General features: G+C 59.1%; 4 protein-coding genes across 7 annotated transcripts; 2 read left to right on the forward strand and 2 right to left on the reverse strand.

Annotated features, from left to right (window-relative positions):
* The first annotated feature begins 1,903 nt into the window (after positions 1-1,903).
* NFKBIE (NFKB inhibitor epsilon) lies at positions 1,904-15,110 on the forward strand. Its single transcript, XM_075708054.1, has 6 exons — positions 1,904-2,253; positions 12,856-12,958; positions 13,507-13,738; positions 13,910-13,998; positions 14,279-14,527; positions 14,931-15,110. The coding sequence occupies exons 1-6, from the start codon at positions 1,904-1,906 to the stop codon at positions 14,994-14,996; spliced, it is 1,089 nt and encodes a 362-aa protein (XP_075564169.1). The 3' UTR covers positions 14,997-15,110.
* A 5,139-nt stretch (positions 15,111-20,249) lies between these two features.
* Positions 20,250-24,177, forward strand: SLC35B2 (solute carrier family 35 member B2). The gene is made up of 3 exons (XM_009492124.2): positions 20,250-20,437; positions 20,729-20,889; positions 22,179-24,177. The coding sequence occupies exons 1-3, from the start codon at positions 20,281-20,283 to the stop codon at positions 23,115-23,117; spliced, it is 1,257 nt and encodes a 418-aa protein (XP_009490399.2). The 5' UTR covers positions 20,250-20,280; the 3' UTR covers positions 23,118-24,177.
* Positions 24,178-26,840: 2,663 nt separating this feature from the next.
* On the reverse strand, positions 26,841-32,370 carry HSP90AB1 (heat shock protein 90 alpha family class B member 1). 3 transcript variants are annotated; one of them, XM_075708590.1, is made up of 11 exons: positions 32,224-32,370; positions 31,959-32,033; positions 31,386-31,533; positions 31,048-31,181; positions 30,221-30,535; positions 29,629-29,794; positions 29,244-29,434; positions 28,817-28,964; positions 28,310-28,578; positions 27,526-27,859; positions 26,841-26,978 (listed from the first exon to the last, which is right to left on the reverse strand). In XM_075708590.1, exons 1-11 carry the CDS (start codon positions 32,368-32,370, stop codon positions 26,869-26,871), a joined length of 2,037 nt encoding a protein of 678 aa, XP_075564705.1. In that variant the 3' UTR covers positions 26,841-26,868. The 3 variants fall into 3 exon arrangements, with proteins under 3 accessions (XP_075564705.1, XP_075564704.1, XP_075564703.1); XM_075708589.1 differs by having other exon boundaries at positions 31,386-31,515; positions 31,827-32,033; XM_075708588.1 differs by having other exon boundaries at positions 31,386-31,545; positions 31,827-32,033.
* A 3,062-nt stretch (positions 32,371-35,432) lies between these two features.
* SLC29A1 (solute carrier family 29 member 1 (Augustine blood group)) lies at positions 35,433-41,444 on the reverse strand. Of its 2 annotated transcripts, none has more exons than XM_009478570.2 (12): positions 41,416-41,444; positions 40,842-40,923; positions 40,408-40,574; positions 40,041-40,180; positions 39,711-39,845; positions 39,440-39,537; positions 38,976-39,066; positions 38,769-38,860; positions 38,516-38,624; positions 38,164-38,249; positions 36,213-36,412; positions 35,433-35,564 (listed from the first exon to the last, which is right to left on the reverse strand). In XM_009478570.2, the coding sequence occupies exons 1-12, from the start codon at positions 41,442-41,444 to the stop codon at positions 35,453-35,455; spliced, it is 1,341 nt and encodes a 446-aa protein (XP_009476845.1). In that variant the 3' UTR covers positions 35,433-35,452. The 2 variants fall into 2 exon arrangements, with proteins under 2 accessions (XP_009476845.1, XP_075563916.1); XM_075707801.1 differs by having other exon boundaries at positions 38,769-38,825; positions 38,947-39,066.
* Positions 41,445-66,659: the final 25,215 nt, after the last annotated feature.

Consider the following 66,659-nt stretch of genomic DNA (forward strand, 5'->3'; position numbering starts at 1 on the left):
ACTGATTTCACCAACATGGAATTCTCCCAATACCTGATTTCATCCTCGCAAATGTCTATAAGAAATCATTCCATGATGGAGGTGCACCTCTAGCAACATCTGGTATGTTACTAGAGAAAATGGCAAAGGCATTTTGGAAGGTATTTGATGGGTAACCTAGTAGCGGTTGGGTACAGAAAGCTGAAAGCGTAGAAATTCTGGGTGGGTGGTCAGGAACGTCAGCCACAGATGCACATGGAGCTGGGATGCAGCCACCACCAAGGTGTCAGAGGGAGTGACGTAGATATATGGCCCAGATCCCTGCCTTGCATTGGACAGAGCTGGTAAGACACGGGAGAAGCTCCTTTCCCTTAGCAATTGTAGTCTCGCAGCCAGGCAGTGCCAGGAATGCAACTGGAGATGCTGAAACAGATCCTGAGCGTGGGAGAAAAACATATGACTGGAAGTTATTGATGCCAACAGAGTCTTTCCCGGCCTGCCTTCTGCTGCCCTGACACCCCAAAACCTTTCTTCCTGCCCGGTCGGAGGCACTTTTCGTGGGTAGCTCACCTGCAGCAAGGCTGTGGTTAAAGGCCTGGTGGCCAGTGCTGGGGGAGTGACGCAAACCCGAAGCGGCAGCTGCAGCGCGGGAGGGGGAAGTCATTGGCGCTTTGCATGTGGTTTGTGTGAACTCGGTCCCGTACCCACCACCAAGCTCTTCCCAGGTGAGCTCCCTTGCAGGTGTGTGGCACAAAGAGATCCTTCCCCTCCTGCTGGGCTGAACTAGAAAGATGGGCACCCTGCGGATGTGGAGAGGCACGTCAAGCAATAAAAGCAACAAGTGAAACTGATTTTAAAGCGTCACCTGCGTTCAAAGCTAAGCTCCTGGTTATCTTCTGAGGAAAGCCCAGGACACTGGAAAGCCCAGGACACTGGAAAGCTCAGGACACTGGAGAGTAACTAGGTGAAGCCTACGCAGATCCACGAGGAACACGACTGGATGGTTTTGATGTTGGAAGGAGAGCACTGAAAAGCAGCCTGGTCAATCATTCACAGGCAGAGAGCTGGGCCTTCGTCTGAGCTTGTATTTTCAGCTTTGATCTCTGTGTCCTGGCTGCTCTTGTGTGAGCCCCGGCAGCCACTCTGGCCTTTGGGCTTTGTATTTGCAACGCAGAAAGGTGGTGGGAAGTGGCTGGAGTGAGTGACTTGTACAGCCAACTGTAGCCACCGCCTGGCCTTTCCCTTTGCCTGTACAGGCAGGACAGACAAGAAGGTTTCTCAGTGGGTGAAACAGGTTAAACCGCGCACACGGGAAAAGCAAATGTCTCGTTCGCACATATCTCTGCTACCAGTAAGCGACATCCACCGCATCGTTTCCCACAGGGCCTGCGGCTTCAGCGAGCACCTGTGCGCGCAACAGCATCCTTGCCCACGCACCACCCGGTCTGACAAGGTCCCTCTCCCACCCAGGGCAAACCTGCCTGCTATTTAAAGAACCCAAACAAACAGGGCAAGGGAGGAGGCAGGTCCAGGACACACCGGCACAGGGGAAGCACAGCGTGGCCACCTCCCCTGGCGCACCCCAGGCTGCCGGCCCTCGCCCACGCGTGCCGTGCCCACGGGTGGGTTTTCTCCCTCCTAGCGCTCCTGCGCCGGCCCCGCACAAAGCGGGCGAGAGGCAGCCCGCCTTTGGGGGGTGCAGGGGCAGCGCGGCGGGGGGAATCCCGGGCAGGCGGGGCCGGCCGCGGCTGAGTCAGTGCGGGCAGGGGCAGGAGGAGGAGGAGGAGGAGGAGGAGGAGCCGGGGCGCCTTAGCCTGCGCGCCGGCCGCCGCTCCTTGGCTTTCCGGCCATGAGCCCCCCGGCGCCGGGGCCGGGGTCGGGGTCGGGGCCGGGGCCGGGGCGGGCGGGCGGCGGGCGCTGAGCGATGTCCCGGGCGGCGGGCGGCGAGTGCCGGGAGGAGGGGGCGGGCTGGGAGGGCGAGGACGGGCAGTGCGACTCGGGCATCGAGTCGCTGCGATCGCTGTCGGGCGGGAGGGAGATCCCCCCGGCCGCCGCCGCCCCCGCCGCCGAGGTCCCCCCCGCCGCCGAGACCCTCGCCGAGACCCTCGCCGAGGAGCGGCTCGACTCCAGCTACGGCTCCGGCGCCCTCCCCGAGGCTCTGCCCGGGCTGCCGGCCGCCTGCCGCGCCGAGGAGCCGCCGCCGCCGCCGCCGCCCCAGGGGCTGAGCCGGCAGCAGCTGGAGGCGCTCACCTACGTTTCGGAGGACGGGGACACGTGAGTGACCGCGGCCCCTGCGCTCCCACCTTCCCCGGGGGCGGCTTGCGAGGGCCGGACCCTTCCCCGCCACTCCACACCCCCCACCCCACCCCCCCCCCAAGCCCCCGGCTTGGCCCCTCGCAGCCTGCTGGTGGCCAGAGGCGAGCCGGGCTTTACCTGCAGTGGTCCCCAGCCCTCTCCCGAGGAGCACCCGTTCAGCCGGGCTGCGCAGGACTCCCCGAGCCCCTGTTCCGAGAGCCTCCCGCCTTTTGCGCTGCACACGGATGCTTGGCACCCTGGCTTGGGTTTGGGTGGGTGGCCGGTGGGGCATCCGAGCCAGGTCCGGCAGAGTGAGCCGGGAGAGGCAGCCCCGGGCAACGTGGCACAGGACGGACCCGCTGTGGGAAGCCAACTTCCACTTGCTATGGGGCTGCCAGCAACTAGAAGGTGGCGTGGGAGCAAATCAAGCCCCCCTGCTGTCTCTTCTCCAGAGAATGCAACATTTCCTCCCCAAAGGGGAAGGCTTGGCTGCGTGAGGTAGCACGTAAGCAAGACCCAAAACGAGATTGGCTGTGCAGGGCAAGACCTCGAGATGGCTGTGTTAGGGCCACAGATGCTGCTCAACCGAGCAACCCAAGAACTGTTTGTTCTCAGGTGGAAATCGCCTCGCTTTGCCAACCCGCCTGCACAACCACAGCTTTCAGCACAGTTGTGACGCACGCCCCGCTACAGGGCTGCCCTCCTGCGCCTCTGTGATGGAGACGAGCATTTGTCTTAATGAGGGGGGGCTTCCCACATCCGTAATGCCCTCTCAAGGCCAGAGGCATCATGCTGGAGGTATTTGGTTTGGCTTCTGGTAACTGCCTTCAGCTAATCGCAGCTCTTTCCTGTCGTACATTCCCTCAACGGAAGGTTTTCATCATGAGTGCACATGCAGAGCATGATCGAAGCGTGCTCGCAGCTGAGAAGGGCAAAGCTTTGCCCCAAACCCAGGCTGGAGTTTAATACTGAGTAATGGTGCAAGAGGAAGAGAAACTAAGAGGCACTGACATGAGCCAGTAAATGTCTTCAGTAGCAAGGAGCAGCGAGGAGGCTCTGTCCTTGCCTGGCAGAACACATCTGGTTCTGAGGCTGAAGATGAGCTGGGAGCCAGCCCGAGTGTTTACTTCCCGGTTAGAAAGGAGCCTGTGCCTCTGCTAATTAGTTCATTAATGCTCGCTGTGGGACCTGCTCCGAGGATTGGCTGGAAGTCTAGCGGCAAGCAAGGTTAGACCAAACCCAGCCTCCCACGCTCCCCAGCCGCGCGCCTGGATAGTGCTTTCTAGTCCCGTCCAATCTCCAGGCTGGCTCTGGGGCACCTCGGCATGGAGGAGCTTCGCCACCTTTCCCAGCTGTAACGCTAGAGCCAAAGTGCCCACGGAGAGAGCCGGGGGTCTTTTAAGCAGAGCTGTGGAAGTAACGCCTCAGAAAAGCCCCCTGGGCTAGTCTGCCGCAGTGTGGCCAGGGCTCCCCACTTGCTTTTCTTTAGTGAGTCTGGTAGATAGTAGCTGTTTGGAGATGCTTTTGCTGCTTGGGCTGTCTTGTAAGGCGGCTGAGCCCTTTGCTTGTTGGACTTGCTTGGCCAGAGCCTAACGCAAGCATCTCATTAACTAGGGAAACATTAATCGGTGGTGCCTTGGTTACTGTAGGCAGGAAAGCGCTCCAAACGCTTGCAGTTGCTCTTCTGTTTTCTCTCACTCACAGTGCAGTTCAGAACAGGAAATCTGTAGAGAGCGAGGGAGGGAGCAAAAAGTCTGCCAGTGCTGCAGCTCGTACAGCTCCGGGCAGGCCGTGTCCGCGCAGGAGCCGGCTTTCCTGGGATCCGCTCCCAGCACTGGGGAAAAAAAACTATTCTTGTGGTTAGAGCAGCAAGGCTGTGGATTGCTGCCTCTGCTATTCCTGTCTCTCCTCCTGACCTTGAGGGAGAGGTAGGCGGCACTTGTATTTAGAAATGCTGAACATCCACCACTCGGTCGATGCAAATGGGGGCTGCGGTGCCCAGCGACTCATTGAACTGCCACCAGTTTTGTATGCAAAACCAAGTCTGATAGTAATGCTAAAGTCTATGGAGCAATTGCTCATCCGGGGACAGAAGGTCCCCAGAGAAAAGGGATCAGATGGCCACAGGCTGCATCCCTTTCTTCCAGCCAGACAAACCCATCCACTTCTTTTCATCTCTGTCAGCGGCACATTTCCTTGTGTGCCTTGCTTGAATGTCTGCCACAAAACAGCTCCAGGCCAAGAATTAAAATCATACTACCATTATATTTCAGAAGACTTGGGCAACGACACTTTCCTGTAATTGTAATTCTGAAAATACAAAAAGTTCAGGGGTTTTGGCCCAGTAGTTCCTGTTTCCTTGGATGCCCCGGCTGGTACCAAGCGGAGAGGAGCACTGGGCTCACAGAAGGGCCGCTGGCAAAGCCTTGGCTGTCCATCTGGCAGAAGACTTGGCTGTCCATAGCTCCCCTGGGCTCACCCACCCGTGCCACCGCAAGGTGTGCAAGGGGGCTGTGTTTGCCAGCCTGCCGCTTGCGGGGGAAGCGTACGAGGTGGAGGCAGAGGCGAGGAGCATATGCTTGGGTGGTTGGAGCGTCAGCAGGATGTTCCTTGGATACCTTCCTGCCTGCCTCCATGGGAGAGGAGTGTTAACCCAGGCAGGGTGAAGCAATGGGGCTAAAATTGGCTCTTCCCGCGTTCAGAATTAGAAGGGGTCCCGCTTCTAGAGGAAGGAAGTTGGCCAACAGGGGAGGGGTGGGTGCCGTCTTCCAGGAATCATTTGCCCAAGCGTCAGCCCCCACCACGGCTCCCCAGTGCCACTGGCAGTCCCTTTGCCTCGGGGAAGTCAGCTGCAGTAGTCGGGCACCGGCACATCAGTCACCGAGAGCGTGGCCGAGCTGGCATGGCAGGAGAGGTCAAGGATGAGGAGCAGGGTGACAGGCAGAAGATGGTGGGTGCACTTAGGGCAGTGATACGCATCCCGCTTATTCTGTGGCTGGGTAGAGAACAAGCCCTGTGCGCTCAAACTGAAGTAGTCTCCTCCAAGTATCCATCTTTTCCTTGTGAACAAAGCGGTCTCCAAGCATCCGTCTCTTCCATGTAAACCAGCTCCTTTTCTGCTGAACTGAGTCCCAATGGGACTGCTGTGCGTGGAAGTGAAAAGAGGGGCTTTCCAGCTGCAGGCACGGCTAGCTCTGAACAGCTTTATCGCTGTGGCCCAGCCTCTGGACAAGATCAGCCTTTGTTAGGATTCACCAAGGAAACCCCCCTCCTTCCCAGCCTTGCCAGGCAGAAGCGGGAGTCCAGTGTCCTGGGAAAGGGGTGGGTGTGGGACCAGCTCCTTCGAGGTGGGATGGAGTGTGATGGGATCGCCTGTTGCGTCAGCACAAGCAAAAACCTCCCCATTTGCTTGGGCTTATGGCAGCCTCTGCCAGCTCTGGAGAGGCAGAGTTGATTCATTAGTGCTGGAAATTAGGCTGAGCTTCCTTTCTCTAGGACTATATATTCTATCTGAAACTTAAAACCATGTTTCCCTTTCTGCCTGTGCTGGTCCTTGGGCCACACACCAGTTTACGCTGTCGGTACCTGATGCCACGGTGATGGGCTCCTTGGGCAGCTGGCTAGAGCACACGCAGCCTTGCTCTGGGCGCTCCGGCCCTGCCGTGGCTGCGAAAGGCCAGGGGCTGCGCCTCTGCAGGAGGGTGGCTGTCTTCTGCACAGGGCTCCGCATGCAAAGCAGCGTGGCTCCTCTGCGGGGGTGAAGGTCGGGGGTCCCCAGCTCAATCACGGGAGAGAGATCTCAGCCTCCTTCAGATGGAAAATGGGACCGAGCGGTCTTGGTTGGGTGCGTGTTTCGGGGAGGGAGGGGAGCGGAGGAAGCCTGACTTCCTCCTTCCACCAGAGACAAGTGCTGCCCCTGTCTGCTGATAAGAAATCACGTGCCAGTGACTTGTGGGCTGAGACGCCTTAACAAGGGCTTGGGGACAGTTAATCGAGTAAAATTGGGGCCCCATGGGAGCTGGTGTTCTGAGCTCTCCTTCGTGTGATGGTAGCGAAGGGGCCTTCCCTGCTGAGCCCTTGCCCGCGTGGGTAGGCACTGAGCGTGCAGGCTCATCTAGCGGGGCCAAGAGCCACTTCTAACCGTTCACCAGCGTGTGCCAGTCGTAACCCTCCCATCTTGTGTCACCCTCTGCTAGAGGTCTTCCCTGTGCCAGGGAATAGAGGCCGTCCCCATTCAGGCTGCCTGCTCTGGTGTGGCTGCTTGCTCGGCGCTCGCCCTGCTGAGCAGGGGTGTTGCTGAACCCCCGTACCCCTGCATCCCAGCACGTGTGCCTGGGGGAACGCTTGGCATGCGACAGCAAAGGGAGACCACTGTGAAAGAAGAAAAAAGAAGCAGAGGACTGGAGAGACACGGTTTTAGGAGAAGGATTAAAGAAGTCCGATGCAGAGAGCACACCCAGTTGCTGGTCGGGCTGGGAGTCCCCCTGCTCGGCTGGGCTGTTGCTGGCTGCCCAGCAGCGGGATGGCCATAGTTAGTGGGAAGCAGGGATGCTCTTGTTTTTTCCATAGGGGCTTTGGAAAGCTCCTTGCCCGATTGCCAGGGGAGTTCCAGTCCATCCCAAGTTGCTCCCTAGCACACTGCTGTTGTGGAGCAGAGAATATGAGTCCTAACATGGGGCTGGCTGGGGGGAGAAGGGAACCTGCTATGTCCAGCTCCCCGTGCCTGGACTCTCAGCTCTTCCTCTGTGTGTGCTCAGGAGTTTGGTGAGCAGGGGAGGGCTTGGTGCCCCTCCAGGCGAGGGCAGGCAGCTCTGTACAGGCTGCTTTAGGATGCCCCAGAAGTTGCTGGCTGCCACAGAGGTCACACATGTACAGCCTTGGCGTAAGGTGGGTAAGTCCTGGCAGCCCTCTGAGATCGTGCAGGCAAGAGATTTTTTTTCCCTGGTTTGGATGACTTCAGCCTGGCCAGGAGGAAGTTTCTTCAGACTTTCCGCCAGCATAGCTGGGGAGAGGCACAGGGAACTTCAGCACAGAGGAAGGGAAAGAATGGCTGGAAATTTCCATGTCCTGGGATGCAGAAGCCTGATGCCTGGCTGTAACAGATCAGTCGAGGTGGGGCGGGCTTCAGGTCCTTGCACTCTGCAGGCAGGCTTGGCCGCTGCTGGGAAAGGGTGAGCTCAGCTAAATTAACAAAGTAAGTTTTGATTTTTGTCGGTTTGGGTTTTTTTTAATACGATGTGGATAAAAGAGGAGTCAGACATGACTGTGTAGGAAGAGAGGCCGTGGGGTCTGAGCTGTGAGAGTGGTTACAGGGCACCTCTCAGTGAGCTGCGTGGGATGCTCTCTGCGTCCCAGAGATGGGAAGCCCCTCTGACTGGGGCGGGTGCAAGGCTGAAGGGGGGGCCCTGAGACATCCTAGACCCACAGCTGGTACCTCATTAAAAGAAAATCCTGAAGCAGCAAGGATATGTGTGCGGGGCTGTAAATAATTGTTAGGGTGTGTTGGTTGTACTGTCTCTGGCAAAGTCCAGGCACTGTCCTCTTGCAAGAGGCTGTTCTGACCTAAAGATATCTCTGTGCGTACGGAAACTGTAGAACATATTTTCTTCCTGATGAGCAAGAATGGGAATTTGCTCCATTTGAAATGGAGTTGCCGCAGCCAATGGACCTTTCGGGTTGTTTGCTGCTTTTATTGCAATCATTCATCTCGCTTCTCAGCCCATGTCTGTGAAACCAGCTCCATCCGCCTGGGACGGGCTGACCTGCTTCTCTGGCTTGGCTCATCCCTGCAGTGATGGTAGTGCGGGACAGACCCCTCGTTTTGCAGGGGGCAGTCCACGTGCATCTGATGTTTAGTGCTTTTGCAATCCAGGACCCACCACCTGCTCAGAAATGGAACAAAATGCTCCAACATGTGGGTGCAGAGTCTAGAGGATATAAGGCCACGGGTGCAGTACGTGGGTGAATGGGGGCACCTTTATCTCCCCAACTCCTTCTCCTCCTCCCCCACCTCACTGAAAAATGAGGCACCCACAGCCCTCTTGTGATGCCTCCCCTGCCAGTCAGCCTCCAGCACCCCTCATCCACCAGCACCTGGACCAGACCCTCTGCAGAGCACCACATGAAAGGTGGAGGCTGTCTCCCCTGCTCGCCCATCGCTTCCCACCGCCCTTTGGCCCCAGGAGCAGCAGGCTGGGAAGCAGCTGCTGCTCAGGCTGGAGATCGGGGGCGGGGCTGAACCCAATGGCTGAAGGAGCTTTGCCCAGAGAAGGGGAGAAGAAACCTGTAGAACAGGAGACCCAGGGCAGGAGCAGAGGACAGGGGGGTGAGCCTACAGCTGGCTGGGATCTGTTGCTCCCCTGGAGCTGCCAGAGGGCAGCTAGCACGGTTTTATGGAGCCAGGCAGCATCACATTGGTATGCAGGGAAGAAGGGAGCCGGGCTGGGCTGGCGGAAGGCTGCTCAGCTGTGCTTGCTGAGCCTGCTGGCAGAGGTTCATGCTGATGGCTGAGGAAGTGGTTAGCAGCGCAGGTTACGGGGCTGGAACAGGAGAGCAGGGTAAGCATGGAATTCCCCTGCTGTTTTCCTCCTCCCTCGCTCTCCTCTCTGTTGCTGCTGGGGCCATTTCCTCCCCTGAACAAGTTTCTCTTGTGTGAATTGTTTTCATGATTTCCTACTGCTCTGCTCAGCCAAAATAAGGAGCCAGGATCAAACTGTTCCTGCCACAGACAGGGACCTTATCTAGAGAGGGAGAAAAATTTGTCAAAGCAAATTCTACTGAATGCTGGATCCCTTGTCCTCCTAGGTGCTTCTGGGGTGAGATGGTGAAGGGAGAGGCTGCTTTGAGGACAAAGTGTCTTGCTCCACAGATGGGGGGACCTGCATGGTCAGCCCCTTTTCTAGAGGGAGGGAAGAGGAGAGCTGGAGAACTGGTGGGACTTCATCAGTTCTGCTTGTGTGTCAGAGCTGGGTGTCACCCTTACCTTTACTCCTTGCCTCTAGTTGCAGGCATCCTCAGACACGGACACTTTTCCTGCCAGGCGTTTGAGGTCACTCAGAAGCCTGGGAGATGGAAAGCACTGTGGAAATGGGTGTTCTTCTGTGCCTAAACTAGGATCACCTTGGGCCTGGCAGTGCTGTGTGTTCAGACCCCGGGGATACCCCCAGGGATAGCCCTGACCTCTCTGCTCCGGGATTGTTATCTCTGGTGATAGGTAAATCACCTTGTGCCAGGGATGCCCTGTGCCCATGTGGCCTTTGTGACTCAGAGCGCTAACGAGTCCCCTTGTGCCAGGATGGAGCTGGTGAGCAAGTGGAGAAGCTGAGAATGAGCCCAGCAGTCCGTCCTAGTAGGTTGGCCACGTTTCCCCTGCCCGCAGCTCCTCCAACCCCTGCTCTTTCCAAAACTCGCTGTTGCCCTTTCCAAAAGTCCCTGCTGAGCACCCACCCCCGTGGCTGTGGGCAGGAGTGTTGCAGGCAGAAGCATGGGGAGGGAGGGAGCAGGGAAGAGGCGTGCGGGCAGCTGAGGGAAGAGCAAGGGTCCGAGTGTGGCAGGGTGGAGGGCTTGTTCTGGCAAAGGCACGGGGCCGTGGCTGGGTGAGGAGGGGTGTCTGGCAGCGAGCGGGTTTCTCTCCGTTGCTGCGCCCTGGCTCCGGGGCTCAGCTGTGAGCACTGCATGCCAGCATGCAGCAGCCCGTCAGCAGCTGGACCACGCAGCTGCCATGGCAGAGAGAGAGGTGTGCTTGTAGCCTGGGCCGGAAGAAAGCGGAGATTGGCACTATGCCTGCGCCTGATGTTTCCTGGGCGTAGGAGGTTTCCCGGGTTAGCAGGAGATGATCCCGATTCCCGGTTGGCATCACTGCCCGTGGCACAGAGTGCCTCGGTGCCCACGCGCTCTTGGTGGGCTCATCCCAGCCCGGTGGTCTCGTCGCGATTCCCCCGAGTAGCTCACGGCTCTTGCAGCTGTTTCAGGAAGTAGAGGGCTGGCAATGAGGAAAGGGGGGAACAAATGCAGAAATGAAAGCGCAGGAGGACGCTGTGCCCCGGTGGAGAAGGAAGAGGGAGGGGCGGAAAGCAATCCTTCCAAGCAGGCATGTCCCAGCTTCAAGGTGAAAACCTGAGCTCTGGCTGGGTGGGGATGGTCAACCCCCATCACCTCCACGGCATAGATGCCCAAACTTGCTTGGCATCAGCTGAACCCCAAGTGGCTCCACCGCCTCGTTGAGCTGCAAAGCCACCCAAGTCAGGAAGAGTGAGGTGGCGGCGGAGGGCTGCCCGGGGTTTCCACCTCCCCTGGATGACTGCCCCACTTGTCCCCGTGTGACAGCGCGGCATGGCGTGGGTCGTGGCAGAGGGGCCGGGGGGATTCCTGGGGGCGCGGGGGCAGGCTGCGGCGGGGGGTACGACCCCGGGTGCTGCGCTCTCCCCCGGGAGCTCAGCGTGGCTCTGGAAAGTGAAAGCAGCAGAGGTTTAAAGTTCAAGCCGAATTGCCTTGGAAAGTCCCCTGTCTGAGCAGTCTTATCTCTGCCATACCTGAAAAAGTCAGATCCCGCGGCCTCCTTCTGCACGTGGCACCTGGGAGCGGGTTTGGAGAAACAGGGACTGTCCCTGCAAGCAGGCAAAGGACACCTCGGCGCAGGTGCCGCCGCAGGGACTGGGGATCTGATGCAAAACCCAGCAGGGAATCTCCCTGCCCAGATCATACCCGGGCTGGGGCCGGTGAGAGGCCGCTGAGGGGAGGGTCATTCTTGCAGCTGGTCCCCCAGCTCTGCCCCTCGCTCCTGCCCGAGCTAGCCTGGTCCGGGCCCCTTGGCTGTGCCCCTGCCCCATGGTCCGCGGAGGGCAGCCGGGCCCTGCCCATGGGGCCGCTCGGCCCTGGCTCACAGCCCCCTCCCCTGCCCCGGGGAGTGCCCGCGGCGAGGGGGCACCCCATGACGGTGTGGAGGCAAATGTGGGTCGCCTCCCCTTCCAGCGGGGAATTCCCTGCCCCGTCGTGACCCGGGGCTTCCCCGAGGATGCAGCCTCTCCTGTCAGCCTCTCCCCTGGCAGCAGGGTGAAGAAGAACCAGCCTTCTTTTGCCGCCAAAAATGGGGCTCAGCTGAGGGTGCCCGGGGTCCCAGGTGCTGGCTCGGCCGTCGGGCAGGGCTTGGCAGGAGGTGGATAAAGGACATTTTGGGGACTGGCCTCTGGGCTCCTCAGCGCACCCACGTCCCCCCTGCGGGTGCCGAGAAGTCAGCCCCGGCCCCGCTTCTTTGCTGCAGTGCTTTAGGGCCCGGTCTTGCCTTCCTGCCTGCCGGGGGATACCGTCCATCCCCCATATTGCAGGTGCCATCCCGAAGCTGGGCTGTCCGGCGAGCAGGTTGTCTTTCTGGGACTGGCACAGCTCTTGCCCTCCATCCCTCGTCCCTGCCCACCTCCGCCAAGCAGCGTGGGTGGCAGGAGCCCTCTTAGAGCCCGGCTTTTGGTTCAGAGCTGATTCCTGCCAGAGATAAGTGTCACCCAGGGGCCCCAGTGCGGGTGGCGAGGAGGTAGCAGGAGGCTCAGCTCATGCCTGCCCTGCTCTGCAGAGCAGGAGCTGCTGCCTGCTCCTCGCTGCTGCCCGCCAGGGCCGGGGCTGGCCTGGGGGGCTGCCCTGCAGCGGGGGGCTGGTCCCTTTGCACGGGACGGGCCAGGAGTGCAGCAGGTCGGCGGAGGGGACTGGAAATTCCCTCTCGGCTCTGCCTCCATCGCACTCTCACTTCTGTTCTGACTGCGCCAGGGGCCGGCATCAGACCCATCTGGAAATAAAACCTCTCCTTGGGCTGGAGGACTCCGGGATGCCCGGCCACCCCCATGGCCCTGGGGGCCACGGTCCTTAGGATGCGGGCTCCCTGCGGGCCACCGAGCACCGACGGCCGCACCTCCGGTGTCCCTCGGCAGCAGCGGGCTGTGCGCCAGCCCTGCCGCGGCAATGCCGAAAGGGAAGGATGTGGGGGAGAGAAGAGGAAATTGGTGTGGGCCGGCAGATCGGCTGGCACGGGGACTGTGCCACGCAGGTGATCTTGGACTGGTGCCGGGCTCCTGCCGGGCTTTGGCTGCCTGCCTTCGCAGAGGGGAAAGCAGAAGTGCGGTGCGCAGCCGGCAGCGTGGAACTGGAATTCCCCAGGCAGCTGCCAGAGCCCAGACCTCCCTCCACAGCCGCCAAACCCAGCCCTTGGACTCGGCAAAATGCATCCCAGGCTCTTTGGACCTGCCCCAGTTGGAGGCCTGGCTTTGGGCAGTGCCGGATCCAAGCCCCACGTATGCTGTGAGGTCTGAGGGAGGACCCTGCGGTGCTTTTTGGGGACAGGAGGGTCTGTTCCCTGTTCCCTGTGTGGACTGCCCTGGGGAGCCTCAGGCCATGTTCCTGCCTTGCCCTGCTGCTGAGTTTCTCCAGGGAGAGGACAGGATGGAGGAGCTCTGAGCTGGTGGGAAGGGAAGAGGACTGGGGGAGGTGGGGAGGTTATTTCTCCATGCAGCAGTGGAGGATCTCTGCTCCTGAGCATGGCACTCAGGATCTTTTTTTTTTTTTTTTTTCCCCCGATTCCCTTTATCCCCTCTGTAGGTTGGTTCACTTGGCCATTATCCACTGTGTCCCAGCTGTGGCACTCTGCTGCATCGCTCAGCTGCCCAGGGAGGTGCTGGAGATCCAAAATGATCTTTTCCAGGTATGCGGATGTGATAGGCAGAAGATGGGAGGAAGGCAGGTGCCGCAGGCTGCTCCCTGGATAGATGCCCAATCCATCTGGCCTTTCCCCAGGACCCCCCACTCACTTCCTCCAGAGCATGTGAAGGTCCCATGTGAGCAGCCCCTTATCAGGGAGGGGAAGAAGGGTGTGGGAGATACCCTGAGAGGGAGGTGTGACAGCTGTTGTCAGGGAAGGGTGAAGAGGTCCTTTATGAGGCCCCAGGACTTCACGGACAGCCCCGGAGGGTGGAGCAGGCACAGCTTGAATGTGGCAGGGTAGATAACCTGGGAGAGTGAGATCTGCCCCCACGGGTGATCCCTGAGCTGAGGCGGGGGTGGGGGGGAAGCAGCAAGCCATTTGCACCCGCCCGCGTCAGCCACACTTAACCCCAGGACAGGGACGGGCTCCTGCGTGGCAGCCTGCCCGTGCCACCGGGCTGGCTCCTGTAGGCTGGCGTGGCTCATCACGCTTGGTGTCCTGTGGGGCATTCTCCCTTTTCCTAATTTCTGTCCCCACCTCCTCTCTAGACCCCGCTCCACCTCGCCGTGTACCTGGAGCAGCCCAGCGTGATCCAGGCGCTGATCCACAAGGGAGTCAACCCCGGGCTGCAGGACCGCAATGGGAACACCCCGCTGCACCTGGCCTGCGAGCAGCAGCACCTGCAGTGCGCCCAGCAGCTGCTGCAGGGCACAGCCCCGACGGAGGGCACGGCCCAGCCCCACGGGCACCACCAGGACCTGCAGCTCCAGAACTGGCAAGGTGAGACCTGAGGGCAGCCCGGTGCGGAGCAGGTGGCCGGTTTGGGGCAGAGACCGTGCGTTGTGTATGCAGGGATCCAGGAGCGCAGCAGAGCGTGCGCGGGGCCAGGGTTGGCGTGCCTCGGGGTGGTCCGGGCTGACTGTGGCTCTCTCTCCTGCCTCCCCATCCCAGGCTTGGCCTGTCTGCACATCAGCACCTTGAAGGGGAACATCCCAATGATGTCTCTGCTGCTGGAGAGCGGCGCCAACATCGATGTTCGGGTAAGGCTGGGCACGGTGTGATGTTTGGGTGAGGCTGGGCACAGTGCATGGCTCCCTTGGCCACTCCCTCCAGCCTTGGGGCAGGCACTGCTGTGGGACTTGAAGGCACTGAATTTTGAGGGAGCAGAGAGAAAAGGTCCTTGAGGGGCCGTTGGGTGCTGTGACAGCAGTCAGGGTGGGGACTGCCCCCTCTGCAGCCTGTCAGGGTGGCGCGGGTGGGTGCTGCAGGGCCCATCTGAGGGGACGCCGCACCCACGCCCTGGTGGTCTGCGGGTTGCAGGAGGGCACGAGCGGGAAGACCCCATTGCACCTGGCCGTGGAGTGCCACAACCGCAGGGCTGTCCAGTTCCTGCTGCGCAACGGGGCCTATGTGGACGCCCAGATGTACAACGGGTGCACCCCGCTCCACCTGGCCGTGGGCCGCAAGGATGCTGCCATCGCCGCCATCCTCTCGCACTCTGGGGCTGACACCCTGCTGAGGAACATGGAGAATGAGACAGCCCAGGACCTGGCTGATGGCAACGACGATGTGAGTCTGTGTGGGGGGGAGGCCTGTGGCTCTCCAAGCCTGTCGGGGGGTGCAGGAGTCGGACCATTTAGGGGGGAGCTCCTAGGAAGAGTTTCTAGCCGTGCCCCTCGTCCCCTACAGGGTGCAGGCGTTGGCTTTGGGGGTGCGTGGGGCGACTGCCTGTTGCCTTGAGCCCTAGGGAAAGCCCAGCCAGGGTTTCTTGGCACTTACCCGGAGAGGTGGGAGGCTGCAGGGCTGGAGGCACAGTTAGAATCATAGAATCATTTAGGTTGGAAAAGACCTTTAAGATCATCCAGTCCAACCATTAACCTAACATTACCAAGTCCAGTTCTGGGCCCCTACCCCAGCCCTGGTGGAGACAGAACCCTGGATCCTTACACCTCTGCACCCTTGGCCTTTGCAGCTCTTCGCCTTGGTGCCCTTTGATGACCTGAAGATCTCGGGGAAGCCTGTTGTGTGCTCTGAATGAGTGGCTGGACTCCTCTGGCCTATCGGGCTGCCTCATCGTTCTCCGCTCTTGCCCTGCTGCCCACTGGGACCTTGCCTGCCTGCAGTTCAGTGGGAGCAGAGCCACTTTGGGAGATGTTATCCCCACCCCCTTCACCCATTGGAAAAGTTTTGTTGGCCTCAGGCTGCCTTCTCAAGAGGGAAGAAGATGGCACTATGAACACTACGCATGAGAGGCTTTTCTTTCAGTGTTTGTGCCCTGCAGCAGGATGGAATTTCCCCTCCCTGCCATGGGTCTGACTTGGGGGGTTCTCCAGCTTCTCTAGGGAAGGAGCAGGGCAGGACTCCTTTTCACATTGTACGGTGGGTGGAGCATCCTCTGGCACCCCCAAATGCCATCAAAAATAAGTGTGGGGTGAGGAGAGTTAACACACACTCCAATAAACATTTGTTCTTGTCGCGGGTGCCTGAGGTCTCATGTGATCTAACCCACCCCGCTCCCCCGCAGCAGTGGGAGGCTGAGCATTACCATGGGTGCCCAGGCACGTGAGGGCTGCAGGGGCTTCCCCAGCCCGCCCGCTCCCTCAGGGCCTGCTCCCTCCATTGCGCAGCAGGCGGCCAGCAGGAGCACGGGGAGTTCCCCGCTTGCAGATCCTTTCCAGTGCTCAAGGCCAAGGCTGGGGGATCCCAGCCTGGCGCCCCATTCCCGTGCAGTCCTGCTGAGTGTCTGGCATCAGGGCTGAGGAGAGAGCATAGGAGGTGCCGGAAGACCAGGTCGTGGATCCCTGCTTCTGCTATGGTGCCTGACATCTCGCTGACTTACTGTGTCACGGGTTCCTCTTCTGCAAAGAGGATAGAAAGATCCTGCCCCATCTCCTGGCTTGGGAGGCTGTTAAAAAACTTAGGGCATGGGTCTTCCCTGGGTTTTAGATTCCCTGAGGCTGAAAGCGGAGCAGACGGCAGGGTTATCTCCACATCCCTTCTGTTGTTCAGCTCACCACCCTTCCCTGTCCCCTCTCCAAGCCAGAGGAGCATGTGTGACGCATTAGGGAACGAGCCGGCGGTGGAAGGTGCTGTGGGACCAGAGACACCAAGCACGCCTGACCCCACCTCAGCCAGGGAAATTCCCCACTTGCTGCATGGGAGCAGCTGCTTTGTTTGGGGCAAATCCCCAGTGGCGCAATCGCCTGAGATGCTCTGGAGTGAGCCGTTGTCTTCCTCCTCCCTTCTTGGAAAGACAGATAGCAAGGGAATGCTGCCAGGAAAGCAGCACGGGCTCCCCCCAGGCCTCTCTGGAGCTTCTGCTCTGGTCGCTTCAGCAGCTGTGGGCTGGATTGCTGTTTTTCTTTCGAATCTTTGCCTCTCACCTTCCGGCAGGGCCTCAACCCTGCTGCAAACAAGTCCTATTCTGCTCATGGGCCTCAGCCAGCACCGGCCAGGAGCAGGTGCGGCCTGTGACTGCTCCGGTGCCACCTTCACGGGGGACGCGTGGCACTCCCGGCTGGGCCAGAGCGGGAACGACGGGCGCTGCAAGGCCGAGCGGCGCGGTGGGGCCAGGGCTGCAGCTGGGTGGGCTAGGGGAGGAAAAAGGCAGAAGCAATTGATCTGCACTATTTTTTTAATTATTTTTAAATAAATTTTTTTTTTTTTTTAAATGAGTACGTTGTAAAATATTGCTGGGTGGCCACCTGGTGTCTGCAGCAGGCCCTGCAGCCTTGCCGGGGCCGGGCTGGGGTGCGGGGCTGCCGGGCCGGGGGAGCCCGGGGCGGCGGGTGAAGGCCTCGTCCTGCCCCGCAGCCCCCGGGCAGAGGCCGCCGCCTGCGCCCGGCGGAGGGCTGGGAGCTCGGCGGCGGCCCTGGGCCCCGGGGCAGGGGCGGGGGAGGCCGGGGACGAGGTTCGAGGGCTTCTGCAGCGCAAGCGGGTTTTTTGCCCCGCGTCAGGCTCGGCTGGAGCTGAGCGGCAATGGCGGGTGCAGCGTGTGCGGGGCCGCGGCGGCGGGGCGGCGAGGGCCGGCCTGGCTCTCAGGCCCGGGCCTGGAAACCTCCTCTGGTGCTCGGTGTGGGACCGGCACCTCCTCGGCCCGGTGACCTTCCCCCCCGGGCGACGCGACGCTGGCCCCTTCCCGGGGCAGGGGGCGGCGGTTGGGCCTCCCACCCCGGCGGCGGGGCCCGACACCCCGGGCCCGCTCCCCGCCGCCAGCCGCCGGGCCCGGCCTGGGCCCGCGGGGCCTCACCGCGGCCGCCCCTCCGGAGCGGCAGGGGGCGCTGTGGGGAGCTGTGGGGCGCCGCCGCGCTGCCGCCGGGCGGGGGTTCCGCCGCCGCCGCCGGGAGCGGAGCCGAGGGGAGCCGGCCGGGGCCGGGGCCGGGCCGCAGGTGGGTATGGCGGGGCCGGGTCGGGCCGCGGGCGGCAGCCGGCCCGCTCGGCAGGGGTGGGCGAGGGCCGTGCGCCGCGCTGCCGGCCCGGGCTCTGCGGACGTGGCCGGCGGGCGGGGGGGCGTCCCCGGGGCCCCGCTCGCCCCGCAGCCGGCCGGGCGCTGCCTCTCCCCGCCCCGCGGGGCCGGTCCCCGGGCAGAGGCCGCCGGCGCCCGGAGCATCGGGGCAGAAAAGCCCCTCGAGCGGGCAGCGGGCTCCCCGCACGCCTCTCCCCGCCCGGGAACCCCCGGGGCCCGCCAGGCCCGGCCGCGGCGGGGGGTGCCCTGCGGCCGCGGGGATCCGGCAGCGCGGCTGCCCCTGCCAGCAGCCCCGGGGCAGGGGCGGCGGTCGGCCCGGGGGACAGGCGGGGCAATGGCGATGGCGATGGCAATGGCAGGCTGTGCCTGCGACCCGGCTTTGCGCCGGCTGCGGGGCAGGGAGGAGGCGGGGGGTCCCGAGCCGGTAGCGGGGGGCCATGGACTGCGGAGCTCCAGGCTTGCGCTTGGCCTCAGCCCTTCAGCGCCAGAGATGCGCCCGAGAGTAGCAGGGCTGCAGGCAGGAATTTTTTTTTTTTTTCCAGACCTCTGGCCCGGGACCCAATTTTTGCATCAGAGGCAAAGGGCTGTGGCCCGGCGTGGCTCTGGAGCGGTGCATTTGAGAGCTGCCCCTCCTGTGCCAAGGGGAACAGTAGCCGAGTCTGTCGTCTCGGCTCCCTGGCTGTTCTGCCGGCCCCAGACTAAGGGTCCTTTCACGCTCCGGCATGCCACCTGCTTGCCCTGCGTGGCCCCCCCCTTTCTACCTGTAACACTGGCGTCCCTGTTCCCTCCGAGCCTCGGCGGGGAGGGCAGGGCCTGCTGCACTGAGTCAGCTCTCGGGGCCTGGGAATTGCTAGCGCAGGCATAGAGAGAGCCATTGTCCCTCCATAGCCTCCTCTTCACGGTCGCTGTGGGAGAGCAGAGCTGGTTCTCCTCCCGTGGCAGCGCTGAGGGGGCCAGTGGGGGTAACAGCGAGCGCAGTCAGGCTGAACGGAGCCGGCTGGCTTTTGGTCTCTGTCAAAGTTGAAGGGGGACGTGGCCCGTGAGCACAGCAACCGGCCCTGCCGTTTATATCTGACTTCTGCAAAAGTGAACGGCATTTCTACACCCTCTCCCTGGCAAGAGAGCTGCTGCGATCAACCAGGGTTGCTTAAGACGAGCTGCATGTGGGCAGCTTCAGCCCCAGGTGCCTGCACCGAGCCCTGTTCTTGCATCCTGCAGCACCCCTATAGCCTGCGATGATGCTCTTGCAGCAGGAGGGAGGACAGGGGTGGAGGTGTCAAATGGCCTTTTCTATGGGGGGAGAGCAGGGGGAAATAGGAAGCAGGCACAGAAACACACCCCCAGCTGTTTGCACTTCTCCCTGGGCTGGGAATTTCTGGCTCCTTTAAGTCACAGAAGGGAGATTTCAGGGTGAAACACAGCCTCGGCTTAGGTCAGGTTGCTGGACTCCGGGGTCCTGAGGATAAGAAAAGCCCCTGAGGCCTTTCCCAAGGGGACAAGAGGTTGGTGGGGAGGGCTGCTTTTTCATGAAATGGTAAGGGACTTTCTTGCCTTTAAAGCTCCGAGTTTGTAGGTCTCCGAGTTTCATGTGAGGGCTACTAGAGGTCATAGCTATATGATGTTGGGGCCAGGTACACCTCACAGGGCCTAAATTCCTACGACTCGGTTGTTTTTTGGGTGGGGGAGGATTAACATCTCTGCCCTTTCCATCACAGGAGCCCAGGAGCTTCTTCTGGTGCATGTTTATGTAGCCAGCCCCGCAGCACCCTCACCTGGCTCCCAAGGCAATTGGGAGGCTTTTTCTACCAGAGAGACTGAGGCAGGGCTGGAGCATGGACCAAGGAAACCGCCTACCCTGATGCAGGAATCCACAGCTTGCTGTGCGAGGGGAGGATCCAGGTGGTCTTGGGTGTAGGAAGTCCTTGCCAGCTTGCTCATTCTGTTGTGTACCTGCTGCTCTTGTTCTTGCACGGCCCCTGAATATCACAGGTTTGCTTCTGTGAGGCAGGGGACAGCAGAGGGAAGAACTCCTTCAGGGAATATTAAAGCTGTTTTAAAGCTGGCTAGGTCACCACCTTAGGGCTTATAGCTGAAGAATATCAGCTATACCTTATCGGATAGTCCTGGTAAAATCCCAACCAGGCAGCTGGTAGGAAAGTTCCTTCCGAGCCTTGCTCTCTGGCTGTGTCTTGCCAAGCGGGTGAGCCCTGGTAATTTCCTCCGAGCTGCGGGGAATGCCTTGGCACGCTCCCTTCCAGGGCTGCGTGGGGAGGTGGGGGAGGCTGGCAGCCTCAGCCCTCCCCGGCTCTCCTCCACTCAGCTGGGGCAGCCGGAGGGGGAAGCTCTGAACCGTTTGCTCTCAGAGGCAGGCCGCTTTGGCCGCAGGCTTGAAACATGAGCTGCTAGGTAGGAGTCGCTTTTTCCATTCAATGACCTTTTCTTTTTCCACCCAGGAGCTGCACTAAAGTTTAACGTAAAAAGGTGAGTCTCAAGGTGCTCCTTGCATTTGGAGTAAGGGCGTTGTCAAAATCAGATGGTTACAACAGCGTTCAAACATCCTCTCCAATCGTGGAAATCCACGTTTCTAAGTCCACGTGTTCCTAAGCCAGAGCAAACACCCTTAACAGAAGCAAACATAGATGTATGGCATGTGCTCTTGAACTCCAGAGGGCTTTTTCTATACTTCACATGCTGCCATCATCGCTGTCGTGGGATCTGGGTGCTGCCTGCTGGTGGGGAGCAGGCCGGGTGGTGTGGTCGTGCGGAGCGAAGCTGGCCATGTGCCGGTTGCCCACCGTCTGCTTCTTCGTCTCTCCACAGATTTCGCCTTCCCCTCGTGCTGGCTTCCCTCCCTACCATGGCTACTGCTGAAGAGATCTCCCCCGCCCTGCAGGATTCCTGGGGGGAATTCTGGCTCTTCCGTTTCTTTGTTAATGCTGCTGGCTACGCGAGTATTGTGGTGCCGGGATTCCTCCTCATCCAGTACTTCAAGAGAAGGAATTACCTGGAGACAGGTAAGGGCAGGAGCTTGCCTTCCACATCCTGCCTCCCCATGAGCTCTCCGTGCCCCATCCAGCACCGACAGGTCGTTTGCCTGACCTGCTTTGTCAGGCCAGGAGTGAGCTGCTCGCAGAGCTGCATCCCAGAGCTGTCTAGGTGCTACCCTGAAACAAATTTCTCCTGAGGCCCCTGCGCCAGCAGATGCAGAGGCTAGTAAGGAGGGAGGCTTCAGTTCTCAAGCTGGTGTGACTTGTGGTGCCCAGGCTGTGGTCAGTTCTGTCTCTGTGTTCTCTTACCCTCTTCAGGCCGAGGCATTTGCTTCCCTGTCATCAAATCGTGCGTGTTCGGCTCTGAAGTGAAGTCTGTGCACCAGGAGGATGGCTCCCTGCCACCCCGAGCGGAGCCCACAGAGTCCTCTACAGCCCGACAGGTCTTCAAGCTGCTCTTCTGCACTGCTGGTCTACAGGTGGGGGCCCTGCGCACGTGTGTGTGGCCATCCCACTCTGGGAGCAGGAGGTGGGCAGCGAGTTTGTGGCCGTCGGTTCCTTGAAGACCAAGGATGCAGTGCTGTCGTTGATTGGGGCAGGGTTGGAGGCTGGGACACAGCCTCTCCACCAGGATACTCCACCAGGGCTGCTGTGTCACTTCTAAGGGCTGTGGAGGTCCATTTAGCTGGTGTCATCCAAGTTGGGACCTCTTGTCTGTCCTCTGCAGCCATGGATAGGGAAAATTCTGTGATTCAGCAGACTGTTAGGCCTGCTCTTGTTCTGGCCTTCATGTCAGAGCAGCAGATAGTTTGAGCCTTCTTATCTCCCAGGCTCTCCTCTGGGTCACCTTCTGGGGTTGATGCATCCTGCCTTGATGGATTGGAATCGAATACTGGAGAGAAATACTGAATTCAGCTACAGATAAAGAGGATTTTTTAATCTTAGCTTCCCAAATCTTAGCTACAGCCTGAGCATCATTAGGAAGGGCAGCTTTTTGGGTCTATGAGGATTAAAAATAGAAATGTGGGCATTATGATAGAAAAACCCACGCATCTCACAGCCAGCAGAAGAAACCCACTCTGGCATATTATCCCGGCCCATTCAGATTTGCTGCGGATCCCCAACAAGTCCTTCCGTCTCTCTGTGCCTCAGTTTCTTGGGAGGGGATGTGTGGTGAGAGGAAGTCTGTTGCTTGTGTGAGGGGCTTAGTACTGTGGCACCAGGGCTGCAGAAGTAGTGGAGGCGACAGTCAGAACAGTGATCATCCCTGGGGGACAATTTCATCTGCTGGGTTAGAAACTAGAATTGATTTGGATGGAAGAAGCGGGCCTAGGGAGTTGGAAGTGAAAACCAATGCAGAGGCCACTGGGAGAACTGCCAGGACCTGCCGCAGGGAGCTGGCGCCAAAACTGCAGCTGTGCATCAGTAACGTTCCCTGATCCTGTCCGTCTGGTTCAGCAGGCAGCTTAAAACATAACCGCTTGCTGGATGCCAGGATGTTTACTTTGCAGGCTTCTCTCCCCTCAAAGAGGCTGTAAATTGAGCAGGTTTTGTTTGGGACAGGATGTTCCTGGTTGTAACCCATGGGACACTGGGTTCCCTCAGACGGGTGGAGTGGGAGGTGATCCCATCTCCCAGTGTCTCAGGGAAGCACTGTCGTGCAGAGGATGAGGCAACAGTGGGGCAAGCAAGCATCTCCTGGGGTCTGTGCTTTCCGTGGTTGCTTGCAGCTGCCATTGCAGTTCCTGACTCTCCCTGTACTTCACAGGTCTCCTACCTCACGTGGGGCGTCCTCCAGGAGCGTGTGATGACAAGAACATACGGTGCCACCGAAACGGACCCTGGTGAGAAGTTCAAGGACTCCCAGTTCCTAGTGTTCATGAACCGCATCCTGGCCTTCACGGTGGCTGGTCTGTACTGCGCCCTGACCAAGCAGCCACGCCACGGGGCTCCTATGTACAAATACTCCTTTGCCTCCCTCTCCAACATCCTCAGCAGCTGGTGCCAGTATGAGGCACTCAAATACATCAGCTTCCCCACCCAAGTGCTGGCCAAGGCCTCCAAAGTGATCCCAGTGATGATGATGGGCAAACTGGTATCACGCAAGAGTTACGAGTACTGGGAGTACCTGACTGCTGCCCTCATCTCCGTGGGGGTCAGCATGTTCCTGCTCTCCAGTGCTCCCAACAGGCACGTGTCCACTGTCACCACCTTCTCAGGCATAGTCCTCCTGGCCGGCTACATAATCTTCGACAGCTTCACCTCCAACTGGCAGGACGCCCTCTTCACCTACAAGATGTCACCTGTGCAGATGATGTTTGGCGTCAACGTCTTCTCCTGCCTTTTCACGGTGGGCTCGCTCTTGGAGCAGGGTGCCTTGCTGGAGTCGTTACACTTCATGGCCCGCCACTCGGAGTTCATGGCCCACGCCGTGCTGCTCTCGGTGTGCTCCGCCTGTGGCCAGCTCTTCATCTTCTACACCATCAACCAGTTCGGGGCAGCTGTCTTCACCATCATCATGACACTCCGCCAGGCCTTTGCCATCCTCCTCTCCTGCCTCATCTACGGGCACACTGTCACTGTCGTGGGCGGGCTGGGTGTAGCCGTTGTTTTCATAGCCCTCTTCCTCCGCGTCTATGCCCGCAGCCGCATGAAGAAGCGCAGTAAGAAGCTCCCACCAGGCGAGACCCCGGTACAAAAGGTCTAAGGAGCTGGGGCCATGGCATTTAAGCCATGCCTGCTGTCCTGCCTCTGCTCGGGGGCACTTGCTTGATTTCTCAGAACCCGCTGAGGAGTGGGGTGGGTTATGGATAGGCTGGACCAGTGACTTGCTTTTCCACCTGCTTTTCCTGGGGAAGGGGCTGGAACAAGCCCAGGGAATGCTCCGGGCTGCCACAGCTCCAAACCGTTCCATTTGCCTTAATGGATCAAAAGACTTCCAGCCAAGGCACGAGCCTGGGTGCTCCCATCCTGGGGGGAAACCAGCATGGGACTGCTGGTACTCCTGCCCCACCTCTGTCTTGTGGCTTCTCTCCAAAGTCACTGATGAACAAGGGCGCTCTTTTCCCTGGCGCCATCTTGCCTCTGGCTAATGCTCCTCCATTTCTGTCACTACTACAGAGCTCAGCAGGAGGAAACGGCAAGCAAAACACTAGCTTTCTTTTTTGAAACACCTCATGTGAGGGAAGTCCCAAGCTGAGCCTGTCCCAAAGCAGGGGGAGCACTCAGCCCCCCCTCCCAGGAGGTGCTCCAGGTAGGACAGGCACAGCTAAGGGAAGGGCTCCCAACCTGTCCTACCCCATGCCTGGGATCTGCTCTGGGAGGGTGCTCCGCAATGAAAGCCAGTACCTCCCAGTTTGGTTTTATTGATTCCTTGCCCCTGCTCCGAGACACTTTTCTTTGCTCCCCTCAGCCCAGGCTGATTTTTATGCAGAGACTGAGGCTGGCCGGTACGGTTCCCAAGGCTTGCCGAGTTGTTCTAGGTTGCTTTTTTGGTTACATCTGCTGCTGTTATAGGCCAAAGGCTGTGCTGCCCAGAAGCTCCAACATTGCCTCGGGGTGTCTCAGTGCCACTGTTCCTGGGCTTTGTAGTTGCCATTCAGAGAAGCACAAATAGCCCCTCTTCTGCCAACTGGAGGCATCAGCCCCAGCTTTCCTGAGGCCTGGCCAGAGACCCACTATGCCTGGAGGGCTGAGAGATGGGGCAGAGCCCACCTGCAGTGCCTTGTTCCTGCTCCACAGGCAGCAGGGGATGGAGCAAGTGGGCACCTGCTCCCCAGGCAGCAGGGGATGGAGCAGTGGAAGCTGCTCTTCCCCAGAACTGGTTAACCCTTTTCTCTTCAACACAACCTGACTGTCAAGCCAGCAGGTTTTGGTACTTTTGAAAGGCAATTTTTTTTCTCATTTTATTAAATTAAAAATATGCTGCATATAGCACTCTGGGGGTAAATGTTCATTTTTAGTGTTTGGGGGATTTCCCCCCCCACACACACCCCCCGTACCTGGAAGGAGGGAAGAAAGTTCCCAACCCTTCTGTGTCCTTAGTTCCTCTGGAACAGCAAAGATGTCTGTCTGTCCTTTCCAAACACCAGTGCCTCTGCCTTCACCCAGGCAGGTATCAGCCAGGGTTGGACCCTGACAGCAGCTGAGAACAAAATCCTTGCACCCACAACTGGGGAAGCATAGCCAGGTTTGGACCTCTGCTTACGCTGGTGGGCAGGGGGAGGAGCTGTTAGCCTGATTCTGGTTTGGCTCCTGGGTTCCCTGCATGGTGCAGCGTGGGCAGCCCCAGTGGGTGTAGCTGCAGGCTGCATAGCCAGATAGAGATGGTGCAGAGACCTGCTCAGCACATGCCAGCCAGGGCTACCAGTGCCATAGCGAGGCCCTGGAGGAGCCCATCCTTTATGGGGTGCATCTGCACCAACACTGGCTCCACACCAGAGCCAGGGGAGGCTTGGGATGTGGACAGTACACCCCACTAGTATATATGGGAGGCCTGCTGAAAAATCTTGCCTAGGTGATCTGGTCATGGCGAGGTCTGGAGTCCTGACCTTGGACTAACAGAGCTAGAGAAAGGGGAGACTCAGAGACTAGCGACAGGAGCTGAGTCTGCAGGGATAACAGAGCTGGTGCTGAGCACAGCCCAGGCTTCAGAGTACTTGACTCTCCAGCAGAGTTTTACCTGTGCTGCTTTCCTAGCTCTGAGCTCTTGAAAGCGCCTGTGCAGCCTCACAGCCCTTCATCCTTCCCCTGTGAATTTCCCTAAATGTCTGCCCCCACCATCTGCTGACAGACTGAAAATGGATTTTTTTTTTTCCCTCTGTGGTCAAAAAAAAATTGGTTATCTGCCAGGTTGAGAATGGGATCCCTTTTCTAATTTAAATGTAGATTTAAAGAAAAAATCAGTGGAAAAAAGAAAAAACCCAAAAACTTTCTGAGTTAAAGAACTGACTTTACTGATTCGTTATTTGGCAAAACCTTCCTATCCAGAGATAAGTCTTACTTTTAAACAACTCCCCTGTCTCAGGGAAAGAAAACCACCCTGAAGGCATTTGCTAGTTCAGCTCTAGCACTGCCCTAGCAGCCTGCACCCAAACAGCTGCCACACTTGCAGTGCAGTGCCTTGGTGTGCAAGGAGGGACTCCAGCAGGCCCTGCCCTCCTCCCTCCCTGTTGGAGATGGATGCTGGCTGAAGCCCACTCCATTTTGTGCCTGTGGTTGCTGGCAAGTAGCCAGCAAGAGAACTTGATGTCCATGTCACTTTCCCCTGCCAAACCCCGGGGGCCATTGTGGCTGAGGGTGACAAACCCCACTCATGGCATGTGGAGCTCAGTGCAAGGGGCAGATGAATCGGAGGCGATGCCCCAGCCTTCTCTGTTATCCGGGACACAGGCAAAAAGCCAGGGGATGGCCAGACACTGCCAAACTCCCCAGGGCTGCAGAAGCCCAGGAAGGACAGGCTGGAGATGGGAGGAAAGGTGGAGCCCAGAGCACAGAGCAAGAGCAGTTTGGCCTAAGAGCTGAAGAGAGGCAGCTCGAGTACAGTCCCGAGCTGTCACTCCACATCCCCCCCCGCTCGGCACTGCAAGGGAACAGGCAGATGGCTCCTGCCACAGCTCCCACCCCCAGGGACGTGCAGATCAGACCAGCCAGCAGCAGCGCAGGCTCGGGTCCTGGCTCAGCTGACGCGTGCAGATTGGAAAGGTTTGTTCTCGGGCTGCGGGGCACGCAGAGCTCTGGGTGGACAACTGCTACCCGGCTGGAGATGACCCCACCTGCACAGCAGGTCGTGTGTTTCTCCAACCCAATTCATGGTGCCTGGGCAGGGAAGGGAAGGGGTAGAGATCAGTTAAAGCAGGGCTCTGAAAACTAGTCAGGGCAGGGGAGAGACCAGCAGCCCGATACCCTCAGGCACAGGATGAGACCCTTTCCTCTGTATGGTAGGCATGAAGCACAAGGGACCCCACCGTGTAAACCACATTCTTTGATACTTTTAATTCCAGAAAATGACAGAAAAATAATCAAACAAAAAAATAACCAAGCCAACTGAAATACAGTATCCTACACCCTGGGGGTTCAGGGAGGCAGCAGCTCAGAGGAAGGGCTCTCCCGCCCCGATGGAACAAGGGCCATGTTTGATGCCTACTGGGAACATGGGAGACCCCATGGTGGGGCGAGAGGGGAAGCCTGATGCCTCCTCACCTCCACTCCCCATTAGCTGTTCCTACACAAGCAGAAAGACACAGAACAGACAGGCCTTGGGCTGCCCAAATCACTCACTACTGACAAACAGGGAATCATGCCTTCCTGCCCCCACCAAAAAAACCCACCCCAACCAATCAAATCCAAAAGAGACACCACCAAGGACTCAGTAGCAGCTGGTGGGAGCAGACCCCCCCCCAAGCAGACATGAGGTGGGGCAGAGGCCTGCCAGGTGAGGGAAGAGGCTTCCTCCTACTTTAGTCTACCTCTTCCATGCGGGATGCATCTTCATCTCCCTCCAGAGGGGGGATTTCATCAGGGACAGCTGCACTGGGCTCCTCTGCAGTCACCTCATCTTCATCAATGCCTGGGAAAGGGGAGGAGAGGAAGAGGTGAGGCCTCCAAGTGACACTAAGTGATCCCAGAGGAACAGCCTCTCCCAGAGCAAAGGGTGACTCCTGCCCACAGCCTGAGGGACAGGGCTATTAGTATCCAGTAGTTATGCCAAGCCACAGCACCTCTTCATTGACATTTTTGCCTAAAAAATCTGGTTTGGAGAAATAAGTTGGACACAAGCACAAGCTGTTTCACCAGATTGGTCACATTTCCCATGCAGATTTTTAACATTCACTGTGAAAAACTGAAAATCCTCAGTTTGTCATCTGAGCAGCCTGGTGGTGGCTCCTGGTCTCGTGGAGGACAGGACAGTCCCCTCAGAGCCCTGAGCCTTCCCAAAGTAGCTTGTTCCATGTTTCCACTTGTCCCTAGCTACCTTACACAATCAGTTCTGCGTATCACACCAGCACGGCTCCCTTACTGGCCTCCCCCCTGCCCCAAGACAGTTACATGCTAGCCTGCCCAGCTAACCTGCTTCAGGACCTGCTCCAGGCCCAAGAAGCTGCATGGGCACCTACCAAGCCCCAGTTTGATCATCCTGTAGATGCGGTTGGAGTGGGTCTGAGGATCTTCCAGGGAGAAACCAGAGGACAGCAGAGCAGTTTCGAAGAGTAGCACCACCAGGTCTTTAACAGCTTTGTCATTCTTGTCAGCATCAGCCTTCTGGCGGAGGGTTTCCACAATTGCATGGTCAGGGTTGATCTCCAGGTGCTTCTTGGCCATCATATAGCCCATAGTAGAGTTGTCCCGCAGTGCCTGAGCCTTCATGATGCGCTCCATGTTGGCCGTCCAACCGTAGGTGCTGGTGACGATGCAGCAAGGAGATGAGACCAACCGGTTTGAGATAGTTACCTGCCAATGTAGCCAAGGGTTAGCTGAGCAAGGTCCCCATATGCCCTGGATAGGGTCCAGCCACAGCACACGTGATACCCCAGGTCTTTGCCCCGGGTTCACCTAGGGACAACCCAACGCAAGCAAAGATCCTCCAAGCAGCTCCAGGACTGCTGAATAGACCAGTTTGGACAGCTCAGCCGGCACCTTCAGCACCCACTGCATGTTTCCCCACACTTACCCTCTCCCATCAATGCACATATTTGGGTCAGTGCCCCTCACCTGCAGCCTGGCTGCTTAGAGCAAGATGGTGCAGTGCATGCTGGGACCTCCAGTCTCCTTTAGCGGCTCCTCTGCAGGAGATGAGAGGCATGCATTGAGCTGGGGCCCTTGCCTGCCGTCACAGAGGGCCCAGCCCTCCTCCCTCCAGCCCAGGACACAGTCCCAGGCTGAGGTCCCTGCCCATCTCACCTTCTCCACCTTCTTGTCCAGGACCTCCTTCATGAGTTTGCAGAGGGTCTCGAATTTGGCCTTGCTCTCCTCCATCTTCTTTTTCTCCTCCTCATCCTCAGGCAGCTCCAGCCCCTCCTTGGTGACTGATATCAGGGTCTTGCCATCAAACTCCTTGAGCTGCTGCACGCAGTACTCATCAATGGGCTCTGTCATGTACACCACCTCAAAGCCACGCTTCCGCACACGCTCCACAAAGGCTGAGTTGGCAACCTGCTCCTTACTCTCCCCTGGGTGTAGAAATGAGGTGTCACCGAGATGTAAGAGCTGGTTACAACAGGACAAACAGCACCAGTCACTCAGAGCCCCTAGCATAAAACTGGCTGCAGCCAGGGCTCTAGGCCTGGTGATCTTTCCCCAGCCCCCAGGGATGGGCTGTGATTCAGCAAGGAATTTGATTTAAGTTAAGGCTGGTAAGGCAGGTAGCCTGCCTCCACTTCCCTAGGGCACGGAGGAGCTCTGGCTAACCTGTGATGTAGTAGATACTCTTCTGGGTCTCCTTCATACGGGACACGTACTCTGAAAGTGAAGTCACCTCGTCACCTGACTGGGACGTGTGGTAACGCAGCAGCTCCGAAAGGCGCTTTCGGTTGGTCGAGTCCTCGTGGATGCCCAGCTGGGGGCAGAAGAGATGCGCTGATGTCTCCAGGATGGGACTTGCATGCACTCGGCCACCCGAGGCACAGACATCTCTGCCCACCTCCTAACCATTCAAGCCCTGGGCCTAGGGCAACCAGAGGGGCCAGCTGCCCACAAAGGCTCTCTGGGGCACTTGAGAGGCCCCCTCTACCCTAACACCCACACAGAGAAGACACAGCACAGGGACAAGCCTGCTCCTCAGGCATACAGGTCAGGGCCCCCCCTCCCTCCTCCAGGTGCAGGGTACCCAGCTCACCTTCAGATTCTTGGAAAATGCCTCATAAAATTTCTTGTAGTTCTCTTTGTCCTCTGCCAGTTCAGAGAATAGCTCCAAGCATTTCTTCACGATGTTTTTGCGGATCACCTTGAGGATCTTGCTCTGCTGGAGCATCTCACGAGAGATGTTCAGAGGCAGGTCCTCCGAGTCCACAACGCCCCGGATAAAGTCTGAATAGGGGAAAGGAAAACAAGAGTCAGGTTAGGAGCTCTGAGCTTCATCACAGGAAGAGAAGTGCTAAGACACTGACTGCTGGGGGCCCACACCAGCTAGTGCCTCAGCCAGCCGCTTTGTAGTGGGAGCAGCACCACAGGGTGTGGGGGTCCCAGCTCCGCACTGCGAGGCTGAGGCAAGGGGCTCTTACTTAGGTATTCAGGGATGAGCTCGTCACAGCTGTCCATGATGAAGACACGCCTCACATACAGCTTAATGTTATTCTTCTTCTTCTTGTTCTCAAAGAGGTCAAAAGGGGCACGGCGTGGGATAAAGAGCAGGGCCCTGAACTCCAGCTGCCCTTCCACGGAAAAGTGCTGTGGAGCCAGGAAGAAAAAAAAAGAGCTGCCACAGTGCTACCCCTTCCCCCAAGGCCCACTGCGGGCAGGCCGAACTGCCGTTCCTCAGCACTGGGGCTGGCAGGGCGACACAGCAGGGCCTCTAGCATCCAAGCAGCCTGCATTTCCCCCTCCTCAGCCTCACTGCCCGCTATGTGCCAGGGCTCTCTGGCATCCAGCAGGCCTGGACGGAGGAGTCATGCTTCTGAGGCCCAACACCCTCCTGTCCTGCTTCTAGGCTGCCACTACCAAGCCCACCACCTGCATGGGAGTCGCAGCGCAGGCTGAGGCACCACCGAGTGGCCTGGGAACTCTTAGTCCTGTGCTGAGGCACAACCGTGCGGTGGCTCTGGGTACGGGCTGGAAAGGGGCCCTCTGTCTCTGCCAGGGTGGCTCAGCACCCACCTTGACAGCCAGGTGGTCCTCCCAGTCATTGGTGAGGCTTTTGTAGAACTCGCCATACTCCTCCTGAGTGATGTCATCAGGGTTGCGAGTCCAAATAGGTTTGGTCTTGTTCAGCTCCTCCTGGTCAATATACTTCTCCTTTATTTTCTTGGTCTTTTTCTTTTTGCTTTTATCTCCCTCCTCATCATCATCAGAACCCACATCCTCGATCTTGGGTTTCTCCTCATCTTTGGAGGCTGGCTCTTCCTCTTCCTTCTCATCCTTCTCCTCCTCTGCCTCATCATCACTGATCTCTTTTTCACGTTCCTTCTCCATCTACAGAGAAAGGAACAAGGAAGAGTCAGGGCCACAAGCTCAGGTTTAGCCCTAAGCAACCATTACCAGGAATCCTTTTGCTCCACATGAGAAAAATAGGTGTCCTCCTGATATAACACAAGGCTCAACAAAGGCAACACCTGGAACTAGGGCTTCTCCTGAAACTAGCCCTCAGTCCCTCCACAGCTCATGCCACCAAAAGCTGTGTCTGAGATGATGAGACAAGGGGCAGGAAACCCTCCTCCCTCCACAGCTGCTTTAGTTGACCTCCAGCTGCACAGATCAAAGGCCAAAAGCATGACTAGATACCCTCCACCTCCAATAAGCCCCCGGCCTCAAATCATCTGTGGCCACAGAAGCCGGGAGCACCACTGCTCAACACCCAGCAGCCAGGAGCTATGGAAGGAAACAAAAGAGACCGTACTCTGCTCTTTTCCAGGATCCTGCTCCCAACACCACCCACCCCTGCCTCCAGCTTTCCAGTGGATCCCCCCAGTCCTTCACTTACGTACATAGAGCATGATGGGGTAGCCAATGAACTGGGAGTGCTTCTTCACCACCTCTTTGACACGCCGTTCTTCCAAGTACTCTGTCTGGTCCTCCTTCAAGTACAGGATCACTTTGGTGCCCCGTCCAATGGGCTCACCTACGGTGCGGGGAGAGACACGTTAGCGTTTCAAGGCACAGTGCTAAAGGGCAGAGACCAAGCAGGACCAGCTCCTCGAGCCTAACTGTTAACATGACGCCTCACATTAACAAACATGACTGACAATGTAGCCCAGCTCTAGGGAGCACCAGGAGAAGGGGTGCTTCTAGCACATAAATATACTTGGTTTTGTGCAACACGTACCATGGTCAGTCCGGACAGTGAAGGAGCCCCCAGCTGATGACTCCCAAGCATACTGCTCATCATCATTGTGCTTGGTAATGACAACCACCTTCTCGGCCACTAGATAGGCAGAATAGAAACCCACGCCAAACTGCCCGATCATAGAGATGTCTGCACCAGCCTGGGAAAGCAGAGAAAGCCTAATGGACCAGTGAGGAGAGATGTCTGCAACTGGTTCACAGCAGCAAAGAACTGCATCAGCACACAGAGAAAAAGGGGCAAGTATGAACAGGCAGCCAGCCCTATACCCTCAGCTCCTCCCTGCTGCTGGAGAGGTGAGGAAGCACACTCGGGTAGGCCAACAGCTCCCATAGCAAAAAAAGGCAGCAAGGCTGGGGTTACACCCCAGTGAAAGCCCGTGGCCCAGGCCCAAGGGAACCCATGCAGCCAAAGGCAACCCACCTGCAGGGCTTCCATGAACGCTTTGGTACCAGATTTGGCAATAGTGCCCAGGTTGTTGATGAGGTCCGCTTTTGTCATCCCAATACCAGTGTCCACCAGCGTGAGCGTGCGGTCCCGGGGGTTGGGGACTATGTCGATCTTGAGGTCCTTACCGCTGTCTAGCTTGGAGGGATCTGTCAGGCTCTCATAACGGATCTTGTCCAAAGCCTAGGGGAGAGGGTGATGCTCGCCACAGCCTCCCTACTCGACAGCCGCCTCCCTCCCCCAGCAAAAGCTTCGCGGGCCGCCCAGGCACCGGCCTCTCCCCGGGCACCCCCGGAGGCAGCTCAGCCTCCCCCGAGCCCCCCGGCAGAGGAAGGAGGCCGCCCCCGCAGGGGCGAGCAGGGCCCGGGCTCACGTCGGAGGCGTTGGAGATGAGCTCCCGCAGGAAGATCTCCTTGTTGGAGTAGAAGGTGTTGATGATGAGCGACATGAGCTGAGCGATCTCCGCCTGGAAGGCGAAGGTCTCCGCATCCTCCTCCCCGTGCTGCACTTCCTCAGGCATCTGCAAAGCAACCACAAGCCGATAGCACCGAGAGGGGGACGGCGGGGGCACCAGGCCCGGCCCAGCCCGGCGCAGGTTCCTTACCGCGCCGGTGGTGAGGGAACCGGCAAAAAAGCCACCAGCCGCCCGCCGCCGCCTTTTATAGGCACGGGGAGGTCGCACCGCCCGCCGTCTCCTTCCGCCTTAAAACGGCCCTGGATGTTGCCGCAGCCTTGCGGCCCCCACCACCCTCACGAACACACCTCCCCGCCGGCCATGCCTATCTCACCCGTCTCTGGCTAACCTCGCTGGACACGGTGCGGGCCGGCCCCGCTGCCGCTGCCCGCTCCGGGTGTGGCGGCAGAATGGAGTGTGGGGACCACCACAGCGTTGCCGTTTAATGGCGGCGGCCATGGTGGAGGCGGGCAAGCAGCCTTCAGACCATGCGGCTGCTGGGCCCGCTCCCGGCCGGGGCTCCCCGCCGTCCCTCGCCGCGGCGATCGGAGGGCCGCAGCCGCGGCCCTCCGATCGCCGCGGCGAGGGACGGCGGGGAGCCCCGGCGGTGGACTATTTCCCGCGGGCGGCGGCGGAGGAGCACGGTGGCGCGTGGGTAGTTGTGCCGCCACCGGTTCCAGAGGTTTCCACAGGGGGCACAGGAGGCGCCGCGGGCGGTTCCGTTCGTCCGCAGGCTCCGGGCCTGGGCAGGGAACCGGGGATCCGCAGAGTCCCACGGGGTGCCCGCTGTCCCAGCTCCGTGCTACCGCTCCCCCGAGGCCGAGGGAGTTGTGCCGTCCTGAGGCGGGGTGTAACCGGGGGCCCTGGGGATGAGGAGGGGACAAGACTTGCCCCGGTGGTCAAGAAGGCCAACAGCATCCTGGCTTGTATCAGGAATAGTGTGGCCAGCAGGAGCAGGGAGGTGATTGTCCCCCTGTACTCGGCACTGGTGAGGCCGCACCTGGAATACTGTGTCCAGTTTTGGGCCCCTCACTACAAGAAAGACATTGAGGTGCTGGAGCATGTCCAGAGAAGGGCAAGGAAGCTGGTGAAGGGTCTGGAGCACAGGCCTTATGAGGAGTGGCTGAGGGAACTGGGGTTGTTTAGTCTGGAGAAGAGGAGGCTGAGGGGAGACCTTATCACTCTCTACAACTACCTGAAAGGAGGTTGTAGTGAGGTGGGTGTTGGTCTCTTCTCCCAAGTAGTTAGCGATAGGACAAGAGGAAATGGGCTTAAGCTGCGCCAGGGGAGGTTTAGGTTGGAAATTAGGAAAAATTTCTTTACGGAAAGGGTGGTCAAGAATTGGAACAGGCTGCCCAGAGAGGTGGTGGAGTCACCATCCCTGGAAGTGTTCAAAAAACGGGTAGATGTGGCACTTTGGGACATGGTTTAGCCTAGTCTACCCTTGATTGGCTTAGAGTAGACATGGTAGTGTAGGTTAATGGTTGGACTGGATGATCCTAAAGGTGTTTTCCAACCTAAACGATTCTATGATTCTATAAGATGGAGGGGATGGGCTCTGGAGGTGGGGGTCAAGATGGAGGGGACGGGCTCTGGAGGGGGAGACGGGCTGTAGGGGTCGTGTCAGGGTCTGAGAGCAAAGCAGACAGGTTTTCCCCATTGGAAACCGGTGTTTGGAGATGCTCTATTAGTGTCAAGGGCAGTAAGATAAACCACATGCCTTACCTTCCCTGTTAAGGCTGTTAAGTGCGCAGGCCTAACCAGCAAAGGAAGCCAGGGGTGGGATGAGGGGACCCAGGCTCCTTGACTTTTGGCTGTCGGTGCCTGGGGGTGCCGAGGAGGTGATGGCTGTGAACGATGTGGGGTAGAAGGGGGGTCTGTGGGATACAAGGGGGGCGTGTGGGGTGGACACCCGCTGGCAAGGGCGGTGTAGTTCCCCCCCAGGAGCAGGAGGTGGCACTCCAGCTGTTCCCAGGCACAAGGAAAGCTCCCAGGTGCGCGTGTTGCAGGTCACCCCCAAAATGCACAGGTGCATCCCCTCCTTATCAGAGGTGCTGGTGCTCCCTTGGTGTACCCCGAGGGCAGCACCCCTTTCCCATGCTGGCCGTGTCGCTGTAGCGGAGAGCTGCCGGGCCTGTCTGTGCAGGGGATGCACGCACTGCTTCACCGCCTGATGCTGGTACAGGGAGGGGACCCCAGGGACACCCAGGAAATGCCAGTGCCTGCTCCCTTCAGCCCTTGCCCCTCCGCAGCCCTCTCCCCTGTGGTGATGGAGACACAGACATGCCCAAAGGGGCGTTTCAGTCTTTTTATAGAAAAAGGCAACTGTACACACACATTTACAGAGATAAGAGATGGGGAAAGGGAAGGCAGCCTGGGTCGGAAGGGAGTTGCTGCCTCTCCTCTTGCAGCCCACGGTGTGACCTCCTGTCACGCAACCATGAGGCAGAAAGAAAACAATAGCAGAATCACAAAAAACACCCAGAAAGTAGGGAGCAAACGCAAGGAGAGGGGGAGAAGGTGGGGTGTGGAGACCTCCTCCTCCCTCAGCGTAGCCACGGTATTGGCTCTTTATGTGGGTGGGACACAGATGTCTATGTCCCTGGGATGCTGCGGGGCAGGGGGACGTGTGCCTGGCAGAGAGCAGGGATGGCGAGGCTGGCTGGGGCTCTCCTCCCCGTTTGCAAGTCTCACCAGCAGGAGAAGTGGTGTGGGATGTTTCCAGGCACCCTGGAAGGAGAGGAGAGGAGAGCAAGTCCCTAGGGCAAGAGAGGGAGTAACACTGGATACCAGCCTTCAACTCTGTCAGAGAGGAGGAGGCTAAGAGTGGCTTTTGGCCTTGAGCTGGGGAAATTATGCAGCGTGGGAGGCGGGTGGACCTCTGAGAGATCCTGGGGGTCTTACACACACACAGCATGGAGAAGGAGAAGGCACGTAGGCCTGAAGGCATCACGCAGCCGAGCGTGGCAGGAGCCAGGCCAGCCCTGCAGGAGTGGAACCATCCCTGGGTGTAACGTCTGCCATGGCAGTGCAATTTGGCAGGGGCAGGCGTGAGGTATGGTCTCCCCACGGCGCCAAGGGTGCCCAGGGCCTCAGAGGAGGATGCGGAGCCGTCTCTCGGTGTCCCTGCACCCTCCAGCTGCCTCTGCTAGATGAGAATTCGGAAGAGAAAGGAGATGGCAGCTCCTAGGGCCAAGCCCAGCGACAGAAAAAAGGCCATGATGGCTCCAGCTGTCTCTGCTTCGTGGGCAAGCACTTTCCTAGGGGAGAAACAGGTGTCAGACACGTCCTTGGGGATGCGTGCCCTGTGTCCCGCTCTGAGTTCATCGGAGAGACGGGAGGAGGCCACAGAGGAGCCAGAAGCCGTGCTCCGCTGCAGCAGGGGACAGCAAGAGCAAACCCACCTTGGCTTCAGGAGCCTGCCTCCACATTACAGGCTCATAAAGACAGAAAAAGTGCCATCAGACAGGCCGCCCTGAAGCTCCCGGTGCCAGGGACACCCCTCCCCGACTCCCGCCCCCACGCACTGCAGCCCGCCCGGCTGAGCCCCAGCTGGGGTCCTTGTGCTGCCCGTGCTCCTGGGCAAGGCTGCTCACCCTGCTGTGGGTGCTGTGCCACGCCTTGCTCCCCTCCAGATCCCCGCTGCCTCTGGCCCCTTCCCCAGTTTGGCAGGTGGGGGAAACAGAGAGCCCAAACAATAGCTTCCTCATCTCTAGGACACAGAGACACAAGGCTGGGAGATGGGACACCGGGGTTGTCTTCCCTGCGGTGGTGTGGCAATTTCCCTCCGTGCCTGCATTCCCTTCCTCAGATGCCAGAGCTGGGCAGAGCCAGACTCCAGGAGTCATGGCTGGGGCTGGCATCCGGGGACGCAACCAACCCCTCCCCTGTCCCCAGCTCTTACTCACTTGGGCCCGAAGCACATGCAAAGGCTGGCCAGGTAGCCATTGGAGATGGAGAAGAAGATCATGAAGATGATGTACCAGGCGTCATGAGCGAATACGACAGGCAGGTGTTCACGGTGTTCCACATTGCACAGCATGAAAAGAGGAATAAAGATGACACGGAGGGCCACCATCACTGGCAGGAGGAAGCTGTCCTTCCCGGGCTGAGAGAAAAACACGGGTCACTGAGCAGCTGAGATGTGGGCATTCCCCATCCCATGGCATGCCGGCACGGGCTATATAGAGGCTGTCCCTACTGTGCCAGGGCCGCGGAGGAGCCACAGAGATAGCAAAGTTGCTGAGAAACTTTCTCTGCTGCAACAAATCTCAGCATCACCACCTGCTGTGGTGAGGAGGTGCTACTAGGTCTGAAAGTCCTATCCCAGCTGACTTGGAGAGCAGCTGCACTAGAGCCAAAATACTGAGCTGGGCTTGTGAGCAACTGCTAAGGCCTTGCTGGAAACAACAGGCAGGGCAGGCCAGAGAGCCTTGTGCACACTCACACAATCTCCTCCCGCAGCAAACCACGTGCAGGACAAGGCTGGCTGAGGTAAATCCCCTCTGGCACCTCAGGGCCTGCGAACTGGGCTTTAACCAGCTCTTCAGCCTCCTACGCCATCCCCCAGCCAAGTGGGGCGAGATCCAGCAATCTGGGAAAGGGATTATGCTGGGGCTATTTCGGACAGTGCTGGGAAAAGACACGGACTGAGTTACAGTCTCCTTGGATCCTAACAGAGTCCCTGGACATGTGAGGCTGGGACAAAGAAGGAGGCACCATTCCCCTGTGTTGTCCCTGCACCTGGGACCGAGGCAGCCCCTGGTACGACACTTGCCTGGCTCCATCTGGGGTCCCCTCAGTGGGGTGCCAGGGTTACAGATGACAGGGCTCACTGGTCTGGGGTCAGGAGAGATCCACAGCTACCTTGGGAGCTGCCTGGGCTGGCGTAGCCACAGGACACTTCACGAGCATGGGGGGAAGCTGGTGTTAGACCAGCTGCTGAGCCTGTGGGCAAACTGGCAAGAGCAGCCGCCTCTCCTGCTTGAGGAGGAGAAAAGGAGCGAGTGGGGCCCCAACTAAGGAAATGAAGCCCAAACCGCACACAGTCAGACTTTCCACACAGTCTTGTTTAGGAAATATCTCACGCTGGGTCATCCCACCACGGAGGCTGTGGCCTGCACACCAAGCAATGCGGCTTGTGGCCAAGGTCAAGGGCGGCCAGCAGTGATGGCCAGGGAAGAAGCAGCTCCAGGCTGTGGGGAAGCCAGGCCTGGACAGACCCCACAGTGTGTGGTGCTGAGGAGCTTCTCTAAACAAACAGCCTGAACAATAGAGGGGGAAATGGCGCTTTGGGGGGGTGGGTGAAGGGGCAGGAAGGGAGACAGACGGGACAGCCCCCTTCCTCACCCACCCCCATCACAGCTCCCATCACTCAGCCCCAGCAGCTCTGAGCCAGGCAGGGGAGATGACAGCAAGAGGATGTGGCAGGGGACACCTCTGTGACCCACATGGCATGGCTCTCCCCTGCTCCCAGGACAAGGCTCTTTAAAGCAGCTGTGTCCTGTGTGGAGGCCAGAGGTTTTATTTTGGGCTGCCCTGTCCTTCACCCTCTTTTGCTGCCGCCATCCTGCCTGGCTGTTTGCATAGCTGGAGTGAAGGTTTGTTTACAAAGAGGCCGAAATGGAGGAGGCAGCTTCATCCAAGCCATGCTGGAAGAAGCGTGGGAGGAGGACAGGACAACACTGTGGTTCTCGGCTCTGACCCATAAATCTCTGCTTAGGACTTAAAGCCAAGGCAGGAGTCAGCTCTGCACCTCCTTTCTGCTCCAAGCCATGGATGGCAGCCCCAGTGAGAGCCGTGGCTGAGGGGCCTGGGGATGGAGACTGCCTGGGCATTTGCTCCCTGCCCCATGCTTACCCATGTGAAGAGGGCAGTGAGACTCCGTCCCGTCCAGTCGAAGACGTTAAAGAGCAGGAAGCAGGAGACAGGGATGAAATACAGACCTGCAGAAGCAGGAGAAGGTCACTGACGTGTCCAGGCCCTCCCACCAATTGCACGGAGACTGTCTTTCAGGTCTAGGGTCCTCCTGGTTTCCCACTAAGGGCTGGAATGGTCTCCCAGCCAGGCTGGTGTCCGCATCCAAACCATCATGCACAGTGGTTTCCTCTTCCCCTTGGGCATACCTACTACTTCAAGCCCCACTTTCTTTTCTCCCATTTACCTTGTTCCCAGTTTTCTCCTACCCCACCCCATCCCTGGCCACACTTACCCCATCTGTTTTCCTTTCCGAGGACAGTAGACACCTTAGCTGTGATGGAAGGAAAGACGCCGATGGTGACAGTGAAGACAAAGCAGACAGACACAGCCATGACCCAGAGCTAGGCAGATGAAAGAAAGAGGCTGGTACCAAACACAGGGCAAGAGACCAGTGTGGGGCTGGTCTCCTCTCCCCACGCTCTCCTACACCTGTGCCCATCCCCTGATATGAGGGGCAGGACAGGGGTTGCTGGCAACTCACAGACCTTCTTAAAAATAGAAACGACCGAGGGCTTCTTGTCCAGGTTGTGGATAGGGATGATCTTTGAGTTATTCTGCTCCATCCCATTGGGCTCATCTGCAGGGAGAGACACAAGTAGGGCATAGCAGACCCCAGAAAGCTGAGATCTAATTTAGTCCTTTTGTCTCATTCTTCCTCTCAACTCTTCCTCTTTCTCCTTTCAGCCCCTCACCTTTCTTAATCAAGTCTCTCTTGGTCTCCAGCTCTGCATTGCACACATGGTACTCTGTCTTGTCCTTCATGGAGTAGTATCGGAAGAAATCCTGCAGAGACACAGCCATGGAGAACTCATTCATGTGTGAGGAAAGAAGGCTGCCATTGGCTGTGTGGTAACAGCAGATATGGGCAATATGGGCAAACACAATATGGGCAAAGTATTCCTTCCACTTATGTCCGATACTGATGCCTTCCTGCTCACCCAGGGGCTCATTTCCACAGTACCCCAAGGACATTGGGGTACCTGAGGTGGGAGGTATCCCAGAGAGCTCCCTTGGGACAGGGGAGAGCTTGCCCTGACCCAGGAGGTGGAGGCTGGTAGGAGCCGAGGCTGGGGTGCTAGGGCCACGGTCATTGTGCTGTAATGCGCAAAGGTCCCATGTCCCCACACCCTTCCCCACCAGGACGACAAAGTCTCACCATGCGAGGCAGAAGGATGTAGGATAAGATTGCCAGCAAGATAGCCACACAGGCTGTGGTGAAGTAACCGATGAAGCTCTCGGGTTGCTGGGCGCCAACTGGGAGCACAGGAAGGGAGGAGACAGGGAAAAAAGGAAGAAGATGATGAGGGCTGAGCGGAGCGAGGCCCTTCTGCCATCTCCCACCCAACTCTACAGCATGACCCCAGCAGATCCTGCTGACAGCAGTGCTCTGGGAAGGCCCTGTCACCTGCAGGGCAGGGATTACTCACTGGCAATACTGAAGATCATCGCCAAAGCGGCAAAAGTGCCCGCCAAGCCCTGCCCACTCATGATAGGAGCTGTGTAGCTGGCAGGCAGGAGCCCTGCCAGCCCAAAGAGGCTGCTCTGGAGGATGGCGCCGAAGGCTGCGAAGGGGGAAGATGAGCAGAAATGAGAAACCAAAGGCAAAGATGGACTGCACCTCTGCAGGGAGCCAAGGACCCCACCCTGTGAGGCAAGACAGGTCCCCCTCCTCCTTGGCTCTCCTGCAGTGAGGTTCATGCTTTTCTCCCAGAGAGATCAGCCCTAGCCCCTTTCCTTCCCCCAACTGCCTCACTCACAGTTGATGAGGACGATGCTGATCATGGTAAAGATGAAGAAGGGAACAGGCTCCATGTCGACCTTCACCATGATTGCGGTGACTAAAAACACCAGCCCAATGGCCACCAGGCTGCCCAAGATGCGGATCTGCTGGGGAATCCTGCAAGAGAGGGTCTCAGTGAGGAAAACCCACCCCTCAAAAGCCTGTGAGGCTGGGACCAAGCTCTCCCATGGGAATCCCAGCCAAATCCCAGCACAGGAGACTGGTGTTTTGCCTTTGACTTGACTGAACAGGCTGCAACTTGGCTTAGGGCTGGGGCAGGAGGATGAGCCAGGGCTGGGGGGCCCTATGGGGGCTGGCAGGGGCAAGGATGGGGCAAGGCTCACCGCTGGTGGATGAAGGAGTTGAGGCAGGTGAAGATGAGGAGGGGCACCATGGCGCAGAGAGTCATGAAGTTGTCAAACATGGACGGCAGGTAGGAGGGGGACAAGGCAGCCTCATCGGTGTTGTTCCAGACATTCATGTCTGGGTCCGCAAGGCGGCTGATGAAATACTGCGAGGGAAGGAGCCTGGTGGGGCCGAGGCGCTGCGAGGCCTCCCTCCAGCACACTCAAGCCACCCTTGTCCCCCCTCCATCCCCATGCCCAGCCCTCCTGCCGCCTCAGCGCCACTCGTCCCACCCAGGTCACCCACGCTTCCATCTCCTGCGTGCAAACGTGGGGGCTCTGCACTGTGCCATGCTGCCACACCTACAGCATGGCCCCTAGACGTGACAGGGGACGATTAGCATCACGGGCAGCAGCAGGAGGGAAGCCCTCACCTCCCTGGCAGTCATGAAGAAATTCCATGGCAGCAGTGTTCCCAGGCCAAGGATGAAGAAGATCAGCCAGACAGCCTTGTACCTGCAGAGGGGACAGAGCGGTTTGGAGCGGGATGCTGAGCAGGGCAGGGGACAGGCATCGCTTCTGGCTGTCCCTGAACCCGCAGCAGAAGGCACCAGGAAGAGGAGGGAGGATGAAATTTATTGCCCTGTCCCTGCCCAACAGCCCCTGCTAGCCTGGGCTGCCGGAGGAGATGTGGCACCGCAGAGGGGCCACGGGAGGCCCTCCCCGGGTGGGTACGAAGGCGGGGGGAGGCTGGCTGCTCCTCAGCATGCGGCACCCAGACACACAGCAGCTGTCGCCAGAGCTGGGAGGGAGTCACGCTCCCCAGGCGTGTCCCAGCACCAGGGACTGTTTACAGCCCGTTTGTTATGGAAAAGCTGAGGGAGAGAGCATCTCAGAAGGGACAGCTTGGTAGCCCAGTGAGCATGCAGGAGAGGGGGTCCCCCTGTCCTCCCTCACCTCCTGGTATGCTGGATGTGCCCCCACACCTACACCAGAGCCCGGCATTACCTATCTTGGGGCCTGTCTCTTGCTGTCATCTCATGCGGCAGGAGTCAGCACCGCTCCCAGAAAGTCTCGTGGCTGCTCTCCGTCTGGAAAGCAAACAGAGGGTTTTATGGGGGAGCGAGGGACGCAGGTCAGGCAGGGGCAGTGCTGGTTTTAACCCCCCGGCTGTGCCGGCGGCTAAGTGCTCCACAGTACCAGGAGCCAAACAGAGCCGGCAAATGGCGAGACCACAGCGCAGCAGTTTTGGAAACCTGCGGCTCAGAGTCCTTCAGCCGAGGGGCTGTGACACAGGGCTTTATTCTGCTGGCAGGGAGACACCAAGCCTTCCCTCCGTAAGGGAAACCGCTTTCCTGAGACACCCAGGCTGCTCGGCGCCAGCTGCCCAGCTGCTCTTAAGGGATTTGTGAGCCTGCAGCTCTGCCCCCAATCCCAGGGCTGTGAGCAAAGCATATGCACAGCGGGCTGCGTCCACCCCCCTGCGCTCCCCACCTCCCGCCAACGCCCAGGGCATGGCGGCACAAAAGACACATTTAACTCAGCAGCCCCTCCAGCCAGAACCATGCAAACTCCCCCCATTTCCAATTCCCACTTCCCTGGGGCGCTCGCAGCCCTTTCCTGGGTCACCTTGGAAAGCCAAGGGCATCCCTGGCACTGCTGTCCCCTCCCCGGTGCCCACCGCTCCTTTTCCCCCATCACCACCTTGCCCGGCCCTTGCCACCGCCCTGGCACTGCTCTCCCCGCAGACAGCCCCAGAGACGCAGCCCCAGAACCCCCGAGAAGGGACCTTCCCTCCCTGGTTTCCCCCTTCTTCCCAGGGCAGAGTGGGATTAGCCGCCTCGGAGAAGCCACAGGCCTGCCTTGTCCTTTTCCAGTCCGAGCGGCGCAGCATGGGGTGCTCTGGCACCTCTCCCAGGGTTACATCTGCAGCGGGGCTCCCGGCGCTGAGCCCCCGGCCCCCCCGGGGCATGCCTCTCACCCTCCTGCACCGCTGCCGGCTACAGCATCCCTGCCTGCACCCTGCCAGGTAGGACGCGGGAGGAGGCAGGCAGGAAGCAGCATGCTGGGATCTGTAGTCCTTGCCAGCCCTGGCATGCGTTAAAGGCAGCAGAGCCCGTCCCTTGTCGCAGGTGCCCCCGTGCACCGCTCGCCTCCTCCCCCGGTGTGGTCCTGCAGGTTGGGGAGCCTACAGCTATGACGGAGCCAAAACATAGCCGTCAGGATGTGGAGAGGGATTTGGGAAGTCTGTTGGCTGCTTGGAAAAGGCAGAGCAGGCTGACGGGTACGTCTGCATGGGACCCAGAGCCCAACCAACCCAGAATGTGCCACCCCAAAACGCCGGAGCCGTCTGCAGTGCTGCTCCCCTGCCTTCCCACGCAGACAGCTCAGGGTATGACAGCTCCTGCCTTGCCCTTGTGAGCCACCCAGGCTTCCAAAGAAAACATCCCAAAATGCCCTCATGGCAGCCTTTCAGTGCCTCTGTGGACAGGAGATGCCCCGAGCCCTGACCCGGGATCAGCAGGGGGATCTGCAAGCATGACTGCCACCCCCTCGCACGCAGAAACACCGCCAGGGCCATGGCTTGTCCCTGAGCAAACAGATCTCTCCCCCAAACAGGCGGGAGAAGCCCAGCTCCCCCAGCGGGTCCCCAGCAAGCCCTCAACATGCTGCCCTTTGCCCAGCCAAGCCCTCGAGCCCCCCCTCCCAGCCACCCCACCAGGTCACATCGCCGTCCCAAGAAACAGGGGCAGGGACTGACCCCACAGACATACCTGGGGAGGAGGGAGCCAGGGAAGGGTCCCGCGTTCAGCGTATTTGAAGGCAGCGCGGTTCCCCCCCTTCCGCACCCCCCTGCTCTTGGGGGTGAGCGTCAGGCTCAAGTCACGGGGGCCGGGGCCATGTGGGTCTAGTGGCATCCGCAGAGGAGAGGAGGTGTCAGGTACCACAGCTGGCACAGGGCCCGGTCCCCGCTGCCCAGGCGCCCGTCCGCAGAGCCCAAGAAGAGAGGAAGGGAAGGGTGTCGTGGAGGAGGTGGCAGGAGCCAGGGGCGGCAGGGAGGAGGCGGCAGGGATTGGGGATCAGGGGGTGCCGGGGCAGGGCGCTGCGTGCTGCTCCGCCACGCCGCTTTCCCAGCCACCTCCTGCTTCCGTCCAGAGAGCGCCCACATCCCTGCGTCAGGAGCCCGACCTCCTCTGCAGGTGCTGCTGGGCTGCCCAGCCGCAGCCTCCTGCCTGCTCTGTTTGTTTTCTGTCTCACTTCGCTAAGTGCCTCCTAATTTTTTCCACAAAGAGCCGGTGCCTGCCAAGGGGCACACGGGTCAGCACTCATTATGGCAGGAAACGCGTCCAGCCGCCGGCTCTTACAAACAACCTTACAACAAACAGAAAGGCCACACAAACCAACACCAGCAACAGGTGGCAACCCTGCTCCCACCCATCGAGAGCAGCCCTACCCTACTGTAAGGGACCGCCAGCCCCCGGGCTGGCACAGCACAGCTCCAGCCACCTCCAGGAGGAGTCTCCAGATGTTTAGCCTGGCCACCAGCTCGGCAGCTGCACAGCCTCGGGGACAGGGGAAAGGAGGAGCGATGCGGGGCCTTGGCGTAAGGACATCCATTTTGTTCCTGGGCGTAGAGCGGTCTGTCTCATCCCCTCGGAAGCGATGTGTAAGTGGAAGGAGCAAGATAACAAGGAGTGGGCTTGACAAACTACAGGCTAGCACCTCTGAGCAGGTACAAACAAGAGATGGCACAATTTTAATTGCCCATTCACGCCGCACAAAGGCCTTGACAGAGGTGAAGCGACACCTGCGGTATTGGGCCACGCACATTGCCAGCCAAGCCCTGGGAGCCCACAGCAGGGCCAGCCGTCACCAAAAAAGCCTAACCTCCACAGAAAAACTTGCACCGCAGGACAGCCACACCTGCACGCAGCCATTTGTCACTGGGCTTCAGAGATCTCCCTACCTCTCCCTTCCCACACATTGCCTTTTCTCCTAATTCTGCTGCCTTCACCAAAGGTGAGCACAGCGCATGCTTGGCTTTACACTCAAGGGCAATTTCATGGTGCCGGGTAGGCACGCTATGGGTTTATACCCAGAAACACCAGCTCTTTAAAGAAAAGCCCTTTACGCCACACCAAGCCGTAGCACTGTCCTTGCAGTCCCTAGACAAGGGGCTGCCAGCGGGCCCAGTGGTGAGCACCCCGCATCCTCCTGCCACCACTTGTAAGGGATGACTTTGCAGGGATAAGGTCTGCACTTCCTCCGAGCGTGGCCGAGACAGGGCAGGGCCAGGTGCCTCACCAGGCTTCACCCCATCCCCTACCTCCGCTCGCCCCCCCTGGGCAACACCAGAGCCCTCCCAGCAGGAAGGCTGATCTGGGGGCCCATCGAGGTTTACCTGCAGGCAGGGAACAAGCCCAGCACAGTGTGCGACTCACATGAAGCCCTGATGGCCCTGACTCAGCTGGAGGACGGGAAACGCTCCGAGACCACCTGTTTCGTGAGATTTCATGTGCGTGCCTGAACTCTAGCCACGCCGCTCACGCGTCCTCCTACCTTGTGCCAGGTAACCAGCCTCCTGGGCAGCGTCCTGCCCTCTTCCACCTTCAGCCACCAGCTGCGAGGACACGGGCTTGTATTTCACAAGACGTATGAGTGTGCACAATTGTGCACCATCACCGCGGTGCTGGGACAAACGCAAGCCCTCCCAAAATAGCGGCAGGTACCCTGGGTCAAATCAGAAGCCGGTCTGGCTCAAAAGCTTCTCTCCATCAGAGGACAAAAGCAGATGCCAAGAAAGGGTAAGAGTGGCACAGGCATAGACTAACTCCCCGACTGCTCCCCCAGCCTCCAAGCTGGGAGGGATATGCTGTGCATGTGTTTTGTAGGCCATGACGGGTTTCGCTTCTGTGAAATCCCTGCTTCCTCCTCTAATTTGGGAGCCTCTGAGCAAGGGCAGCATCTCTCCCCGCATGCAGGGCCTCGGCCGGGGCTCCCTCGCTGTCAAAGAGTGGATGAACATGGGAGTGGCTTCGCTGTGCCAGCCACAGCTTTACAGGCCTGGATTGTATCCACCCTACAGCACATTTTCCAAACAGAGAAATTCTAGCTCGCTTAGTCATCCAGGCACAGCTCCACGCCTTCAATCCTCCTTTGCTTTCCTCCCAACCTTCCCGGGCTCCCCTCAGCCCCAGAGATGCTGGGGCTGGGTGCACACAGGGACTGCAAGGGGGTGAGCAGTCAATTTGAAGAGCAGCACGTGGCTTTCCTGCTTTGTTTCTGCTTTGTCACTCACAGAGACGATCTGATGTGTTTTTATGCACACCAAGGTATCCGAAACAACCCCAGGCCTTGCTGTGAGTGGCCAGCTCAGTGTGTAATCTTGTTCACAGATTTGGGGCTTCCTCCCCAAACTCGTCTATCACTTGATATTTATCTAAACCCAATTTCGTCTGCCTACCACCTGGTGTTGTAATGGTCGTCTGTACCCCTCCTAGCTGGCACTTGTCCCTGAGAACCTGAGTAATCCAATCAGTTCAGCAAGCCTTGTCATCTCATTGTGCAGTCCCTTTTCCAGGTCACTCACAAATGCGTTGAAAAAACATGGGACCCAATGCAGCAATCTCTTTCCACCACAAAAATTGACTGCTGACTCCTACACCCTCCTTCCTGTTTTCGTACCAATTACAGAGCCATGCGAGGACCTTCCCTCTTGACCAGCCAGTTCCCTTAAAACCTGGGCTGAAAGCCCTGGCTGAATGTTTTCTGGGAAGCAGCGTGGGCACTGTGAGCCCAGAGTCCCTACGAAGGAAGCATTGCACCAGCTTGGGGGCCCCTCGGGAGGAGCCTCCCCACCTGCCCATGGACCCCATCCTTGTGCAGATGCCTGGGACACGCAGCAGATTCAGCCGTCAGCTTTTCCCTGAAGTTCCCTCCAGCCCTTCTTAGAAATGAACGTCACATCTTTCTCCCCTCCCAGTCCCCGGGGGCCGGGGCAGTTGTGAATGAATGACTAGAGGCCACATGTGACAGCCAGCTAGTTCACCCTCTCTTTCGTTTTGGTGGACATTGCCTTGCCCTAGGGACTTGTTGCTGTTTAGCTTTGCTTTCTAACCTTTCTTCTGCAGATGCTCTGAGGAGCCCCCCAAAAGAAGGTGGAAAAAACTGCTCAGGTGGACACAGAGGCAAAAGCTCCATCTGGCTTTTCTGCTATGGCCTCTTTTCGTCCGATCCCCCGCCCCTCCAATGGACTGTGGCAGGCTTTGTACCCCTGATGTGCTTTGCGAGCAGTTTCCATCAGAGAGCTGATAGCACTTCCTATTATTCTTGTTCTTCTCCTTTCCAAGCCCTGCCTCTCTGCAAACAGGCTTGCTGCACCATCCGCTCCCCCTGGTGCTGCTCCTGCCTGCGTCCTGAGGAGGGGGCTTGATGAGGCAGCGGGATGGGGGCATTTCTGCCTCCCTCCTTGCCTTGCTGCATGCAGACAAACCCCTCTGCGTCGCCAGGCCTTGGCAGGCAGAAAAAACCTCCTGCAAGGCAGCCCGTGCAGTACCCTCACCCTACAGAGGTTTCCACACCGTGAGCAGCAGCTATGCCTCCTCAGCACCTCCCCAGAAAGCATCCCAGCCCTGGGCACCGTTTCTGACCCTGAGCCCACTTCACTTTGCTCCCTCCACTCCTCCACTGGCAAAAGGAGAGGCAGCTCTAGATCCGCTCTGCCTTCAGGCTTGCGGCACTCGCAGCCACCACACAAGCTCCTCGCAGAGCAGAAGCTACGGAGTCCGTCCCCGCTCCCAGCACCTGCCAGCTATTATCTTGGCTGCCAGGTGGCACGGGGGGAGCATTCAGCCCCACAGTGTATTTTGAACTGCGTGCGCCAGGCAGCTGCAAAGTCCCTTATCTGGAGAGTTCAAGGAGCTCCAAGAGGCTCCCCAGGGGGCCCTCACCCCTGGCAAGTAAAGCGACCCAGCTGGGTGTCAAATTCCCCAGGGCCCAGTGGGACCCCAGCGCCGTCCCTGAAGGTCTTCCCACCAGGCAGAGGGGAGCAGGCAGTGGTGGGGCAGAGCCAGCCACAAAATTCCCCAGGGCAACACAGCCAGGACTCTTCCACCCATCACCGAGTCCCACGAGGCCACAGACATCCACCTCCCCAATGCGGGGCTGCTGAGTTTGTTTCCAGCCCTGACATAACACTGGCCAAATACCAACAAGGGGTTCCTAGTGATGGCATCCCCATGATGAATGTACACACCTCTCTCCCCAGCTCACAGTGAGTGCCCAAGTCCGGGCATGCCTGTTCCCCGGGCCAGGGAAAACCCCTCCAGGCACCCATGCAACCCCCTGGAGCAGAGATGGGTGCTCCTGCTCAGCATCCCATCAAATGCTGCGGGGGGACACTTTAATGTCACAGCAAGAAGCTTACCAGAAGGGCAGGTTGGTCCTGGACCCTTGCTCCTGGCCACTTCAGGCCACGGGAACTGTGGGGACGATGCAGCCTTGGCAGAGGCAGGAAAAGCCTTGCAAATATCAGAGCAGTCCAGAGCTCCAAGGCCAGTGATTTGGGGGTGCAGGAGGAGGTAGAACACCCAGCGGAGCAGGAGCTAAGGGAGGACGTCATTTCTGAGGAAGCGTGAGAGATGGAGAGATAAGCCTGCTTGCTTATCAGGAGCCTGTTTGCAGAGACAAGAATTGTTTGGGCTCTTCCAAGGAACTCGTTTCTCTGATGGCACCCGCTCAGGCCGCTGTGCGCAGGGGAAAAGACCATCCCCTCCAAGCCGCAACCCTGACCTGCTTCTCAGCAGGCTGGCGAAGGAGGCATGTTTTTCCAGGGCTAGGTTGGGCTCCATTTGTTGGAAATTTAGAAAAATAAGGATCCTTTCTCCCAAGGGCAGAGGGAGGGATTTGCTCAGGCTCCTCAGTGCAGCTGCAGAAACCTTCAAAAAGAGGCAGAAACCACCTCCAGGATGTGGATGGTGCCTCGAGGCAGCTCTCAGCACCTCCAGGGGCTGCCTGGAGGTGGGAAGGGAAGGAGGGATGACCCACTACAGGCAGGCACAGAGGCTCATACCAAGCTCACGCCACTTGGCCACGGCTTCCCGTGGGGCTGCTACGGGTTCGGGGAGAGCCCGGGGATGCCTCACCCTGGACCTTCATCCTCACCCAGCATCCTCTGCAGCTGGCAGCCCCCCACAGCCCATGTCCTCAGGGCTGGTCCGAGCCCCCCCGGGGGTGCCGGCATGGCTGGCGGAGGTGTTGCCTGGCTCTGCCCAGGGCCTGCAGGGAGGGGGGTGCTGCGGGAAGGGGTGCTCCCCCGGGGTCAGCCAGGGGTCCGCGGCAGGAAGAGGCACAATGGGAGGAAGCCACGTTTCCGCTTCCCAATGGAGAAAACCCTACAGGACCCCTGGGGAGAAGAACCACACACCATTAATGTAAAAATCAGCTGGGAGCACAAGGGGCGGCCAGGGGCAGCCCGGAGATGGGAGCGGTTCCTCCTTGCATGGAGGAGCCTGGGGCTTGGTGCATTGGTGGCACAGGCCACCACATCCCAGGACAGCCATGCACAGAGGGCAGAGGCAATCCCAGCTATGCCACAGCAAAAGGCACAGTGCTGGCTCCTGCCTGCCTGCAGCCCAGCTCTCCTGCAGGCAGGTGACACTCCTCATTTCCACCCAGTCAGGTAGGAAAAGGGATGCTCCTTGCTGGGCTGGGGCAGCACTTAATTAAGACCCCCAGGGGCATGGCTGCCAGATGCATCTCTTCTGCTTTAGCAGCTTCCCACCAGTCACGCTTAGGCTTGCTCAAGAGGAATCCCCATCTGTACAGATGATATCTTGGCCAGCCGTACCTTGGGCCGCAGCAACAGCACGTTGGAGGGATGGGCTCAGCCTACAGGACCGTGTCCCCGTTTCCCTCTCATGTCTGCAACTGAAAGGAGCGGAGGCGAGACGCATTAAGAGGAAGCACACAGCAAGATGGGACGAGACCAAAACAGCCTGTGGCCAGACAAGCCTGAAGATAACGCACAAGAACAAACCCAGGCAGGCCAGTGCAGGCCAGTCTGGGAGAGTCTCGTGGACAGGGAATGAAATAGAGGGGCAAGATGAGTTTCTCCATACCCTGACGTATCTACCAGCAACACGTGGCTACCACAAGGTAGCTCAGGGAGCAGTATCGGAGGGGAAGAGCAGGACTGCAGGAGGTCACCTGCCCATTGCTGGCCCGCAGGGTGCTGGGGTGGAGAGTGGAGAGGATTCCTCCTTCATTGCTTCACGTTCCTGGCCCCAGGACTAAGCTTAGAATTGGCAGACCTGGGAAGGAGTCAGGCCAAGGATGCCACAAGGGAGCTGAGCACAGAGCAACCTGCGGTGAGGGGCTGGGGAGAAGGATGAGGACAGCTTACATTGCAGCCAGGAGGTCCTCAAAATAGTCCTTCAGGGAGGGGAAAGGCAGGGGGGCTGTGAAATCACTGGAAAGCTCAAAAGCCCCTCCAAATCCTTTCCCAAGCTATGCACAGAGCCTGCCAGCGGAGGAGGCTTGGAGGGCACAGCTCAATCCCAAACATGCTCCCCCACCCCAAATGCCACTCTGCACTTTGTGGGGACTCTTCTCCCCCAGGAGAGCCCAAGCCCAGGGGCCGCTCACCCGTCCCCAAAACAGGGCTGCTTCTGGAAGGGCAGGAAAAGCCGGCAGTCACCCAGCAGCGAGAGCACCCACCCACAGCAGCCCCCTGCCCGCTGCCACCCAGCTGCCTCCCGCACACCAGGGCACGTTCACCTCCCAGGGAAGAGGCTCCGTCCTTCCAGCTCTGGCTTCTTCCCATATGGAGCCAGTGCCGGATGCAAACGTGCAGAGCTGGCAGCAGGCAGGACCCACAGCCAGCAAGAGCTGCCTGCACCCAGTGGGAGCTGCTGAACCACATGGACCTGGGCCGCGCTACCCCCTCACCTGAGCCCCCTGAGCAGGTGGGAGAGCATCCCCAGGGCTGGACAGAGCAAGCCTTGCCCCTGCACCCAGAGGACTTGGCAGAGGGGCTGCAGCAGGCTGACAGCCCTGCCAGGTGGCTGGCACAAGGGCAGAGATAATTTTGCCACCACTCAGCAGTTTTTTGGAGGCTGGGCTGGGCTGCACAGCTGCTTCCAATCTTGTAGGGGGGTGGAGGAGTGAAACCACAGCCAGAACAACATGATCTTCCCCTGGCGTCACCATCCCCCCAGCTCCCAAAATTTGGAGGGGCGATTCCTCCCCGCTGACCAGCAGCCCCCTGGCAGAAGTTGGGATGGACGTGCAAGGGCCAACCACTGTCGAGGCTGGCTCCGTCCTCTGCATGTCAGCTGTACCCGGTGGCTGGGACAGAAATACAAGGGCTATTTTGGGTCCCCACAGACCAAGCAGCCTTTCCTTTGTACACCAACTCAGGAACAGCGGCCCTGGCTGACTGCTGCTTTCAGCATGAAATGTCCACAGCCCTACTGAGAAAGGGGATGGCGAGCGCAGAAGCAGGTTTTGGCATCTGCCGTGGTCCCACACGGTCCCTCTGCCAGCTGCCTGTCCTGCCAAGATCCCCCTTGCTCTCGGACAGCCGCAGCATCTCACAAACCCCGAACTGGTTTCAGCTGCTAAATGCAGCCATTTCACGATGGACAGGGGCATGGCGGCTCCGCTCCAGGAGACAGGGCATGTCTGTCACACCCCCACACACTCTTTGTCCCAGCCAAGGGGCACCTCACGATCCCCAGAAACAAAAGGAGGGACAAGGGGTGGATGCCCTCCCTGGCTGGGTCTGCTCCCCCCACATGGACCCTGCCCAAAGCCAGTCATTTCCAAAGTTGCAGCCAGCTCCGAGCGGCAGGGCAAAGCTGTCCCCACAAGTCCTAGGAATTGGGGGCACTCCAGGAGCCACACACGCCTGCACATTTCCCAGCTGATTTTAAATTAGGCTGAGGGGAAGATGCTGCTTGCTGAGAGCTGGGCTTGCCACGTCCCCGCTCTGCGGCAGCTCCAGAGAAGCCGTGTGGGCAGCGCACAGTCTGTGGACTGAGAAATGGAAAGCCAAGGTGGCAGCATGCCATCAGTGGCATGGAGCAAGCAAAGGACTTGGAGTAAACACCCAGGGCGGAAACACCACCTTTGGCACCCCCTTCCCTCCTCCCTGAATAGCTCAGCTTCCCCAAATACCCTGGCAGGATTAAGGTCTCACATGTGGAGCCAGAGCAAGGCTCAAGGCGGACACCTCCTTCAGAGGGAATAAGTCAGAGCCCAAACTTCCCGCTCTCAGCACTGGCCTCGGCTAACCCGCAGCAAACAGGAAAACTTTCATGTGAGTAGGATCAGGCAGGGAGAGCCAACAGGAGGTGGGGAGCTCACCCCCGCGTCTGCCCAAATCCCAGCAAAACAGACTTTCCCTCATGACCAACAATAATAAGACTGGCCGCAAGTCAGGAAGGGGCAAGTCACATCCCTTCCAAATCCCAACCTGCAGATGCAGCCACATCCATGCAACCAGCCGCCACTCGGTGTGCCACAGCCACAAGGTCCCAGGCTGCCTGGGACAATGAGCATCCTCAGGGATGCCTCAGGTAGGCGTGGAGAGCCCACCTGAGAGCCCCCAAGCGCTCTGCTCGTGCTGAAACGGTGCTTTGGAGAGGCTGGCGTCAGCTTGCAGGCTCCGCCAGCATCCCAGACTCCTCCGCGTTAATTTGGGGAGCAGAGACAAGGGCAGCTCTGAGACTCCCCACTGGGAGACCCAAGGGTACCGCAGCCTCCGTCAGAGTGGGCTGGCCATCCGGCAAGGTGTCCTGCCGGAGCTTGCCGGAGCGCCTGAACACGCTGGGATGGCAATGCACTCACACTGCAATGCCAGCCGATAGGGAGCCCAGGGGCTGACTCCTGCTGAAGCAATCCCTTTCTGGCACACTGCATCCCCCTCCCAGCCACAGGGGAAGGAAGGGAGGGACAGCGGGTGGCGGATGACTTGTGTTTGTTTATCGACGGCCAGGCAATTCAGTGCTGTTGCGTTTTGTTTCTGGTCAAAGGCTCCTCTTTTGGAGCAAGCCCAGCTGCAGAGCCCAGACAGGGGGAGCGTGGGGCTCTACGGCAGCTCCCTCGACCCCCTGCGAGGCACAGCTCCTGCCCTGCCTCGCCTGGGCAGCCTGCACCCGCTGCCTGCGGGGTAACAGCCCTGTTTGGGAACAAGCTGGCAGATCAATTCCTTGATGTGGTCCACCACGCGGTCACACCAGCCTTGGATTGCCACGAGGCGAGGGTGTGAAAACGGGAAGAAGAAGCCGCAGGGGAGAGGTAGATCGCTTCTTAATAGCTTGGTTTTGTTGCTGTTGGTCTGCCTCCTCCCATGGTTTATGGATAATGCTCCCGCTCTCATCAGGATGGCGCGGAGACCTACCCAACGCCGCCGTCCTCAGCGGCAGCCCAACACCTACAAACCCTGATGGGCTGAAAGCACTGTGCTCCCCACATGTACCCCACAGCAGCAGGCTCCCCGAGGGGGCAGAGGTCCCGTCTGGAGCAAATACCAACAGGGTGCTCATCCACAGATCCACGGGAGGATATCCCAGGAAAAAAACCAGAATTGCCTCCAACTTGGTCCTGAGGCCAGGAAAAGACAAGGCCTGTCGAAGGCAGGGCAGGCAGCTCATTCAGCCCTGAGCCCCTGGCCAGGACCAAGAAGGGAACTGTGCCACCAGTCCCTCCCGCCTCCCCGAGCTGTTCTCCAGGGGTAATCCCCAAGCCTCAAAGGAGGGAGCTCCTCTCATGAGGGTTCCCCAGGAGCAAACCTGTAGCAAAACTCAAACGGGGCTGCCCACCCCAAAGCCCTCACCACCTTTGAGCTCCTCCAGGCAAGCCAGCCCTTGGCTGCAGGTGTAAATCGGCTCCCTGTCCCTGCGTGGCGTCGGTGGGTGGCTGCGCTAGGTGTGATGAACCAGGCAAGGGTGAGGACCATGCTCGGAGCCGCAGCATGGGCAGCAGCGGGAGGAGCCAAGCGGGGTGGCCCAGGCGGGACGCCCCTCTCCCCAGCAACCCTGCAGGAGGCTGGGGCCATTTCGGTGGCAGTCTGGGGGCACTGGTACGCATTCAAGCTGATGGCTTGCCCTCGGCACAGCAAGGCTGATGACCCAGTCCTGCTGCTGCTGTGACTCAGCCTTGGTACACAGCTGGAGTGGGCTGCTCGCTGGGCTGACCGCACAACCCTCCGGTCCCGCCACTGCTCCCAACCCAGCCGCGTCCCTCCCAGCCTCGGTCTTCACCTCCAGCCCCTGCCTGCCTCCTCCCTCTGCGGCTTCCTGGTCCACTCACTCCATGAATTTCCAGCTTGAAATTTCACAGCGAGGTGCTTTCCCATCAGACAAGTCCTAAAGGAAATGAACTAAAGTAAATCCCACTGGCAGTGCTGTGGTGGGAAGGCAAGAAGGCTCTGCGGAAATCTCCCCGATTTCCTGCTGGCTTCTTCTGCATGAGCCGGCAGGCAGGCAATAGGACTCTGCTCCCCTTTGGCCTCAGAAAAACCCAGCTTCCTGGAGATGAAGCCTGACTGTGCTCACCCATGGCTTAACTAAGAGGCTGAAAAAGAGTCTTGAGCACTGCACCCAGAATGCCAGGCTCACCGATTTGTGTCACGGATGGTGCATGACCAGTGCTTTGAGACTCCCCTTTCTCAGGGATTGGCGAGACTGGGGAAAAACCTGCTCCAAGCCAGAGCAGGACCAAAATATCACAACAGCGATGTTCTTCACACCACCAGCATCAGCAATGAAGTTACAAAGCTGGCTGGCAGTCGAGTATGAGTTAGCACGGAGATGCAACCCCGAGAGCTCGCGGCCCTACAGCCCCAGCAGCCCCAGTCACAGGGCAGAGCCAGGTGCTGGTGGGGTTCAGGGAGGCGCAGGGACTTGAGCAGAGTTTGCACTGTGGAGTTAGTACTGAGCTGGCAAGGACCACAAAGCAAACCGCATTCTGCTGATAAGAGCGGGTGTTGCAGCTTCCTTAACATTTGCCAAGGACCTGGATGTTATGCTGGATGAAAACAACTGCGATCTCCATCTGTGCTACAGGAAGCACCGGAGGCTCCTTGTTGGCTTCCCAAAGCCCATGCCCGGTGCCTTCCCATCTGGACAGGGCAGGCGGGTGCTCCCAGGCTCCCTCTGGCCTGACGGGCTGGTCCCCAGCCCTGCCTCTGCCAGCGGAGCTGGGAGCGGAGCCAGGCAGGGAGAGGAAGGTGCAGCGCGGGAGTGGGTGAATGGGTGCCTTGTCCTCTGTGCCCTGGCTTACCCCCAGCCCACAACAAGGAGGGAGACAGGTCAGGCCAGGGCAAAAACAAAGCCCATGGCTCATCTTCAAAGAGGAAGAGGCTCATTAACACCTCCCAGCCCGAGATAATGAGAGCAGGGATGTCATGATGGGGAAATGATGCCAGTAAATTACGCAGCTTGAGGAGGAAGGGACAAGAGGGACAACTGCAGAATGGAGGTGTCACACTGCCCTGTATGCTGGCACTACATTTGCTGGTTCAGGCTGAGTGTATTGCTTCATCCTCTTCACTCCAGGTGCCTGGTACAGCGTAGGCCCTCACTTCTCATCTGTGCTAGCTGAGGGGCAACAGCCACTCTGCAAACCATCTCCTGAGGCCTATGTTACAGCCCTCGGTGCCATACAGAAAGCACCCCTCTTCTGTGAAGACATTCTCGGTGAGCCAAGAGCAAGCCTACCTGTCCTTTCCAGGAGCAAAAGGCAACAGCGGGAGGAAGAATGCTCTGGAGGACACACGTGTGGCATCCTCACTGCACCGACACTGTATCAGTGGCCCATGAGCCGCACTCAGACAATCAGCAAACCCGAAAGAAAAGCATCCCTGCCTAGCCACATCCTGAGACAGCTCTGCAGTGAAGGCAGGCTCAAGGGAGCCCGAGGCTGTCCCACAGATCACAGGGGCCAGCGAGCGGAAACGATGCCGCCAAGCCGGGCTGCGGTGCAGGAGGGGAGTGGGATTTCCCATGTCGGCATTCAAAGAAGTCCCTCAATTGTGTCAGCTCGCAACAGGCAACTGAGGGGCCGTCGGGCTGCTTCCTGCAGCTGGGAAGCGCATCCAGCTGTGGCCAACAGCTGCACGAATTCCTCCTGCAGCCCCTAACTCCGGGGAGTCTACTGGGCTCAAGGATACAGGCTCACTTGTCTGCAATCCCACAGCCCCAGGGCTTGGCCGCCGCTGCCTTCCCACACAGCCCACAGCTCCACAGCCTGTTCCCGAGAGGCAGATGGGAGCTCTGGTGAGTACAGGCAGGGACTGTGTTGGTCTGACAGTATTAGCACCTAGCAGGGGTGAGAGGCTCAGATTTAACTAGTGGCTCAGATTTAAATACAGGGGTGGGGAGGACAGCACAAAAGGGCTCCACACGGAGCTCTCGGCGCTCCTGCCCAGAGCCGGCTCTCCGTTAACATGGCTGGTTTGCTTGGAAATGGAAAGAAACGCTTACTGAAATCTTCTGCAGCATCCCACAGCCAACTGGGAGCACTTTCTTGAGCAGGACCCGGAGCAACCCTGGCCCAGCGGCGTTGCTGCCAGCCAAGGGGACTCTGCCCCACTGCTGGCATTGGCAGCACGTGGCGCCCGGCCCACGTGCCGTCCCGCGAGCCCTTGCAACGCGCGCCCGGCTGTGACACCCCAGCCGCCGCTGTCGTGCGCGCACACGAGCGCTCGGCGGAGATGCGCATCCCCGCAGCCGGAGGACCGCTGCACAAACCCCCTTCGGTCAAGTCCTGCATCCCAGGCATCAGAGCATCAGCCTGCCCCAAAACCCCAGGCTGGTTCGCTCTGCTTCGCTTCCCCAAAAACCAGCATGCTCTCCCCCCGCCCCCAGCAGTAACTACGAAAGGGTTTGGGTTTTCGGTTTTTTTTTTTTTTTTTTTGCCGTGCGTGGCAGAGAGGAAGAAAACACACACCACAAAAAGCAGCATCTATGCATTACCCACACACCCCACCCCCTAACCGCGACCCACACGCCGCCTCCCCCCCACGCTGCGGCGCTGGATCCTGAGCTTGCAACCCCCCCCCCCCACGGCTCCCACCGAGGGGAGCCGTGGGGGGGGGGGGGTTGCAAGCTCAGCAACTGCGAACCAATACCTTAAATATGGGCGCCCACCGCTGCCCCCCGCTCCTTGCCAGCTCTGGCGCCTTCTGTCCCCGACGCGGATGGGAAATCACCCTCCTCCCTCTCCGTTTTGCAGACTCCTCCTCCTCTTTTTGCCGCCTTCAGCGCCACGCGGTTCCCGCGTGGGGAAACAGCGGGTTTCCCCAAATTCCCCCACCCCCCCCCCCCGACTCCCACCCGGGGAGAGAACGGGGTTAAAGGCGCCGCGACCCTCCGCGGGCAGCGGCACCCACCCCACGGGTGAACCCACCTGCGCCACGCTCTTCCACGCCGCGCCACGCCGCTTACTGGTCCCGACCCTCTCTGGGCTTGCCCGCCCCTGGCTCCCCCCTTTTCCGCGCCTCCCCGCATCCCCACGCCCCACAGCCGGCGGGAAAAGCTCCCAGCCCACGGTTTGGCTGCTTTAGCAATGCAGAGCACGGGTGGAAAGAGAGCAACGCCCCTGCTACGCTCCCGAGCTGCACCCAGCCCCGGGTTTGCATTAATACCCATACATTAGTAAGCATGAATCGCTCTAAAGGGAGCTATACATTATATTATGGCTCTAAACCGAGTGTGGACTGGCCCCGTTTGCTAGGTCCACCACTTGTCCCCCACGCTGCATCCTAATCCAGACAAAAACCCTCTCTGCTGGCAGTCACCACTTATGGGTCTAAATATATATATATACAGGTGTGTATATATATGGGGGTATATATACATATATATATGCGCACACGCACCTATCCTGGGTTGCAGAGAGGATTGAAGACAGCTTTTAGCACTGTACATTCATGGTGGTGCTCCTCGGGAAGGCAGGCAATGCACAGACCCCCCTGAAATTTAGCAATTCCCCTGTATCCAGAGGATATATGTATCGTGTATCCAGCATCCAAAGGGCAGGCGTGGACTTTAAGCTGTTTTTTGTTTAGGCCGCCCATCTCCAGGCTCCTATCTCTCCGGAATAGATATCTACTCCGTTGTGGTAACACCCTGTTGTTTTGCTTAAGTGCCACGGTGCAAGCAGGACTTGGGGTACCTTGTCCCACAGCAAAGGGGAGTGCGCCTGAATTCAACCTCATATCCGGGTGGTTAAACGGTCTGTAGAAACCTTTTTTACGTAGCTTGGTGTTTCAAGGCGCTTCCGCCGGGAGCACAGGGCCCTTCTTGTCTCTCTCCGTTCACCCACGCTCTGCAACCGCACCAGCAGCACCAGGAAGTCCCTGCAACAGCTTTGACTGCGACAGCGTTTGCTCCATTAATAAACAGCCTCAGAAAATTCTCTGCAGACAGCGATCAGTTTGGGTTAGAAATTAAAATCAGAAGTTAAAACACCCCCAAATGCTCTGGCAGATTCCCATCCTCACTATCTCTCAGCAAGATGATCTCCAACACCCATCTCCCTGCAGAATTCAAGCCACAAGCCTGTATTTTAAGACAGACCTGCAAAACATTGCCGGGTAAGCAAAAAGTCCCCAAAGCCTGAGAAAAAGGCAGCAGGGACAGGGATGGGACAGCTTCCAGTATTTTCTGAGACATGATGATGACACTGCGGAGAGTCACCATCAGGAAGCAACTTCTTCGCTGTCCTGCTTGGTAGCAGCCTCTGCCGCTGGATCTCTCCGCACTGATGGTATACACGTGTTGCAGTTACGGGTTTCTGGGGTCAGATAGCAGGGTGCACTGACAACATGAAGTGAGCAGCAGACAATATTGTCAGATAATAAGACATGGGGCTCATCTTAAATGTAAGATTCATATCAGCTCAAATTAAATTTAAAAGCTCCCATCTCCAATTAAGCTCCTGCTGCATCTCCCAGGCAATGACAGATCCAAGCCCCGGGCCTGCCTTTCTTCAGCCTACTTTCCCTATGCCTTTCCGATCTGGAAGATCTTCTGAGTGAGCTGCAACACAAGGTAAAACCTCTCTTCCTCTCCTCTCCTCTCCTCTCCTCTCCTCTCCTCTCCTCTCCTCTCCTCTCCTCTCCTCTCCTCTCCTCTCCTCTCCTCTCCTCTCCTCTCCTCTCCTCTCCTCTCCTCTCCTCTCCTCTCCTCTCCTCTCCTCTCCTCTCCTCTCCTCTCCTCCTTCCTTCCTTCCACCCAGCATAAAGAGAAAACATGAACCAAGATCACTCCAAAACAGGCAGGGGGAAAAAAAGCAAAATAGAAGAGCAAGACTGCTTGCTTTGGGACATCATCTCACGTCACCTCCTCTCTAGCTTTGAGATGTGTCATGCTGTTACCCACAGAGCCCTATGAGCCCCATGGAAGTCCCCAGGACATTGATGCTGCGGCACCTGGGGCCCTGTGTTTCCCCTCGAGATGTCCACACTTGCCGTTCAGCAGCATTAGGCTAAAATTTGAGCATTGCTATAATTTTATTTTTCTATATAAGCTGCGGGAACCAATCTCCCAGGGACTCCTGAGCACAGGGTCCAGACTGGCAGTGCCCAGCTGAACCGCCACCACGCTTCCGGAAGCCTGGACAAGGCTCTCAGTATCATTAAGAGCCTCAGACCCTGTCGGGAGGAGAAACACCACAAAATTTACCTTTGACTGGATATTCCAGGAAGTCTCCATCTCAGGATGGGGTGGGTATAGCCGCTGCCTCACCCCAGGCTTTCAGCAGCGGGGTGCGTAGCACTTACCATCCCCAAAGTATGGGATTAAATGTTCTCTAATTCACAGCTCTGGTCCTGTCTGCGCAGCTGCTCCCGAGCACTGGAATCAACATCTCTCAGTAGAGCTGTCTCTCAGTGGAGACATGGGGTTTGAAATCCATTAGCACTGAAGAGCGTTGCAGCCGCTGGTGACCGCAGGCAGACAGGAGGCCAGCAGCATACCCGAGGGGAGGCAAGAAAAGGCAGCTTCCAGCTTCAAACTACAGTGCAGGCCTCCGGCTGCTTCTCTGCATGCAGACCTGCGCTCCCATCCACCGCCGACTTGCATGACGGGCTCTAATGATGCCTTTCTTCGGGCAAGCAGGAGACCCGGAGCGAGCAAGACACCATGGAGTGAAAAAAGCTAAGGCTGGGAGAGAGCATCCTTTAAAATCCAGCCCTGGCTGGTGCAGAACAGAGGAGATTTCACCGGAGGGTCTCATCTCAGGAGAGGCACTTCAGCCCCCCCGGGGAGCACGTCCACCCTCAAGAGCACGGTCCTTGGGCTGCGTGACACCAATGCCAGCGTGCGGTCTCGGGGGGACGACACCTCCTCTGTGAGGGAAGGTGACGAATCGCACGGCCGGTGACAACTCACCACCCCACAAACGCGAGCCCTTGCTGAAGGGCCAAGCTGCCTCACTTCATCTTGCTGGGACGTGTTGCCTTTGCAGAGCTCTCTGCTCCCAAGTGACTCTCATGTTATCGTCTTGGCTTTTGCAGGTATAATAACAAGCCTCCCAGAAGAACTAAACAGCTATGGAAACAGTTTCTGCTCCAAACTGGAAACAGCTGGTGCTTTGCCCAGCACCCGTACGGGGCCCACCACTGTACCACACCAGTACAACACACAGAGCTAGCTCTTTCTCCCCTGTGTAATTTGGGCAAGGAGAAAAGGCAGCCTTGAGCAGGGCCCAGGGGCTTGTTGCTCTTCCACCCTCTCCATCCAAAATACCAAAAATACGGTGCCAAAATACACTGCTGCTGTTGGCAGATTGCTGTGCTCTCCAGAGCAAAGGTAGAAGGCAGAGCCCTGCTTTCCCAGAGGAAGGTATCCAGCAAAGCCTCTCCCTTACATAAGGCTGGGAGCCCACGGACATGCTCCCAAGGACAGGACGATGAGGCTCAAGCTGCCCAGCCCTTCGAGTTTTCTTTCTGAAACCTCAAATGTGTGCTGCAGGCATTGCGACACCATCACCTGGAGCCCAATTTGTACGCTCTGCTCAAAACTAGTGTGTAACAGGCAGAACAAACAGGCAAAGTGCTCTTCCTTCAGAGGCGCTTGCTGCCAAACCCTTCACAAAAGCCATTCCCCCCCCACCCCCTTGCAGCAATTCCCTGCTTCAGCTAAAGCAATTAAATCCAACAGGGGAAAGCAAACAAACAGCTGGTTTGGAAAGCAAGAGCAAAAAGGGAGATTCATTCCAGGCTGTGGGTAATGCATCATATGAGCTGAAGGAATATTTTCCATGCCTCTTGGGCAATATTTGAGTTTTAGGGCCTGAGGAGCCAGGCAGCATTTGCAGGCACTGAGTGTTTCCAGGACGCTTTACACTTAGCACCCACATCAACCGTTTTCCTTGGAGATTAGCAAGCACTTTGCAACCATACATTAAATAACTCCCCAGCCCTCCCCCTCTGCAATGAGATTTCCCCTCCCCTCTAACGTGCCTGTACTAGGGGCAGGGGAAACTGAGGCACAGCGAGGCCATCAGCCTGCAGCAGGGCTGAGGTTGGGGGACTGCACGCCGTCCAGCTCGCCTTTCCATTGCAAATCCACCCTTCCCTTTGCAAATCCGCCCTTCCCTTCGCAAGCATGACCCACAGCGACAGCGTTTCCCTCTGTCAGGCACTGCCCACCCCATCCCCGAGGAAGGCATGGGTGGCTTCAGCACAGAGAGCCTCTGCGCCAGCCCTCAGCACCACGGAGCAGAGAAACAGAGAGCCAGTCTGCTTAAAAGGCCCAGCAGGCAGGCAGGAGTGGGGTGGCAAGCAGATTAGCGGCCGTATCCGACTCTCTGCACGTGTGACAAGGCAGTGGAGCACAGCCGGGTTGGGAAAGGCGGGAGAAGGGGCATTTTAATCAGTCACGTGGAGGGAAAACACAGAAGATGCTGGACCTCTGTCAAGTGCCAGCAGGTTATTAACCTATTAGCCAATGGGGGGGAAAAAAGCACTACAGGCTCCTGGGAATCCAGTTATAATGAGACTGCAATGATCCTGGGCGCTTTGATAGTCAACAAAGCATCTCAGCCTGTTGCTGAGATCAGCAAATGGCTCGGGGACCGTTTTAGTTTTGCTTTTCCTGCGCTGGCCCTAGCTGACCCCGGAGCAGGGTGCTGGCTGCAGAGCTGCTGGCAGACCCTTTTTGGGGTGGGAATTCCTTGGTCATTGCTTGTGGGGCTCCCGATGATGACCCCCCCTGGGACCTCAGTGCCCTGCCCTGTGTTTCGGGATGAGAGGTGGCAAGGTGGAGGTGATGCTCACCTGAATGGCCTGAGCCTGCCTGGGACGAGGTGGGGAAGGAGCGGGCTGCGATTCCCTCCGGAGCTCTGCCCGTGGCACGGAGATCCAGCCGGGCACGTCACCGCTCGCAGGGAGCCACACAGATCTCCAGCACCCTGCCGTCCCTCTGCTTCCTCACACAACCCGACCTGCCAGGATAAAGTCAGGCAGCTGCCTGTGACTTCTTCACTAGTGGGCTGAGGGCAGCGGGAGCTCACTGCCAGCACAGGAGCAGCTCTGGGTGAAAACCTGCAAGGAGAGGCAGGGGAAAGGGAGGCACTTGCTGCTGATCGGCCCCACCGCCTCCCCACGCTCAGCATCCCCTTCGCTGGTAACGCCGAGATGCAATGGGGTGACGCTGCTACCCCCACGGCACTCACAGCTCTGGTGAGCAAATGGCCCGGAGACGCGGCAGGGAAGGGCCTCGGCCCCAAGTGCTTCCAGCCCGGTGGTGGGGCCATGGGTGTTTTCCAGCTGGGCAAGCAGAAACAAACCCCATTGTCCGCCAGGCAGGCGCAGCTCAGCAAGGGGCCCGGGGCACCCACAGGGCCCCCAGGGGCTGGCGTGGGCAGTGGGGTCCAGTCAAGCTCCAGCCCCTCTCAGACTGCCGGAGGGGAGGACCTGGTGCCCTGTGGGGCAGCAGCATCTTTGGGATGCGGGGCATCACCCAGCTGGCAGGCTGGGAGGGGGGCCATACAAACCCCTCTGTCCAAGCCACTGCTGAGGGTTTCCCGTCCCCGCCAGCTCTTGGGCACAATCCTTCCCACAGCGATCCCTCCCTCCTCCATTCCCATCCCTTTGCCTCCCTCCCCGCACCCTGCACATCTTCCCTCCCTCCCTGCATGGCTGCTGCCCTCTCCTCAGCTCCAGCTGCCCATTTGCTTGCTCTTACAAGCATTTACTGCTTAATGACACCAATTAGCCACAGAGTTGCTGGGTGGCTAGTTATTGAGTGACAGCCGTGCAGCCACCAGCCAAGGGTGAAACGTTACCCCCCAGCAGGCAGCTTCCACCTGCCGGCGGCTGAGCTGAGACCTGGGTAAACTCAAGACATATAGCGCAGGCTCCCACTCATACTGGAGGAGCCAGGGTTAACCCCCGGCACAGCGGTGGGCAGGAACACCCTATGGCACTCAGAAATGGGGCACAGGCCAGTCCGAGCACCCAGTGTCGCCCTGTCATGGTCTCACACCAGGTGTCCTTGGGCGGAGGGCGGAGGGTGGAGCCAGCGTGGGCGGGGGGAGCCACACTACAGTCAAGGTCATCCGGCCCACTGAAGCAGTGCCAGGGGCACATCCTACTCCTTGGCTGGCAGCACCAGCCTCCTGCGACGGAGCAGAGCCATTGAGGAAGGAGCCGGCTGGCACCCAGCCACCCTCGTAGAATGCCACGGGGGAGCTGCGGGCAGCTGGGAACAAAGGAACCTGGCAGGAGGAAGGGGGGTGGCAGCCGCTGTGTGGTCCCGCTCTCCCCTCCCTGCAAAGCCCATCTACGCCCCTGCAAAGCCAGGTGCCCAGCAGCTCCCTGGATCTCCAAGCACCATCTAAAAGGCAGAAGAAGCTTTTCTGGAGGATGGCTGAATCCCAGCCCCGAGGGATGGCCAGAGACTGCCCACCCTGCATGGCAGGGCAGGGGCAAGGCACCCGGTGCTCTCCCAGCCAGCCCGCTCCCCAGGCGGGCTCTGTGGCCAGTGGCACCACGGGGACCATGGCACAAGGCCACCTCCAGAGACGAGGGCTCCAAACACAGCCCCAGGAGCTCTCACGGCCGTGCTGGCCCCCAGTCTGTGCCCGGCCCTACAGTCACTGGCTGGCGTGGAGGAATGCAGCTCTGTGCAAACGTCTGGCACGGCTGACTAAATCCTGTTGGGAGACTAAGCCCGTCCGGTCGTGCTTTCCCCCTTAAGCGAATTGGCGGTGGAGCTGTGGCTGAATGCTCCCAAACATCCCCCAGGGAGGTCTCCAGGAGGGCTCTTTCCCACAGCTTCCAACAGTACCAGCCGTTCATCATCTCCCCTCCTTGCCAGTCATGCTTCCACGGGTTCCCAAGCCAAAAATGCAGCCCCCAGGCCACCTGGCAGAGCGCAACCATGAGACATGAAAAGAAGGGCAGGCCGAACCCATTACCAGTGGCCCTGCCGCCGGGTATCATCACCCAAGCGACTGCTCTCCCTCCCTCAGCCTCCCTGCAAAGCTGAGCGTCCACCCGTGGGCAGCAGATGTCCTAATACGGCCTGGGGAGAAGAAACCCCCCCGGGGGGGGGGGGGGCCCTCACACGTGGGGCTGGGGGACACCGCTGGGAGCCTGCAGTGCCCCACACTCATGCTGCCGGGGGGGGCCTTGGCAGAGTCAGCCCAAAGGGAAGGTGCTGTGGCCCCTGCCCACTATTGCTGCAAAGTTGCCTGACCCCAGAGGGGCTGTGCTTGGGCTGTGCTGGGGGCTGTGCTGGGGCTGTGCTGGGCTATGCTGGGGGCTGTGCTGGGGCTGTGCTGGGGCTGTTCTGGGGCTGTGCTGGGGCTGTGCTGGGGCTGTGCTGCGGCTGTTCTGGGGCTGTGCTGGGGCTGTGCTGGGGCTGTGCTGGGGCTGTGCTGCGGCTGTTCTGGGGCTGTGCTGGGCTGTTCTGGGGGCTGTGCTGGGCTGTTCTGGGGGCTGTTCTGGGGCTGTTCTGGGGCTGTGCTGGGGCTGTGCTGGGGCTGTTATGGGGCTGTGCTGGGCTGTTCTGGGGGCTGTTCTGGGCTGTTCTGGGGGCTGTTCTGGGGGCTGTGCTGGGGGCTGTGCTGCGGCTGTGCTGGGGCTGTGCTGGGGCTGTGCTGGGGCTGTTATGGGGCTGTGCTGGGGGCTGTGCTGGAGGCTGTGCTGGGCTGTTCTGGGGGCTGTTCTGGGGGCTGTGCTGGGGCTGTGCTGGGCTGTTCTGGGGGCTGTGCTGGGGCTGTTCTGTGGCTGTGCTGGGGCTGTTCTGGGGCTGTTCTGGGGCTGTGCTGGGGCTGTGCTGGGGCTGTTCTGGGGCTGTGCTGGGGCTGTGCTGGGGCTGTTCTGGGGCTGTGCTGGGGGCTGTGCTGGGGCTGTGCTGGGCTGTTCTGGGGGCTGTGCTGGGGCTGTTCTGTGGCTGTGCTGGGGCTGTTATGGGGCTGTGCTGGGCTGTTCTGGGGGCTGTGCTGGGCTGTTCTGGGGGCTGTTCTGGGGCTGTTCTGGGGCTGTGCTGGGGCTGTGCTGGGGCTGTTATGGGGCTGTGCTGGGCTGTTCTGGGGGCTGTGCTGGGCTGTTCTGGGGGCTGTTCTGGGGGCTGTGCTGGGGGCTGTGCTGCGGCTGTTCTGGGGCTGTGCTGGGGCTGTGCTGGGGCTGTTATGGGGCTGTGCTGGGGGCTGTGCTGGGGGCTGTGCTGGGGGCTGTGCTGGGCTGTTCTGGGGGCTGTGCTGGGGGCTGTGCTGGGGCTGTGCTGGGGGCTGTGCTGGGGCTGTGCTGGGGGCTGTGCTGGGCTGTTCTGGGGGCTGTGCTGGGCTGTTCTGGGGCTGTGCCGGGGGCTGTGCTGGGGCTGTGCTGGGCTGTGCTGGGCTGTGCTGGGCTGTGCTGGGGGCTGTGCTGGGCTGTTCTGGGGCTGTGCTGGGGGCTGTGCTGGGGCTGTGCTGGGCTGTTCTGGGGGCTGTGCTGGGCTGTGCTGGGGCTGTGCCGGCCCCCCCGGCGCGGTAGCCGAGCACCCCCAAACTCATCGCCGGGAGGCGCGCGGGCCGGCGCTGCCCCCTTGCGGCGGGCACGGGGAGCTGCGGGCCCCCTCCCGTGACCGGGGAGCACGGGGCGCCCACGGGGAAGGGCTCAGCCGGCCCGCAGGCTTAAGCGGCTCCGCGGCATGCGGGAGGGAGGGGGGGAAAGCAGAGGAGGGAGCGGGAAGCGCAGCAGTGGCGTGCTCCCGAAAGCGGGGAGCTGATGGCTGGTGGGAGAGGATCTGGCCTTTCTGAGCCGGGAAGCACCCCAAGCTGCCCCTCGGGCAGGGGGTAGGGAAGGGCAGCAAGGGCCCGAGCGCCGGGACCCCAGGCCCACTGTGAGGATGAGGGGGCGGTGGGCCGGAGCAGGGAGATGGGGGCATCACTGGCATTGGGAGCTGCGTGCGCAAAGTGGGACCAGGCTCCCCAAAGCGTGGGGAGCGATTCGGAGGGCTTGTTGTGTGTGCTGTGCTAACCCACGGCTGTGCCGCAGAGTTAACCCACGGCTGAGGATGAGCAAGAGCCAGGAAATCTTGGGGGGTAAGCAGGGAAGTCCAAGGGCAGAAGCTCCAGCTCTTGGATTGAAGGCTGTGAAAAGGAGCAGGGCAGCGTTTGCCTGTAGGTAACATACCATGCAGAAGGGCAGGGACGGTGTTGCGAAGCAGATTTCAGGGTCCTGCTGTCACCCAGGACAGATCACATGAGGACACAAAACAGTGACAGTCGCCCTGATCACGATACCTGTCCTGCGGGGCTGTGCTTGCAGATCCACTGCAGGCCACAGAGAAAGGGGTCCTGGCTCGTCCCCTGTGAGCCCTGAGTTTCGCAGGGATGGGATAAGAAGCAAGAGGTGCACCTCCTCAGCGTAGCTCACTTCTCAGAAGGCAGCTTGCCTGCTTCTCCCCGCTGCCCTGGGCTACAAGGCAGCCAGGAGCATCCTTGTGCCTCTGCCAAGTGCCATAGGGACAAGAGGGGCTCCTGGCGCTACCTTCCCAGGGGCTCATGGCCTGAGGCTGACTCGACACATCCATCCTCAGCTGACAGGGACTCACAGTCTCTGGGGAAACACAGCCTGCTCTGCTAACACTGAGACCCAGACCCAGTAAATCCCCTTTCTGACAAGCCAGAAGGGGAAAATCAGGCTTGACAACAGCAGTGGCTGGCTTCCCACAAAGACCCCCCTTCTGAGGAGGAGCTGCAGGCATCACCTACTCCCTGCCTTCTCCGCTCTCCCCGCAGGACTTGCC

Source organism: Pelecanus crispus, chromosome 3 (genome assembly GCF_030463565.1).
Source record: "Pelecanus crispus isolate bPelCri1 chromosome 3, bPelCri1.pri, whole genome shotgun sequence".
Classification (NCBI taxonomy): Eukaryota; Metazoa; Chordata; class Aves; order Pelecaniformes; family Pelecanidae; genus Pelecanus; species Pelecanus crispus.

Bases quoted from the DNA above. Each gene is read 5' to 3' on its own strand.
- SLC29A1 (XM_009478570.2), bottom strand. From the start codon at position 41,444: ATGACAGCAAGAGACAGGCCCCAAGATAG. The intron at 40,924-41,415 runs GTAATGCCGGGC...TCCCCTCTGCAG, and splicing joins AGAGACAGGCCCCAAGATAG to GTACAAGGCTGTCTGGCTGA. The intron at 40,181-40,407 runs GTGAGCCTTGCC...CCTCTCTTGCAG, and splicing joins AACTCCTTCATCCACCAGCG to GATTCCCCAGCAGATCCGCA.
- NFKBIE (XM_075708054.1), top strand. From the start codon at position 1,904: ATGTCCCGGGCGGCGGGCGGCGAGTGCCGGGAGGAGGGGGCGGGCTGG. The intron at 2,254-12,855 runs GTGAGTGACCGC...TCCCCTCTGTAG, and splicing joins GTTTCGGAGGACGGGGACAC to GTTGGTTCACTTGGCCATTA. The intron at 12,959-13,506 runs GTATGCGGATGT...CCTCCTCTCTAG, and splicing joins TCCAAAATGATCTTTTCCAG to ACCCCGCTCCACCTCGCCGT.
- HSP90AB1 (XM_075708588.1), bottom strand. From the start codon at position 32,370: ATGCCTGAGGAAGTGCAGCACGGGGAGGAGGATGCGGAGACCTTCGCC. The intron at 29,795-30,220 runs GTGGGTGCTGAG...CTGGCTCCACAG, and splicing joins AGGACCACCTGGCTGTCAAG to CACTTTTCCGTGGAAGGGCA. The intron at 27,860-28,309 runs GTGAGATGGGCA...CTACATTGGCAG, and splicing joins TGGACAAGAAGGTGGAGAAG to GTAACTATCTCAAACCGGTT.
- SLC35B2 (XM_009492124.2), top strand. From the start codon at position 20,281: ATGGCTACTGCTGAAGAGATCTCCCCCGCCCTGCAGGATTCCTGGGGG. The intron at 20,438-20,728 runs GTAAGGGCAGGA...TACCCTCTTCAG, and splicing joins AAGGAATTACCTGGAGACAG to GCCGAGGCATTTGCTTCCCT. The intron at 20,890-22,178 runs GTGGGGGCCCTG...TGTACTTCACAG, and splicing joins TCTGCACTGCTGGTCTACAG to GTCTCCTACCTCACGTGGGG.